General features: G+C 40.1%; 1 protein-coding gene across 2 annotated transcripts; it reads left to right on the forward strand.

The window, feature by feature from the left end:
* The first annotated feature begins 27104 nt into the window (after positions 1–27104).
* Positions 27105–46876, forward strand: Zc3h15 (zinc finger CCCH-type containing 15). 2 transcript variants are annotated; one of them, XR_352425.5, is made up of 11 exons: positions 27105–27369; positions 35457–35558; positions 39116–39227; positions 39984–40136; positions 40497–40588; positions 42354–42536; positions 43451–43597; positions 43710–43811; positions 44278–44401; positions 45998–46641; positions 46688–46876. XR_352425.5 is itself a non-coding variant. In NM_001010963.1 (10 exons), the coding sequence occupies exons 1-10, from the start codon at positions 27295–27297 to the stop codon at positions 46186–46188; spliced, it is 1281 nt and encodes a 426-aa protein (NP_001010963.1). In that variant the 5' UTR covers positions 27251–27294; the 3' UTR covers positions 46189–46876. The 2 variants fall into 2 exon arrangements, 1 of the variants encoding a protein (NP_001010963.1); NM_001010963.1 differs by having other exon boundaries at positions 27251–27369; positions 45998–46876.
* The last annotated feature ends 25213 nt before the right edge of the window (positions 46877–72089 follow it).

Consider the following 72089-nt stretch of genomic DNA (forward strand, 5'->3'; position numbering starts at 1 on the left):
TAGACTTTGCCATTCTTTCATTGTGAAGAGTCTCTCTATAGGTTAATTTTAATTACGAGTCTAACATGCAAAACAAAAACAAATATTCAGAAAATTCACACTATCAATTTTAGCATACTTTCCATATGGTGTTATTAATATCTTACATGCTCCTTTTCACTGCTGAAATATTAGTTTACCTTGCAATTTACTCTTTAGTCATACTGTCTACTAGTCAATTCAGAGTTAACAGTCTGCTAGCAACCATTGGTCTGGAGGCCAGGAAAATGAGGATTGGAAGCAATCTCTTCTGTTTACCTGGCAGACTGCTCTGAGCAATCTCTTCAGTGTACTTACACAAAATATCCATATTTAGCATTTTATCAGTTTCTCTCTCTCAGTGATTGCTTCAGTGCTGTTATTAAAGTAAAGAAGCCACTTTTGGAGAATTACTGTGGTAAACTGCCAGCCTAACATTTATCCCACAAAGGTGTTTACTGCCATCTCTTGGACTGTGTGAGCATTTTACTCTAAAAAAAAAAAAACATCAGGCTACCATTTATGGCTCAAATTTCTTTTACAAAATAAAATTTGTAAACAAAGGCAAAAAAAATGTATTACTGGCATGTACTTAACTTCACCAGAAGTTTGTTTTATAAAACGTTGATAGGTACCTGTATTCTCTTGGATATGTTAAAAAAAAAAAGAATTCCAGAAACTGAAAGCCAGAAACGATTTGTGCATTGCCCTAATTTTAAAGTTACAGTATCCACACCTCCACTTCCTGCTTCTCCTCCTCCCTCCAGCCGCAGCACCTGCTGCTGCTTTCCCTGGCATAGAAGTTAAAATTCCAAGGCTTGTGCTTGCAGCCATTCGGACCATGGTTGGCAGTACTAATGCTTGAGAAATGATTATAGTTCCTGACTAAAATTACGTTTTCTTTCACCCTACAAACATCATGATGTTAAGACTAACATAACAGATGGAGACGTGGTTCAGCAGTTAGAGCTTCCTTCTCCCAGGAGTCCTGAGTTCAGTTCTTAGCACCTACATCAGGATTAGGGGGCTCACAGCCACCTGTAAGTCCATTGGACACTTTCTTCTGACCCTTGAAAACACACACACACACACACACACACACACACACACACACACACACACGAGTTTTACCTTAAAATTAATGTGACAACTTAAACTAAGGTCCAAGTAAACTATACTCATTTTATGAAGTTAGTGATAGAAACAATTTCTATTCTTATTCAATATTTTCCCACCTACACATATTTTTATAGTGTTTATAAATTAATGAATATACTTGAGGAAGTTTAGTCTCCCTTTCTCTATGTATACGTATACACAGTATACGTGTATAGTTCTATATGTATAGTATATATGTCTAGTTTTACTAGAAGGTATGTAAAGCAAGCGAGAACAAAGATAAGTCTACAAAGTATTAGGACAAAAGCAGTTTCTCTCTCATTGGAAAGGGCTCCTCTACCATTCTGCAAACACCAAATGAACATTCTGGAACCTGTTTCTCAGAGTACTGGCAGGTGTGACTAAGCACATGCAGCACAATCTCACCACTAGGGGGCACTGTGTCACACCAGTACAGACCTCTGCCAGAAATGAGCTGCTTACAAGCAACGGGCGCCTTTTTAAAAGAAAATTTTGTTGCTTTGAAACACTTTAGATTTCTATTTTTAATGTGATCTATTAAAGCTTTAAGAAAGTAAAAAAAACACCATTTAATTGCTTCTGGGGTTGTGACATTCCCTAAGTATTTGAAATGATCCGACTTAAAAACGATTGTGATGGCATGACTCAGTATCGAGGATGCATGTGAGCAGAAATTGCCTGCTCTCTCAGCAGGCAGAGCTCCTCAAATTAAGTTTGTAGAGAACATAAAACTGATGAGTGAGGTACACACACCAGAGTCTGAACGTCCTGAAGTAGTAAAAGCCGTACTGTTCGACTTCTTAATTATGTAAGCCAAAAAGTAGGATTGAAGTGCACAGAAAGTTCACAAGATAAAAGGTTAGAGAAAGAGAATCGAGGCTCCTGTCACGGAGAGAAGAAGTGTGTTGGTGCTGCTGGCATCGTGACACCTGGTGGGCACTGTGGAGAAGACAATGGCATCAGCACGCTGCACAGCGCCGTCCTCCAGCCTACAGAGCACATGAGATGTATCTGTCCTACGTGCAGATACGCTGTGCAAAATACTACCGTGAAAATGCACGATCCCTCCCTGATCACGGTCCATACTGACTGTGTGTTGTGATGGTGTCGTTGAAAATATAAGTGTGGGGGCTGGGGATTTAGCTCAGTGGTAGAGCGCTTGCCTAGGAAGTGCAAGGCCCTGGGTTCGGTCCCCAGCTCCGAAAAAAAGAACCAAAAAAAAAAAAAAAAAAAGAAAGAAAATATAAGTGTTAGGATGTGTTAATTCTATTTCCATATTCTTCTCCTATGTGGCAAATGAAAGGTTTAAAAGTTTCCTCTAAGATTCAAATTCATGGTTTGCTTTACATTTCTGGAGTATGGCACTGTGATAGCACCTAAGGCTTAAATAATATAAATATAAAATTCCTCAGCTCATTTCTGAAGATAGGGAAAACATTCACAGTTTTACTTTATTTAGTGGGCGGGGCACATGTATAATGGTCAGAGGACAACTATCAGTTGTCAGTTGTCTTCTCCCACCACGTAGGTCCCAGAGATTAAATGCAAGGCATAGGGCTTGTGGCTAGTGCTCTTCCCCACTGAGCCATTTTGCTGGCCCCAGACGTTTTAGATGACTCTAAGGTGAACCACTGTCTCTGTAGGGTTTCCCTGTGTATTCAAAGGACTGTGGATAAATACTGTTCGTTTCACTTAGGTCATATGAGATGGAAAGGATGAAGAGACCTGACAGGCACAATTAAGGTCTCTACAAAACTTGACTTGAGTTCACTAAAAGGAATACTGTGCTGGATGGAGCCCGACTTGACTAAATACGTTTTCAAAGGACACCCAACGCAACCACAGACACTCTTCCATTGACCTAAAGAAACTCTTTCAGAGAAAGCCACACGGCAAAGAGTAACTGGCACTCCCAAGGGTGTGAGAGCCTCAGTCCTTCAGCTCTAAGAAACCAAACCCTGCCACACAAAAATTAAACGAACAAACAAGCAAGCAAACCCAGTGAGCTTGAAAGGGGAGTCTGCCTCACGCGGGGCTGCAGCCCTGCACAGTAACTCCTTTGCTGTGAGACCTGACCAAGACCCTCCAAGCTTTGGCTGAGCCACTGACCCACAAGCAATGTGTGTTCTTTCTCACGGTCATATTCATTTGGATAATTTGTTGCAGAGTAGAAACCTAATTTACTATGCCTTTCTGTTGATTGTTTTTGTAACTTTACTATTTGTATGGGAATCTTACTTCACTGGAATCCGATTTTCCGTGTTCGTCTAAGACATATTCATCCTAGGAAGTCAAATTTGTCAATAAAAAAACAAACACTTTGAATGCAATGCTCTCCTGCCACTCTATTGTAACACGGACCTTTTTATAACATACGCAATGGAAGCAAGTAGGCGCAAGGCAATTATATAAAGCTAAATATAAACCTCTCAGTAGAGCTGTAATTATAATAGGCCGAGCGCAGCTCTTCGAATTTTAAAGCTATGGTGCAGCCTCTCTCTTCATCCTGACTAGAGTTCTTAGAGCCTCAACAGCCTTAGAGTCGGTTCACCCTAAATGTCAGAACAAAACGGAATGAGTGGTGGGCGGGATTAGAACCGAACTCAAGACCTTATTGTCTGCTAAGCATGCGCACTGGCACTGGGCCACACCCTCAGCCCACAGATGCATAGTAAGTGACGAATCCTTACCACAGTGTGGAAAGCAGGACACTTTTGTGAATTACCTCCACTAATTTCACCATCCAGTGAGAAAAGCTATAGATAATGTCTGCTCAAAAAGCTCCGGTATGCACAGGACTGGATGGACATAGGTATACGAAGAAAGCAAAAGCAAAAACCCTTCCCTTTATTTTTTGCCGGCTACCTCCTTGAAATTGAATTTGAGTTACTCTAAAATTTACATTAATAGTTGTAACAGGGGTAGTTACTGGGCTGGCCAGCCTTAGGTCAGCCTGATACACAAATTAGAACTATCTGAAAGGAAGGGCCCTCAATTGAGAAAATGCCTCCATCAGATCTGGTTGTAAGGTATTTTCTCAATTAGTGATCAGTGGGGGAGGGCCCAGGCCCTTGTGAGTGATGTCATCCCTGGCTGGTGGTCCTAGGTTCTATAACAAAGCAGACTGAGCAAGCCATGGTGAGCGAGCCAGTGAGCAGCGCCCCTCCATGGCCTCTGCATCAGTTCATGCCTCCAAGTTCCTGCCCGGATTCAGTTTCTGCCCTGACTTCCTTCAGTCATGGACACTGCTGTGGAAGTGTACACTGAATTAAACCCTTCCCTCCTTGTTTCTTTGATCATGGTGTTTCCTCACAGTAACAGTGGCCTTAAGACAGTTACCTCGCTCTTTTTAACGTTCTTATTTTTATTTTATGTACATGGTGGTTTGAATGAGACTGTCTCCTAAGGCCTCATGTGTCTGAGTGCTTGGTCCTGCGTTGATGGTGATGTTTGAAGACAAGAGGTGTTGTTATCGTGCTAGAGGAAGAAGTCTCTGCAGGTGAGCGTTTAAAGTCTCTTACCACCCCACAGTTCACACTCTGTTTCATGCAGTTCAGTGTGAGAGCTCTCGGCTTCTTGTTCCTGCGGCCATTTCTGCCTCTTACTGTCATGCCTTCCCACCAGGATAGACTCTTACCCATTTGTAACTGAAGCCCAAGTAAACTTGTTTCTTAATAAATCATATTGGCAGTGGTGTTTTACTACAGCAATAGAAAAGTAACTCTGACAATGTATATATGCTTTGAGAGGTGTGTGTGTGTGTGTGTGTGTGTGTGTGTGTGTGTGTGTGTGTGTGTGTGTGTGTAGCCTGCCTGGAATACACTAGAGCCAGAAAAGGATGTCAGGGCCCCTGGAAGTGGTGTTGCACACTGTAATGAGTGGGCATGTGGGTTTTGGGAATCAACCCCAGTTCTTTGGAAGAACAGCAAATATCCTTAACCCCTGAGCTATATCTAGCCTCCACGTCAGCCTTCTTGTTGTGTCTTCTGAGTACATGACTGTGAAGCTAGTGGATAATTTTCCCTGCCCTTGTATTTCCATGTCTGATTCCTGAAAGACAGCTTTTTTTCTTAAGTTACTTTTTATTAATCCAACACATTTTTAAATTGCTCCCTGCTTTTACATTCTATTGTAATATAAATAAAAACTAAAAGATAACATCTTACTTTTACATTTTATTGCAGTTCCAGTCATCCGAAGGTTCTGTCTGGGCACTCTCATTGGAAGCTTCTGGGAGAATTCACAACACTGGGTACTGATTACGTCATGCTTTGCCACATCACCTCACTCAATTTCATATCCTTCATCTCTAGAAAACAATAAAGTAAAGAAGAAACAAGGCAAAACACACTAGCTCTGTGTACTCCCAACTCCACTGTGCTTAACGAAAGCATTTAAAGCAAGCGTATGCTCTGACCAGTCAGAAGCACTCATTCCTCTGCAACAAGTTGAGAGCTGAGAGAGCTGAACTATGTATGGCTATATTGTTTGCAAGTGCTAGGTGGGAAAGTGGAGGAAAAGGAAACATGGGTATAGTTTTCAGTTTCAAGGCTTATTTAAGAAGTTTCTAAAACTAGGATTCCGTAGAGATGAATGTGGCTTATACAAGAAACAGAGAGATGAAGGGAAACAAAGATAAAGGTCTGGAGCAGCAAACACTTAGCCCTGCTATTTTTTTACATTGAAGGTCATGAATGTCCTTGGGGTGTTTTCGTTACTTCACTTCTTATGACTGGTGATATTTATTTTGATAATTATAGTGCAGAAAGGTTTCTTTTCAAGTGAACATCTTGTGACTCCTATATTTATCCAAGTTTTTATCTCTGGATGAGCTGAGCTACTGTCTGGGTCTGTCTCAGCCAAGTTTATTGGCAATTCCAGTTTATCTGCCAACAACTTGAGAAGCATTCATTTTTAAACAAAAGCACATACCAGTCCTTAGATGCATTGCTGTCTCGGATTCATAAAGCCAAATCAATAGAATCGTCCACCCCTAGGTTAACTCTTATCTTGGAAGAAGCTCATTCCGATTGATTAAACTTGTGGTTTTGCCTTACAATGAAGAACAGAAGAACCTTGGGAGTGCTATCGAAAGAAAGCCATCAGAAGTGCCCTACTCATGTGCCTTTGTAACACCAATGTTCTATTTCCAATTTCACTCCGCAGTACAACGTGACTGCCTTTATGTAAGAATTATTCTTCTGGATTGGTAAATATTTTTCAAATACAAAAGAAGTTGATGTTAAAATTTGTGAGTGTCTTTAAACCTGTTTCTTCTAAAGAAATGGGAGTAAATAAGATACATTGCACATGAAAAGTAACCACAGGTTTCTATAAAATCAGAGAATCAAAAAGTGGGAAGGATTGCCTATAGGTATCCATCTGTTTATAGTGAAGATTAATTTAAAAAAACTTACTAGAGAAGTGTGCTATTGATTCCTTGTGAAATTTTGTCATCCTTTATATTTTTCTATAACAGCAAAGCAGATAGGTAATATTAGGAATAAAAGAGAGTAAAGAATCAAAAAAATATGTTTTCTACAGGAAGAATTCTGCCTCAAGACTATTTTATCAATTCTTGGCTTAGGGTTTTGTTTTGTTTTGTTTTTCCTTCTCTGTTGGTGGTACTTAATTTTTCATATTTTTCTTTCTCTCTGTCTTTCTTTCTTCCTTCTTTTTTTTTGTTTGTTTGTTTGTGGTTTTGGTTTTTTGAAATGCAATTTCTCTGTGTATCCCTGGCTGTCCCAGAGCTAGTGCTGTAGACCAGACTAGCCTCAAGCTCACAGAGATCTGCCTGCTTCTGCCTCCCTAGTGCGGGATTAAAGGCGTGTGCCACAATACTTCAGTCCAACCCCCACTTCTTTTCTCTCTGAATCATTCCCTAAACTTCAATACTGTTCTCATCCAACTTCATGCTCTTCTTTTAAAATCCACTAAGCCCACATAGTGCTTCCAACGTATTCATATGTACTGGTTACAGGGCCATCCACTAGAGTATGGTTTTTTTTAATGATGTAACAACTGGTAAATTGCTCATGCACTAGTAAATAATGCTTCACTCATATTCCTATTAGCAATCCTAATCAAACTCATTGGATCATAAAAAATAGGCATGAAGCTGGGAGTGGTGGCCCAGGCCTTTATTCCAACACTTGAGAGGCCAGCCTGGTCTACGAAGAGAGTTCCAGGACAACGAGGACTACACAGAGAAACCCTGTCTCAAGAAACAAACAGACAGACGTGAAAGTCATAGAAGTAGGACTCATTGGGCAGAGGAAGGGAGTCAGTAGGATTGAGAGGGGCACAAAAGAGAGTAATGGAGAAAAGTGATCAGAATACATTATATCCATGTGCTGTGTGTGTGTGTGTGTGTGTGTGTGTGTGTGTGTAATGTCAATGATAGCCATTTTATAATTTATACAAATAATAAATTATGTCTATTGTTTTGTCAATATCCACTGTTCTCTAAAGGAAAATATTTCTTTCTATCAGTGTTAACATTGATACCTAACCCACTTGAGAGTCTATAGAAAATTTCTTTAACTAGATAGTTTATAAACAGCAGACATGAGTTCAACTCCCAGCAACCACGTGGTGGCTCACAACTATGTATGATGAGATCCAATGTCCTCTTCTGGTGTGTCTGAGGACAGCTATAGTATACTCATATACATAAAATAAATAATTCCTAAAAAACAAACAAATGAATATAAAGAGTAGACATCAACTTCTAACTGTGCTGGAAGATGGGAAACACACAACCAAGGAGGGAGTAGATGAGGTTTTCTGTTAAGGGCCAGGATCCTCATTTGTACTGAATGCCAAAGTGGCTAACATACTGAGTCATAACAAATACCTCAAGACATCAGTGCTTCGGACTGTGTTGGGGTGACACTATGGGGCACCACTGGTTTCACTGTCAGTGCAAATGTCAACACATAGAAAGGGCAAATAATGTGGCAATATATTATGAAAATGATCTTCATCTCAATTCCCTGGGAAGTTCCAAAGGACTTTCCACTGTCACCTGTGTCTTTTTGAGAACTGCTGATATAACATGTAGATGCTGGAAAATATAAGGGGTTGCTGTATTCTAATTCTCATCCCTGGCAGAAAAAAGACCTGATTGCTAAATAGCGTCATCTTGATGTACCTTAAAAAAAAGATCATCATGATAAATAAGAATCAAGGTTCGAGTCTGCGTAAAACAGATTAGAAGAGGAAAAACAGTTGGCGGTTATTCAAAAACCATATAACAAGTGGTGTGTGTGTGTGTGTGTGTGTGTGTGTGTGTGTGTGTGTGTGTGTGTGGGCACATGTATGCCACAACATAGATATGGAGGTAAAGAACGATGAGTGGGACTGAAATGGCAAGCACTGAGGGAGCACGGCTGGAAAGTAGACAGTCTAGCTGATAGAGAACTAGATTAGGGGTAATCTTCCAGTAATTGTGCTAAGCTGATTAAGTAAATCCACAGGACTCTGTCTCGATTATTGGGGGACTGTCAAGTTATGTTAATAACTAATAGAATTAATTAAAATACATTTGCACGATAATTAAATAATTAAGAAAGGGGTTGGAGATGTAACTTAGTTTCTAAAAATGCTTGCTTAGCATGCATTAAGCCTTGAGTTCAATCCGGAGCACAAACAAATTGGACACGTTCTCGGGAAGTAGAAGCAGGAGATCAAACTTTGAGGTCATTTCTGGCTACACAGCCAAGGCAAGGCCAGACTAGTCTACATAAGATTCTTTCTTAAAATACACATACATAAATAAGAGTTAAAAGTTTCATTAGCACAAATTAGAGCACACTCCCAGGAAGAAACTCTGTAAATACTAGATGAAATCAAGACCCACCCCCAATGAGATCCGTGTTACTGGATGACTTAAGTACTTTCGCCTCTTCAGTCTAACAAACAACTCTTCACAATGAATGCGAATGGCAGTTTTCTTCTTGAACGATAAAGATCTTCACAAGTGCATCATCAAAACCAAGTGTTTCACAAGCTCATATTAGGAGAAACATTCAAGCAACTGTAGAGTGGTTGGAACAGTTCAAGCAAGGCCATCACACCATGCTCTGAAAATCACTTCTCGGATTACAGCAATTTAATTTTTCTTCTATTTAACTGTCAAAAGCGTATGCTGGCCTTCAGCCCTGGCACATGACATCGACATGTGAGTTATACATTCTATTCACATAGAAATGTTAGGAAAACTTTCTTGGTTTTATTGGCATTGGATGGCTCTGTTTCATTTCTATAGGAAACAACTTGATTGGTGCTATAAAATGTGTTTTGAGTGTATCTTCTTTGACATGAAGGCTTTTCAGATCCGTGTCTGAGGACTTGGCCTCGGAGTGTGAAAAGAACACCATTTGCAATATACATTTTGGAGCTTCACATCTGACTTTGAATTAAATATGCCACAACTCTTCTTCCTATTTACTTGTAAATTTGTTATTGTTAAAAAGCAGCTTTACGCAAGTCCGAGAATAAACTGGTTAATAGGCCATCAACTTTCAGTAATAAATAGAAATCAAGCGCTTCACGTAGGTCTGGCATTCACTTGATACTGATACTCGATACTCATTACTGAACCGACCAGCTTCTTCCTTCACCTATCTCTAGGCCTCAGGAAAGAAAAGGAAATTTTCTTCCTCTAATAAAAGATATATATATATACATATATACATATATATATATACATATATATACATATATACATATATATATGTATATATATGTATATATATATGTGTGTGTATTATGTATATCCTTTTATCCAGAAAACACAAAAAATTTAATATAATAAATATATGTTTTTAAATTTTCCTTATATTTATTTTGTTATATGATGTATGGGCGTAGAAATCAGAGGGCAACTTGTGGGAATCCATTCTCTCCTTCTAGCCTTTAGGTTCCCATGCTTGAACTTAATCAGGCTCAGTGAAGCACCTTTACTCAATGGTCCAATTCGCCCTGATTGACATGACTGTTTTTTTTTTTTTAACCAGCACTGGAAGGTAGTTGAACAGGACACCAAGGATAGATGGTGTTGAGATAAATTGAGGAAAGAAAGACTGAGTAAGAAGTGCATTCATAAATTGTCTGCCCTACCCCCACCCTGCTCCTTATAATCCACTAAGAAAGAAGAGAAAGCGTAAGGGGAGAGGAAGAGGTGAGGTAGGGAGATAAGGGGAGAGAGAAAGAGGTATTTTATGTCCTAGGCTTTAATGTCTCGTGGTCGGTTCTGTTTCTGTCTGTCTGCTTCTGCTTATTGGATCTATTGGATGTAAACTAATAAATCTAGCCCGTACTCAAGAGAAAGGGAGTTTGTGGGCATCAATGAATGTAATGGCATGTTTTATGATAATGCATTCTTCTGAGGGGATCCCTGCAGCTGTCACCACAGGCTGGAAAATGCTCCTTAAAGAGGTGAGAATGAAAAGCCTATTCAACCTTATTCTGAAAGGCTGTGCTGAGGTCCGGTCGTCGCCTCACAAACTACATGAACACCGATATCAGTCAGACAAAGATAGTTTATTGAGTATATGCCCCAGGGCTGATCCATCAGGGCCGCAGTCCAGGCTCAGAAGCAGAGCTGCAACCTTGAGTCAAGAACCTGTAGAGCTTTCTAAGCCTGAGATCTACAAACATCTGTGCCAAGTTATTTTACCAACTAGGGTTTAGGGATAGGGGATTTCCTTAAGCACCTGTCTTGGTTGTACATTTATCTTAGGGTATTTAGCTGTGGCAGGGGACTTGCCTTGTCTAACATTCATGTCTTAACTTGCTAACCAGGATGTCAGTTATACACACACGTGGTTCTTCCTGCCAAGAGGGTGTCAGTTCCCAGGGAGGTCTTGGGAACTGAAACTTTACTTGTCCCTACTCAAAACAGAAGTCTTATTCTAAATAGGTACAGGTGTCTCTCTCATATGCTGGGGTCCATCCCAGGGCCATCTTATAAAGGAAAATATCATAAAAGGTGATACACAGGTACAAGAAGTGCTACTGAGTGGTTAGTTCGGATCCAAGCTCATTGTGGCTAACTATACAAAGCTCTAACTGACCTCCACTGTGATTAGTTTCGAAGAACAACAAATCACAGAACGTCCTAGTAACAGCAGTAGCAGCATATGAGAAAGTGTCCTTATGATATTAGTAACAACACAAAATGGCAGAGGAGCCAGGTAACAGTAACCTAGGGCTTAACATTTTACTTAATAGCTGGGTCAAACTTCTAGAGTAACAGTTCTCGACCTCACCCTTTGGGGGTCAAATATAAGATATCCTACAGGTCAGATATTTACATTACTATTCATAACAGTAGCAAAATTACACTTATGAAGTAGCAACAAAATAATTTTGTGGCCCAGGAGCGGCAGGACCCCTGCCTGAGACACCGCCGGAACCTGAAAGAAACAGACCGGATAAACAGTTCTCTGCACCCAAATCCCGTGGGAGGGAGAGCTAAACCTTCAGAGAGGCAGACAAGCCTGGGAAACCAGAAGAGACTGCTCCCTGCACACACATCTCGGACGCCAGAGGAAAAAGCCAAAGACCATCTGGAACCCTGGTGCACTGAAGCTCCCGGAAGGGGCGGCACAGGTCTTCCTGGTTGCTGCCGCTGCAGAGAGCCCCTGGGCAGCACCCCACGAGCGAACCTGAGCCTCGGGACCACAGGTAAGACCAAATTTTCTGCTGCAAGAAAGCTGCCTGGTGAGCTTGGGACACACGGAAGCAGAATTTCTCTAGGACCGGGCACGTTCTGTGTTTACCGGAAGTCCCACACCCGCGGATCCCGGCCCGCAGCAGCTCTCTGCTCCCAGACCTGGTGAGAGAGAGACCCAACCGCCTGGTCAGGTGGGCACTCCTGAGGCTGCAGAGCGGAAGAGACCACCAACACTGCTCACCCCTGCCCACATCCCTGGCCCAAGAGGAAACTGTATAAGGCCTCTGGGCTCCCGTAGGGGAGGGCCCAGGAGCGGCAGGACCCCTGCCTGAGACACCTCCGGAACCTGAAAGAAACAGACCGGATAAACAGTTCTCTGCACCCAAATCCCGTGGGAGGGAGAGCTAAACCTTCAGAGAGGCAGACAAGCCTGGGAAACCAGAAGAGACTGCTCCCTGCACACACATTTCGGACGCCAGAGGAAAAAGCCAAAGACCATCTGGAACCCTGGTGCACTGAAGCTCCCGGAAGGGGTGGCACAGGTCTTCCTGGTTGCTGCCGCTGCAGAGAGCCCCTGGGCAGCACCCCACGAGCGAACTTGAGCCTCAGGACCACAGGTAAGACCAAATTTTCTGCTGCAAGAAAGCTGCCTGGTGAACTCAAGACACAGGCCCACAGGAACAGCTGAAGACCTGTAGAGAGGAAAAACTACACGCCCGAAAGCAGAACACTCTGTCCCCATAACTGACTGAAAGAGAGGAAAACAGGTCTACAGCACTCCTGACACACAGGCTTATAGGACAGTCTAGCCACTGTCAGAAATAGCAGAACAAAGTAACACTAGAGATAATCTGATGGCGAGAGGCAAGCGCAGGAACACAAGCAACAGAAACCAAGACTACATGGCATCATCGGAGCCCAATTCTCCCACCAAAGCAAACACGGAATATCCAAACACACCAGAAAAGCAAGATCTAGTTTCAAAATCATATTTGATCATGATGCTGGAGGACTTCAAGAAAGACATGAAGAACTCCCTTAGAGAACAAGTAGAAGCCTACAGAGAGGAATCGCAAAAATGCCTGAAAGAATCGCAAAAATTCCTGAAAGAATTCCAGGAAAATATAAATAAACAAGTAGAAGCCCATAGAGAGGAGACACAAAAATCCCTGAAAGAATTCCAGGAAAACACAATCAAACAGTTGAAGGAATTAAAAATGGAAATAGAAGCAATCAAGAAAGAACACATGGAAACAACCCTGGATATAGAAAACCAAAAGAAGAGACAAGGAGCTGTAGATACAAGCTTCACCAACAGAATACAAGAGATGGAAGAGAGAATCTCAGGAGCAGAAGATTCCATAGAAATCATTGACTCAACTGTCAAAGATAATGTAAAGCGGAAAAAGCTACTGGTCCAAAACATACAGGAAATCCAGGACTCAATGAGAAGATCAAACCTAAGGATAATAGGTATAGAAGAGAGTGAAGACTCCCAGCTCAAAGGACCAGTAAATATCTTCAAGAAAATCATAGAAGAAAACTTCCCTAACCTAAAAAAAGAGATACCCATAGACATACAAGAAGCCTACAGAACTCCAAATAGATTGGACCAGAAAAGAAACACCTCCCGTCACATAATTGTCAAAACACCAAACGCACAAAATAAAGAAAGAATATTAAAAGCAGTAAGGGAAAAAGGTCAAGTAACATATAAAGGGAGACCTATCAGAATCACACCAGACTTCTCGCCAGAAACTATGAAGGCCAGAAGATCCTGGACAGATGTCATACAGACCCTAAGAGAACACAAATGCCAGCCCAGGTTACTGTATCCAGCAAAACTCTCAATTAACATTGATGGAGAAACCAAGATATTCCATGACAAAACCAAATTTACACAATATCTTTCTACAAATCCAGCACTACAAAGGATAATAAATGGTAAAGCCCAACATAAGGAGGCAAGCTATACCCTAGAAGAAGCAAGAAACTAATCGTCTTGGCAATAAAACAAAGAGAATGAAAGCACACAAACATAACCTCACATCCAAATATGAATATAAAGGGAAACAATAATCACTATTCCTTAATATCTCTCAATATCAATGGCCTCAACTCCCCAATTAAAAGACATAGATTAACAAACTGGATACGCAACGAGGACCCTGCATTCTGCTGCCTACAGGAAACACACCTCAGAGACAAAGACAGACACTACCTCAGAGTGAAAGGCTGGAAAACAACTTTCCAAGCAAATGGTCAGAAGAAGCAAGCTGGAGTAGCCATTCTAATATCAAATAAAATCAATTTCCAACTAAAAGTCATCAAAAAAGATAAGGAAGGACACTTCATATTCATCAAAGGAAAAATCCACCAAGATGAACTCTCAATCCTAAATATCTATGCCCCAAATACAAGGGCACCTATACGTAAAAGAAACCTTACTAAAGCTCAAAACACACATTGCACCTCACACAATAATAGTGGGAGATTTCAACACCCCACTCTCATCAATGGACAGATCATGGAAACAGAAATTAAACAGTGATGTCGACAGACTAAGAAAAGTCATGAGCCAAATGGACTTAACAGATATTTATAGAACATTCTATCCTAAAGCAAAAGGATATACCTTCTTCTCAGCTCCTCATGGTACTTTCTCCAAAATTGACCATATAATTGGTCAAAAAACGGGCCTCAACAGGTACAGAAAGATAGAAATAATCCCATGCGTGCTATCGGACCACCACGGCCTAAAACTGGTCTTCAATAACAATAAGGGAAGAATGCGCACATATACGTGGAAATTGAACAATGCTCTACTCAATGATAACCTGGTCAAGGAAGAAATAAAGAAAGAAATTAAAAACTTTTTAGAATTTAATGAAAATGAAGATACAACATACTCAAACTTATGGGACACAATGAAAGCTGTGCTAAGAGGAAAACTCATAACACTGAGTGCCTGCAGAAAGAAACAGGAAAGAGCATATGTCAGCAGCTTGACAGCACACCTAAAAGCTCTAGAACAAAAAGAAGCAAATACACCCAGGAGGAGTAGAAGGCAGGAAATAATCAAACTCAGAGCTGAAATCAACCAAGTAGAAACAAAAAGGACCATAGAAAGAATCAACAGAACCAAAAGTTGGTTCTTTGAGAAAATCAACAAGATAGATAAACCCTTAGCCAGACTAACGAGAGGACACAGAGAGTGCGTCCAAATTAACAAAATCAGAAATGAAAAGGGAGACATAACTACAGATTCAGAGGAAATTCAAAAAATCATCAGATCTTACTATAAAAACCTATATTCAACAAAATTTGAAAATCTTCAGGAAATGGACAATTTCTTAGACAGATACCAGGTACCAAAGTTAAATCAGGAACAGATAAACCAGTTAAACAACCCCATAACTCCTAAGGAAATAGAAGCAGTCATTAAAGGTCTCCCAACCAAAAAGAGCCCAGGTCCAGACGGGTTTAGTGCAGAATTCTATCAAACCTTCATAGAAGATCTCATACCAATATTATCCAAACTATTCCACAAAATTGAAACAGATGGAGCCCTACCGAATTCCTTCTACGAAGCCACAATTACTCTTATACCTAAACCACACAAAGACACAACAAAGAAAGAGAACTTCAGACCAATTTCCCTTATGAATATCGACTCAAAAATACTCAATAAAATTCTGGCAAACCGAATTCAAGAGCACATCAAAACAATCATCCACCATGATCAAGTAGGCTTCATCCCAGGCATGCAGGGATGGTTTAATATACGGAAAACCATCAACGTGATCCATTATATAAACAAACTGAAAGAACAGAACCACATGATCATTTCATTAGATGCTGAGAAAGCATTTGACAAAATTCAACACCCCTTCATGATAAAAGTCATGGAAAGAATAGGAATTCAAGGCCCATACCTAAACATAGTAAAAGCCATATACAGCAAACCAGTTGCTAACATTAAACTAAATGGAGAGAAACTTGAAGCAATCCCACTAAAATCAGGGACTAGACAAGGCTGCCCACTCTCTCCCTACTTATTCAATATAGTTCTTGAAGTTCTAGCCAGAGCAATCAGACAACAAAAGGAGATCAAGGGGATACAGATCGGAAAAGAAGAGGTCAAAATATCACTATTTGCAGATGATATGATAGTATATTTAAGTGATCCCAAAAGTTCCACCAGAGAACTACTAAAGCTGATAAACAACTTCAGCAAAGTGGCTGGGTAAAAATTAACTCAAATAAATACAAAAGAGAAACAAGCCGAGAAAGAAATTAGGGAAACGACACCCTTCATAATAGACCCAAATAATATAAAGTACCTCGGTGTGACTTTAACCAAGCAAGTAAAAGATCTGTACAATAAGAACTTCAAGACACTGAGGAAAGAAATTGAAGAAGACCTCAGAAGATGGAAAGATCTCCCATGCTCATGGGTTGGCAGGATTAATATAGTAAAAATGGCCATTTTACCAAAAGCAATCTACAGATTCAATGCAATCCCCATCAAAATACCAATCCAATTCTTCAAAGAGTTAGACAGAACAATTTGCAAATTCATCTGGAATAACAAAAAACCCAGGATAGCTAAAGCTATCCTCAACAATAAAAGGACTTCAGGGGGAATCACTATCCCTGAACTCAAGCAGTATTACAGAGCAATAGTGATAAAAACTGCATGGTATTGGTACAGAGACAGACAGATAGACCAATGGAATAGAATTGAAGACCCAGAAATGAACCCACACACCTATGGTCACTTGATTTTTGACAAAGGAGCCAAAACCATCCAATGGAAAAAAGATAGCATTTTCAGCAAATGGTGCTGGTTCAACTGGAGGGCAACATGTAGAAGAATGCAGATCGATCCATGCTTATCACCCTGTACAAAGCTTAAGTCCAAGTGGATCAAGGACCTCCACATCAAACCAGACACACTCAAACTAATAGAAGAAAAACTAGGGAAGCATCTGGAACACATGGGCACTGGAAAAAATTTCCTGAACAAAACACCAATGGCTTATGCTCTAAGATCAAGAATCGACAAATGGGATCTCATAAAACTGCAAAGCTTCTGTAAGGCAAAGGACACGGTGGTTAGGACAAAACGGCAACCAACAGATTGGGAAAAGATCTTTACCAATCCTACAACAGATAGAGGCCTTATATCCAAAATATACAAAGAACTCAAGAAGTTAGACCGCAGGGAAACAAATAACCCTATTAAAAAATGGGGTTCAGAGCTAAACAAAGAATTCACAGCTGAGGAATGCCGAATGGCTGAGAAACACCTAAAGAAATGTTCAACATCTTTAGTCATAAGGGAAATGCAAATCAAAACAACCCTGAGATTTCACCTCACACCAGTGAGAATGGCTAAGATCAAAAACTCAGGTGACAGCAGATGCTGGCGAGGATGTGGAGAAAGAGGAACACTCCTCCATTGTTGGTGGGATTGCAGACTGGTAAAACCATTCTGGAAATCAGTCTGGAGGTTCCTCAGAAAATTGGACATTGAACTGCCTGAGGATCCAGCTATACCTCTCTTGGGCATATACCCATAAGATGCCTCAACATATAAAAGAGACACGTGCTCAACTATGTTCATCGCAGCCTTATTTATAATAGCCAGAAAATGGAAAGAACCCAGATGCCCTTCAACAGAGGAATGGATACAGAAAATGTGGTACATCTACACAATGGAATATTACTCAGCTATCAAAAACAACGAGTTTATGAAATTCGTAGGCAAATGGTTGGAACTGGAAAATATCATCCTGAGTGAGCTAACCCAATCACAGAAAGACATACATGGTATGCACTCATTGATAAGTGGCTATTAGCCCAAATGCTTGAATTACCCTAGATCCCTAGAACAAACGAAACTCAAGACGGATGATCAAAATGTGAATGCTTCACTCCTTCTTTAAATGAGGAAAAAGAATACCCTTGGCAGGGAAGGGAGAGGCAAAGATTAAAACAGAGACTGAAGGAACACCCATTCAGAGCCTGCCCCACATGTGGCCCATACATATACAGCCACCCAATTAGACAAGATGATGAAGCAAAGAAGTGCAGACCGACAGGAGCCGGATGTAGATCTCTCCTGAGAGACACAGCCAGAATACAGCAAATACAGAGGCGAATGCCAGCAGCAAACCACTGAACTGAGAATAGGTCCCCCGTTGAAGGAATCAGAGAAAGAACTGGAAGAGCTTGAAGGTGCTCGAGACCCCAAAAGTACAACAATGCCAAGCAACCAGAGCTTCCAGGGACTAAGCCACTACCTAAAGACTATACATGGACTGACCCTGGACTCTGTCCCCATAGGTAGCAATGAATATCCTAGTAAGAGCACCAGTGGAAGGGGAAGCCCTGGGTCCTGCTAAGACTGAACCCCCAGTGAACTAGTCTATGGGGGGAGGGCGGCAATGGGGGGAGGGTTGGGAGGGGAACACCCATAAGGAAGGGGAGGGGGGAGGGGGATGTTTGCCCGGAAACCGGGAAAGGGAATAACACTCGAAATGTATATAAGAAATACTCAAGTTAATAAAAAAAAAAAAAAAACAGTGACAGCAACAAAAAAAAATGTATTTAATGTTCTCTGTAAAAGTCATTTTCCATTAAAATGAATTGATAGCTTAACTAATACCTAGAAAACTAAACTCAAAAGCCATGAAAACAATGTGCCAAGAGAAGAAAAAAATCAAGAAATAATAATAACAATAATAATAATAATAATAATAAACAATTTATTCCTGTAATTAAATATGATGGAGATAGTGTAGAGGCAGAGTAATAATAAAATGATAAAATAATCTCGGAGACTAGAATGGAAATAGATCCCAATCAAGAAAGTGACTGTCGACCATCCTTTTCAGTTTAGGGAGGTGAGTTATAGTTTTTAAAGTTATTATACTTTTTCTATTTTGTGTGCATACATGAATATGTATTTGTATATTCTGGTGAACATATTCTACAGAGTGCACATGGTCAGAGAACAACCTTCAGGAGTTGGTACGCTTCTTCCATTGCGTGGAGTCAGGGATCAAACTCAAACCATTCCATTTGACCCCAGGTGCCTTTTCCCACGGTTCCATCTGCCCAGCCCAGAGGAGTTGTAATTCACTTACCAAATTACCCTAACTATTCCAAATGACTGCATATAGTACGACCTCAGAAAAAAATTCAAAAATTCCAAATGGTATATAAAATGTCATGTGTGTGTTTTGTACAAACGTAGGTACAAATCAGCGTGTAACCACTGCTTGGAATTCTTCTTTGTTTTGAAGGAGTCGTTTAACCTCTGTTGGCAAGAGAGAAGAGTGATGCTTAGCGAGAAGGGGCGAATAACCAGCACTCGTGTACAGACTCACATAAGTCATAGCTTGATGAGACCACGGGGAAGCGAGCAAATGAAAGTTTGACTAAAATTAGTCAAGTCAGGAGTAAACCTATTTTGGTCTCCAGGAATTACATTTCTAGAAGTTTCCTGCTTCCGACCGGAGGGAACAAACAGACTTCTCCATCTCCATCTCCCTCCCTGCCCCATCATCTCCCACTTTCCCCTTTGCCAGTCCCTGCTCTCTCCCTCCCTGCCTTAGAATCACCTCATTTCTTCCTTCTTTTACATCTAAATTCCACGTGAAGAAATGACAGACAGCATTCAACTGCCATAGAGTGAGGGTGCAAAGATGACAGACAACTCATTTATCATGTGGTCGCTCCTCTAATAAATCTCCCAGCCATATTTCATTTGAGAAATGAAACTGTCTTGATGGGCAAGCTGAATCTTCAGATGGATCCGTGTGGGAACTCGAGCGGCTCTCGTCTGATGCCCAGGTTCTGACTTGTGTTTCTCGTCTAAGACACCAGTCAGCATGCTAATATTCTGTAGCCGAGCTCTATGTGTTCCATAAACCAATTTGACACTAAACACACTAAGTGCAGGCCCTGTGAATTGAGCTAGTGAGCTTTAATGCTCTCCGACAGCATGAGGAGTCACGGGAGGTTTTGAAACAGGACACCAGCACCGTCATTCAGTGCTATGTGGACAATCTTCGTGTGGGCATCTGCAAAGAAAATGTAGGCAAGCTTTGTTAATTATAGACTAAGGATGCTTTTGTCTGAGAATTTTCTACTGTAGAGTTGGGGGCTGGCTGAGAATGTAGGTTTCTAATATGCACTGATAAACCAAGATGCTAGAACCTCCATTTTAGAATTTATTCATAAGGCAAAGTCATAAAGAAAAATTAATTTAATAAAACTGCAAGGTTTTTTGTTAGCTTGTTACAAAGTTTACAAAAAAGATTGTTCCTAATTCTTAAGCAACAAAATATCAGAAAAAGAGTATTGTAGATCCAAGCAGAATTTCATGCACATTAAAATTGTGAACTGCTGTCATTTCCCTCACACTAACAGAACTATATCAGTATCTTTGTCATAAAAGTATCGCTTTAAAAATTTTAAAGCTTTTTTTTTAAGAATAGGGTTTGCTTTTTTTAAAAATATGGGTTGTTTTTGTTGTTGTTGTTGTTGTTGTTGTTGTTGTTGTTAACAACTGGAAAAGCCCTTTATATGTGACTTTGGTAATCAGTTCCTTAAAATCTTAATAACCAGTGAAATAAAAGCAGGTATCCATAGAGAAAAAAAATAATTTTGTGGTTGGGGTAGGTCACCACAACATAAGGAGTTGTATTAAAGGGTCACAGCATTAGGGAAGTTGAGAATCACTGTTCTAGAGAGTCTGGTGCCAGACAGTTTATTGCCAGCATATTTAAACACAATTTAATTTGGGGAAAAAAACTCTGGTGTTCCATAATCCCTAGTGCACAGGGAGGCAATAATTATATCAAAACTTAATAAATATATGTCATTTCTTCTAAGAAGATGGGTTCTAGACATAGACTATCTGTTCTAGCTTGAGGGCCTAAGAAAGGATCTTGCCTGGTCTTGGTCATGCAGATAGCCTATAGGTTACTTGGGCTATTAGCCGCCTTCTGTCCCATTTGGGGGAGTTTGAGGGAGCCCCTGGATATACATGTAAGGGTCATTTAGATTATTATGTGTCTCTAGTCCTGGTTGGGGAAGCTTGATAGGGCCTGGTCCAACAGATATTGCAGATCACCAAGCTATTAATCACTTCTAGTTCCCAGCCTTCTGGAAAAACGTATTATATGTCCTTCCCTTTGAAAGGACAACCCTGAATGTTCATCATTCTCGGATTCCCTGATGAGCTGTGGGCACAAGGCCTTCAAGCTCCCAACATCCTTCCATGTTCTATCCCTTGCATATTACTGTTACTTGGGAATCCTACCTTGGCTCTCTCATTTCACATCATTCACTCTCCCACATGAGTGAGCTTAACTACCCCTAGGAGTTCTATTGACACCTAGATCATGGATGGACCTAAAATTATTGTTACCCTAGCCTCTCTCTGTGAACCCATATTTAAATTTTCAACTGCCTATCATACATCTCTACCCAGAAAGCCATGACAGCTTGTCTAAAACTAATTTCTTATTTTCCTCTTGCCCTGCCTCCATTGCCCTTCTTACTCTAAATCTTCAACCCTGTTATCCAGACACAAACAGGTTCTCAATTCCTACCTGTCCTTCTTGCCTTTCACATCCTTTGGTATGGATTTATTCTGATTATTTATATGTCCTAGATAACTCAATTGAGTCCCTTATCTCAGTCATTACTGTCTGAACTGGCTGTCGTTCATCTCCTACTGTACAGCAGCAACATAAAAATTGATCTCTCTGTCTACTCTCTCACCAGTCTCATTTATCTCCTGTCAGGTTTATCTTGGTTAAAATATGGATCTAAGCTCATAGATCTCTATAAAAGCCTTGAATGGCTCACTAATAACTTCATATTAAAGTGCAAGCTCTTTAAGGTCATATATAAGACTCAAACAAAAAAAATCTATCCTAATGTGTTTTACCTGCATCTCCAATTACTGTCTCAACACTGTTAGCAGACCACTGTCATTACCTGAAATTGTCACACACTTTACATACATGTTGTACATGCTATTTCCCCTGCCTGAAGATCTAACACTCTGTTTAGAAAACTCCCTGTTTCCAGTTTGAATAACCCCTTTTCTGAAGAGCTAATTTCACTAGGTGAAAAGTCCTTTTACTTCCTGTGCCCCACAATATTGTTCATACACGGATGGTACTTCTCTGACACCTGTATGATCTGAAAGATTTTAAGATTGTTTCAATTTGAAATTTTCTATCTTAGCCTTCTCATGAGAATATGAAAAACAGGGGTAGAGATGTGGCTTAGTGATTATGAGCCCATGTTGCTTTTGCAGAAGACCAGAGTGTTGTTCCACTACACATGTAGGGCAGTTCGCATCCACCTATAGGTCTAATCAAGGGACGCAAAGTCTTCCTCTCACTGCAGGCACATGATCATGTGCACGCGCACACACGCACACACAATTAAAAAGCACATGAATACATTTGTCAGGCCACATTTTCTATTTTTTTAAAAGATTTATTTATTTTATGTATATGAGTACACTGTCACTGTCTTCATACACACCAGAAGAGGGCATCAGATCCTATTACAGATGGTTGTGAGTCACCATGTGGTCGTTGGGATTTAAACTCAGGACCTCTGGAAGAGCAGTCAGTGCTCCTAACTGCTGAGCCATCTCTCCAGCCCCATTTTTTACAATTGAATAGGAAAAATACAAGTGCCAGTAAGATCATTGGTCCAGTTTTCTTCAGTCTTCTGATTTGAGGATGTACTGGGACACCATCTCATTATGGGGAGTAAGTATCATTCAAACCTAGTTTACAAGGAAATAATTTAGTAACATTAATACCTGTTCCACATTGACCATTCCCATTTTCCACAATCCCTCAAACACCGTTACAAATCTACATCCCATAATACTATCAGAAAACTGGAGAAAAGGAGCCTATGTGTGCATCACCATGGAGACTATTATCCTGTAAAGCTCCCTCTATTGCAATATTTTGTTGTGACAGTTATGTATCGCATGATTATTAAAAAATTCTAAATTCTGGGTGCTCATGCCATCTCGGCACGGAGGCTTTTATTAAATTCATCTCCAATAATGAAACTAAATATAAAATTAAATATATCACTGGAGGACAAGTGAAGAAGGATTCTCAGCCCTATTCATTTTTATTATATACAAAGTCTGTGAGACTGGCTATTAATATCTGAACCATTGCTCTGTCCCAGCATCATTCATTTTGTTGTTGTTTCTTTTTTTTTTAAACATTTATTTATTATTTATATGAGTACACTCTACCTGTCAGGCACACCAGAAGAGGGCATCAGATCCCATTTCAGATGATTGTAAGCCACCATGTGGTTGCTGGGAATTGAACTCAGGACCTCTGGAAGAGCAGTCAGTGCTCTTAACCGCTGAGCCATCTCTCCAGCCCTTGTTGTTGTTTCTTTTGTTTGGTTTGGTTTGGATTTTTGTAGGTGGTGGTGTTGTTTTGAGACAGGGTACCTCTATACAGTCCTTGCTCTCCTGGAACTTGTTATGTAGACCAGGTGGCCTTGAACTCAAGAGATCCTCCTGCCAGTGTGTCCCAAAGACTGGGATTCATGCTTATAAACACACTTAGGACTCTCTAAGAGACAAGGTACAGTATATACTATTATTCTGTAGATATTATCATTCATCAATGTCTTACTTACCATAATTTAACTTGCTGCTTTTTTTTCTCCTTTTTTTTCTTTTTTTTTTCTTTTTTTCAGAGCTGGGGACCGAACCCAGGGCCTTGAGCTTGCTAGGCAAGCGCTCTACCACTGAGCTAAATCCCCAACCCCTGCTGCTTTCATAATATGATCTTCCATATGAGCTCTTCCTTGTTAACACCACTGACTCACACTTATCAATCCTTGATTGATGTGATTAATCATGGTTTTGTGGAAAAATAAGAACAAGATGATCATCAATGTAATATAAAAATCTTAAGTTTATCGGAAAAATTAAAACCTGTGATAAAACCATTCCTATACAGTTAGAAAGAAAAAAATTTAAGTAATGCAGGCACACCATCAAAGTTGTATCAGAGGACTTACTTTGATAGTAATCGAAGTACTGGTGAAGAAATCGGAAAATGATAAAGTAAGAGCCTCCTCAAAATAGTCCAAGCAAAAAATTCAGCCCTGAAATAAGATCATGAGTCTGAAAGCAGACATCTGAGTTATACTGAGGGGGAGAACAGTGTGGCTCAGGATAAACCACTTGTTCACCACGTGTAAGGCCTCCAATTCTACCCAGAACTGCAGGAGGAGGGGGGTGGCTATGATTTGACTAAATTGGAAGTTGAAAAAAAAAAAACAGCTCACTAACACTTCTAGTTGTGGCACTTATATGGAATAGAGATTTTTTCCCTTAACTTTTTTTTTTGTTTGTGTGATCATATATGTAAGACCTTGAGAAAGCTCTAAGGCATGATACAGTAATGGGTGGTATTTGAAGGTGGAAAATAGGAAAAGTTGGCCTCAAATGAGGAATATCAATTGAAGTAATAGAAACTAAAAATCATTCACTTCTGTGCAGAGAAAGTGCAAACTCCCAGCACTGAATTCAAGAGAACACGGGGAAGCATCAGAAAGCTATTACTAGGGAACAGACATGATTGATGGGGATCATGAAAAATGGTGCAGGCTTCACTGAAGCAAAAAAATATTTGGAAACTGTACATCTCGATTTCTTGACAAATGCCATAATAGCTATGATAATGGTAGCAAGAAGTATTTAAAATAGAAACAGATAAGTTATCCACTTAAAAAAATGTTATGTCAGTGTAGATTGCAGTGAAGGGTTACAGCACAGAAACTCAAACTGACAAGTTAAAAGAGATTTTACATGCTCTACTGGCAAGTCTTTTGTCATAGTTTATTTTGGAGGGGAAAATGTCTTGAAGGAGGCTGTCTGAATGTCAGAGGATTTTGAAGCATTAAACATTTAAATTAAAAACACTTCTAGTAGGTACCATGCTAACTGGGGAGATGAGTCAGCAATTTAGATGGCCAGTTAAGTTAGTCTTATTTTTATCAAAAGAATTACAATGAAATAGCTTCTGCTCACCACAATAGCAATATGTATACTCTAGACCTAACCCTTACCAGAGTGTTACTTTGCTTGGGTTTCCATAACAGAGTACTGCAGATTTGGTACTTAAACGAGATGGAGGCTATAGATAAAGAGTAAGGTACTGTGTAACCCAGGCTGGCCTTGAACTTACTGTGGCCAAAGATAGCCTTAAACTTATGATTGTTCTGTCTCTGCTTCCCAGGTGCTGAGAGTACATGCTTGTGCCACCATGCCTGGTTTGTATGCTACTAGAAATGAAACACAAAGCTTTAGCTTGCTAGACTCTGTCCTGTCCCTGTGTTTGCTTTCTTCAAAGGCCTCCTTGACTCAGATAGCCACCTTCCAGCCATGTCTTCCTGTGGTCTTTCTTGCTTCTGTATACAATATAGATTCTCTCTTATACGAGGGCTTGTTACACAAATCTGTAATCCCAGCTATTTGGGAGGCTCAATGGGAGAATGGCAAGTTCAAAGCCAGCCCAGACTAGAAGTCCAAGGCCAAAGTGAACAACTTAAGGAGACCCTGTCTCAAAAAAATTTCAAATTCAGTTTTTCCTTTTTTATAAGATTTTACATGGAGATTTGTATTGGATTAGGGTCTACACTGAAAATTTCATTTTAATTTAACTATCTCCTTTATCTACAAATGTAGTTAGTTACATTCTAAAGTAGTAGAGGTTGTGAATTTTGGAAACACAATTCAGTCCAAAACAGTTTTTGGTTATGGACAACTAAAAACAGCTCTAATTTCCATATCAGAGAATGTGTTGGGAACATTGGTTATGATGCAGTCTAGCATTAGCATAAGATAGGTTTAGTTAGAAACCAAGAACAAGAGACACTAGTGAACTATGATTCTTCAGCTCTGACTGAGAGATTCTAGATTGTTTACAACTTTCCTATACTTATGACTGCCATAAAAAATCCTTTAAAATTAGAGGTATTAAATGAATCACTAAAAAGAAGAAATTAAGATTTCTACATTCTACTGTTACAGGAAGTCTTATTCAACTTCTGAAGAATAAATACAGAAAAGCAAACTGTCACAGTACCCCACAAAGGCCCCTGTTGCATTGGGTGACACTCCTGGAGGTGGGGAGGGGGACACATAAAAGGTGAAGGGAAGTCAGGTCAGGTCACTGGGGAAAGGAAAGCCCTTGAAAGGAATATTGGGTCCCCGTCCCTAAGTGTCTCTTCTTTGCTTCCATTGCCTCCACTCTCTACTTCCTCATGGGGGCTATAGTGTTGTGCCAACACCTACCCAAAGTAAGCAGTTTCTCCTTATGAATTTGTTGAAAAACTAGTAACTCTTCTTTGGAAGGATGATTCTTCTGCTAATCAATGTAGATAAAACCGTAACCACGCAAAAGAACAGCCACTCGTACATTTTTTTAAGTCTGTATTTGGTTGCACAAATATTAATAGATTCATTTGCATATCAAGTAGCCATACTCTTGGATTAGTCTACAATATAAACACCAGCCCCGAATCAAGATTGTCCAGGCTGAAATTCTTGTCTCGGACTTTAAATTTAGCCACCTTCTGCGTTTCACCTCAAACAGTGATAATAGTTAACCATTCATACCTCAGTGTAGATATAGTGAGTGGAATCGTGTGTGTAATGTGTCAAGTCCTTACGGAATTTACCAAGCACTTAAACTAACCCACACTGTTAGGCTACTTTGGCATAGTTAAAATAGAGATTTTCCAGAATCGTTAAGGCATTCCCCTAAAATTAGTACAGGACTTCAAGAGAGATTAAGGGTCCCACCCACTAGAACTCCGCCTCTGACGATCTCCAAATGAATCTTTCTTTACACTGCTTCATATTGAAGGTGCTGCATTCCAACCCTGCCCTTCCAGAGGACAAGAAAATAGCTCATAATTGATGCAGCCGCTACGTAATTACCCAAGATGGTACTGTCCAGTACTAACTAGACCTAAAACTCTCTACTCTAGGGGTCTGTTAAAGTGAGGAGACAGGGCAACAAACGAGGCGCCAGTGAAGGACCGAACCCAGCAAGTCTCAAAGGCCCCCAACAGGCGTCACTCGCTCTCCCTTTTCCCGTTCTTATGTCTCATCTACGCCCCCTCCTGGCCCGGCGCAGCCGGAGCGCACGCGCAGTTCCACTTCCGGGCGCCTCGCCTCGCGCCCCACAATGCACTGCGGCGCCGTCCTGTCGCAAAGGCCACATCCGGGCGGCGAATGAGCGAGTCGCTTTCCGTGCGCTGCGGCGGCGGCGGCTGGGTCTTCCTGCTCGCGCCGCGCTGCCGGACGCCCCGACGGTAGCCATCTGCGTCGCAGACGGCTCGGCGCCCCCGCCTCCGCAATGCCCCCCAAGAAACAGGCTCAGGCCGGGGGCAGCAAGAAGGCGGAGCAGAAGAAGAAGGAGAAGATCATCGAGGTGCGTACCCTCCCCCTCCGCACAGGGCTGGGGCTCGCCCGGCTGCGGAGCGCCGCTCCCGGGGCCACGTGTCGGCGCCCAGCCCGGTGGGTCTCGCCGCCCCTCATCGCTGTAGTGAGGCCGCTGCGCTCTCACCGCGTCTCCACCCACGCACCCGCCGCGCCCACACGGCCGCCCAGTGACCCCCGGCCCGGCCTTTCAATGTTCACAAGTTTCAGCGGTTCCTAGGGCTGTGCCTGAAGAAACAAGCTGATCGTCGTTCTGGAAGGCCTCTCCTGACAGACCTAATGCCTTGTTTAATTTTTTTAACAGGCAGTGAGACGTAGCACTGTTAATTTTCAAGAGCCAGCAGACTATTACTCGTTTTTTCGTTCGTTTGTTTTGTGTGTGGTCCATCTGGAAACTTTGAGGTCAAGATAGAGGTTTCCCGAAAAGCATACAGATAGTCTGAATAAAACGTGTAGGCTCTGTCACAGTACCTGTGTTAAATTGGATGCTCCCAATTTACCTACACAATATACACGAGGGCATCTTTTAGTGCATTGAACTTGTAGGCATTCAGTGAGTGAAGCAAGGTATTGATGTTCTTAAATGTTCCTCAGCGGGTTTACAACGATTGTGTACGTGAGTTTCCTTAAGCTAGGTGACCATATTTCACATTCGGTAAAGGTGTTTCTTCCATACTAATCATTCTCATATTTAAAAATAAATGGTACCTCATGGACTTGGATGTAGTTGAAAGAAGCTATCACTATTTTACAGCCTAAAATGCCAGAATGAATGTTTTGGTGTTTCGGAATGAGATGCTTGCTTATGGTCTTTTTTTCAACATTTGGAAGATAACAGTGAGAATCCCCTAGGTTCCCTTATACAACTCTAATGAGAACGTGTCAGATTGTATATAGTTAAAGTTAGCTGGTTTAATTTAAATAAAATTAATGTGAAGACATTACTGGCTGTCGTAGTTCTGAAGTAGAACTGCTATAGCCAAATATTTGGAAGCAAAACAATTGCCTAGTGGTGCTGGTCTTTGCCTTTAATCTCAGCAGACAGTTCTCTGCGTTCCAGGACAGCCTGGTCTACAAAATGGCCAGGGCACACAGAGAAACTTGTCTCGGGAAAAAGAAAAGAAAGAAAGCAAAATAATTGTCACTTTTACATCTGAAGAAAAAAAAATCAGGATTTGGGAGACTTAAATCTCTGGGAATAATAATCTGGTGGCAATTCAGTGTGTGCCATCAAAGGACATTCAGAAATACCATTTTACTTAGAAACTCCTGAAATTGAATAAACATAATAACACAGGCCACAAGGCAGTAAAACTTCATTCAGAAATAAATGTTACAAAATACAAAACAACATGGAATACATTTCAGGCAACCTGAACCTGTAACCACTTTTAATTAACAAGACTAAAGGTTTTTTGTTTGTTTCATTAATTGTTGTCCCCTGTCAGTGGTGGCAAAGGTCACCCAGGAAGCAGAGGCAAGCAGCCTGGTCTACAGAGTAAATTTTATGACTCCAGGTATGCATGGAGAAATCCTGTCTCGAAAACAACAGTAAAATTAAAGTTATTTATAATAGTCTAGTAACCCTAAAAATCATGCATATATTTTGTCTTCATAACAAGATTTTGTTGGTCTTCTGGGTGTTGTACCCAAGGCATCACATTCTAGGGGTGCATTCTACCACTGATCTGTATGGTCTTAGTCAAGAAGAGTTTGCTTGTTTAGTGGTTGGTATATTTTTGTTTCTGAAGCAAAGAGAACTCAACTTTAGCTTTCATTAGTGAAGACCTCTCCAAAGATACATGCATGAATGCTGGACATGCTGGCATACAACTTTAAACCTAGCACTGGAGAAGCAGAGGAAGGTAGATCTCTTGAGTTCTAGGCCAGCCTGGTCTGCAAAGCAAATTCCTGGACAGCCAGGGCTCTGTTACACAGAAAAACCACGTTTCAACAAAACAAAAAAGATAAATGCATTTAAAGAAAAAAATGCTGATTAGAATTATCCTAATACATGCAGTAATAGAATTAAGCCTAGTTTGGTTTAATTTCTTGACAATTTTTGGAGCTAAATTTATATCGTGGCTTCTTAGTTGAATTTCATGTAAAACAACAACTGATTTTTATAACAAAGAAAATTGTATGTTTCCTCTTTTAAGCTGTCTGGTATATCATGGATTCAATGTGAATATGTATTTTTTTCTTGAAATGAATATATCACATAGTGTTGTAAATTCAAGTTTTATTCCCCATTCACATATTGTTCCCAAACAATATATAACATTGTTTACTTACAGCCAGAATAATACTTTGAGATCAGCTTTGAGCAACAGAAATTCTGACTGTAGACTAGGCAGAGCCTGTAATCCCAGCAGAGGTGCAAGGATTTCACGGTTGAGGCCAGCAGAGACTACATAGTGAATTCCAGGTCACCCTTGGGTACAGTAAAAAAATACCCTGTCTTAAAGAACAAAAATAAGTATAATTCTTGACTTGGGTGGGGATGTGTTGAATTTCGATCAGGCAGATAAAAAGTTTGTCCCCTAGGGACATGCACCACTGAAAAATAGTAATCTAGACAGATGTGACAGGACCCAGGCTTATGAAGAGAACAGAGAAGCTGTCAGTTGCTGGTGAGTCTCTTCTAGGGTGCACAGTTGGTTGCTTAGACAACAAAGTATCTTAGGTTGTATATTCAGAGAGAACCACTGAGCTGTTAGCCTGTCAGCTTCTGCCTTCCCTCGGGTCACAAGTAATAAAACCTTAGAACAGTGTTGGCTTTTTCCTGCTTCATGGCCTGTAAAGGGAGTAGGACTGCTTAAGGGTCAGAGGAGAGAAGAGGTCAGAGTTGTTAAGGCTAGAATTGGGTATGTATGGACCTAGGAAGCAGTCCTTTCCTTACACCCTCTTCTGAATTTCTTTTTGTTAAACTTCAGAACTCATCCACTGAAATATACCCTATTTCCCTGTAACTTTTGAAACCTTATGCATTCAATTATTTTGTAATTTCAGATTCACTGAAACCTCCCTTTCCTAATACTTTCCCACTCCTAAATCCCCACCAACTTTTAAGTAAAAGTTTCCCCAAGCCCAGGGAAAGGCTTTATTGATAATTTGAGTTGTGAGCCATCCTACTTTTAAGATGTAATTAATACTACTGATGTTATTTCAGAATGTTCTGTTTAGAAGACTTTGTACCCGGGGGTGTGGCTCAGGTAGAATGGTTGCATAGCATACATAAAGCCCCATGTTACTTTATAGGACCACAGGAACTGGGTGGGAATGATAATGTTTTATAATTCTAGCAATTTGGAGATAGAGGCTAGGAAATCAAAAGTTCAACGTCATCTTCAGCTACATTTCAGTTTAAGGCCAGCTTAGGCTGGTGCAGGGGGAAACGGGGCTTTTGGTAAACCATTCTCTGAATGACTCTGAAAAAATAGGTTTTGGTGGTGGGAAGAGCTTAGGTCAGATGTGCTCAAAACGGTCATTTTTAGTTGAGAGCTATTCTGTTAGACAGTTTCTCAATGTTGCAACAAGGGAAAAGCTGTGTATAAATGATGCATGGCTACTTTATTTGTCTCAGATAAGTATTAGTACCTTTTATGAAGCTGAGATAACAGCTACAAAGGTTAAATAAATTGTCCAGGGTTACTGAACTGGCAAGCAGGAAGCCAGGATTATACCCAGCAAGTAAGGCTCTGGGTCTTTGTTCTCAGCCACTTGTGTAGTGCCTCACCATAATAAATCCTCTAATTCAGAAAGTTGAGGTTGGATTTAACTTCTCCTATGGCACAGTTACCAAGCTCGGTTACTTGAGGTTATATTCTTAAATAGAACTTTGAAACATGTCAAAGCTTCTATATTTACAATTGAGATAAACTAATTGATTAAATGCTATGTTTTTTGTTCTCCCTTTTCAGATCTAGAATTTTATACCTCTCCTAGGTATTGGAAATACTTTACTTTCAAGCTGCCAGGTCCCTGTGTTGAACTCTCCCCCCACCCCCTCCCCTTTTTTCCCTTTGTTTAAATCTTTCTGTGTCCGTAATAGTTGGTCTCGTTTAATCGCAGTTTACTGCTTCTCTGTGTTTGCATATAGGGCAAAGCATTTATAGTTGCTGATGCGCTTTGGTCATATTGTTTTACCTCGAGCCTCCTTTTTCACTCCTGATAGCTCATTGCTGTATAAAAAATGGAGAGTATTTCATACTTGATTGTAGCTCTCCCATCTGACACATGAGCCTGGACCATTTTACCTGGGAATTGGCTAGAATATATTAAGCTTTTGTGCAAACAGAATGTCATTCATAAAAAGCTTGATAGAGATGATTTCAGTTTGTTGGTGAGCTTCCTTTTTTTCGTATTCATAAACTTCAGAATATGCATATATAATTTGTAATACCATGCTGGGATACTGAAACATGAGGCAGGCCTGGCAGTGGTAATGCGTGCCTTTAATTCCAGCAAATGGGAGGCAGGGACAATCAAATCTCTTTAAGTTCAAGACCAGCCTGGTCTATAGACTGAGTTTCAGAACAGCCAGAGCAACATAGAGTAACCCTGCCTGGAAAAAACAACAAAACCTAAGGCAGACATTTAGATAAGTAAAGCAAACGTTAAGTAAATGATAATGAATGGGGCAGTATTTACCAGTAAGAAGTAACCTTTCAGAATGAAAACATCTTTGAGCTTACTGTTAAAAACATTACAAGACAGTATTGATGCTATAAAGATTTTGTTGTGTTGCATAGTTTTCAGATAGTTCTTTTGACAGTTTTTATTATTTCAGACTAAATGCTTTTCAGAGGATCTCAAGTTCCATTCATAATCGTTTTTTGCCTCCTGTAAAACCATTCGTAAGCAAGAAAATGAGAAGGACTGATACAGATTTGTTTTTAGATTTGGCGCTACCTGTAATGTTGAGCTACATGTTAAGGCTGGTAGCTCATGGCTGAGTTGTAACAGGTGTAGAACAGTGGGCAGGACTGAGTGCTCTCTGTTGTGAAGTAAACTTGCTCTGTAGAATTCTGGAAAACAATGCTAGGAGATACTACATAGTGCAGAAAATGAGAGGCTGAAAACTTGATTAAAGATGTTAGAGTGGCTAGTAGTTAATACACACTCCCACTCTGTAAGACAACCCTACCACAGCAAACAGGTTTGTGTACTAGGCAGAGGGATGGAGAGCTGTTCTCTTTTCAGACATTAGGCACAGAAGCTATGGGGAAAATGGTTAAAATGTGAAACTGAAACTGGGTTTCGTGGCACATGCTTATTGTAATATAAACACTCAGGGAACTGAGGCAAGAGAATTATGTCAAGGCTATCCTGAGCTACACAGTAAGACCTGCCCTCTACCTCATCCCACTCCATCCCCCAAAAAACAGACCAAAATGGGCCTGGGGGCGACCACAAAAGAATCTGCAATAATCTAAACATAACTGTCCACTACCTGACCTACAGTCAGACTTATTAATCCCCTAGCCAGATCATTGTAGAGAAATGAAACTAAATGAAATAGGTTTCAGATAGAAGTGTCACCCATTTGTGCTTGGGCAGATCTCACTGTATTGGTTTCTTGTGAGTTCCTGTAACAAATTATTCAAAACTATCACAAAGCAATTCATTTTCTCACCGTTCTGGAAGAAGTATCAACACAGTCATGTTCCCATTCTGAAGGCCACAGGGGAAGAAAGCCCTTGGCTTCTTCCAAGTTTCTGATGTCATCTAGCAAGTTTTTCCTTAACTTGTGTTTGTGTTAATCCTCTGCTGCCTTTACATTGCCTTTTCTCAATATGACCTGATTTGACCAGTATATCCACAAAGACTTGTTTCCAAATAAAGTCACACTTAAAGTTTGGTAGATAGAAGTTTTCAAGGGATACCATTCAACTCATAGCCCCTCAAACTATGTGCACACATCTGAAATCCCTTCTAAGGTTTTTTGTTTAACCTACTTGGTAAATATGAGGGGGTAGAGAGCCAAGGATCACCATAAGTTCTTCTCACAAAATGGTAATCTCTAATTTAGCTTCCAATGAACAAATAAAACCCCAAATTTAGCTTAAAAAGTGCATCCTCAGGTCAACTGACTTTCAAAAGTACATATGCCCCCAATACTGAGGGTTGTAAGATATCTTGTAATTGAAGACTAAGAATCTAGGTTTGGTGTTCAGCTCAGTAGTAGAGGGATTCCATCATATGCACATTGCCCTCAGTTCTACTACGAGCATTATGGAAGAAAAAGTTGAGACTACTCTTCACATAGCATTTTCCTCAGCTTGTTTGACTGTGGGACAAAGAACTGATAATCTGATACACACTGTGTATCACAGCATAGTAAGGTTTAACGGTGACAGGTTGAGGTTGATACTAAATTGTGAATAGTCCTAGTTGGTATGTTAAATAACAAAATTGCTCATATTCCTTGTGCTGGCTGGTTTTTATATCACCTTGATACAGGCCAGAGTTATTTTGGAAGACTGCAATTGAGAAAGTGGCCTCACAAGATTGACCTTATTTTCTTGATTGATGATTGGTGTGGGAGAGCCCAAGACACTGGGCAGTGCTGCCTCTAGGCTGGTGATCCTAAGTGCTATAAGAAAGGTCGAGCAAGGTGTGAGAAGCAAGCCAACCCTTCTCCATGGCCTCTGTATCAGTTCCTGTCCCCCAGGATGACAGACTACATCTATAATATGAAATAAATCCTTTTCTCCCAAGTTGCTTTTGGTCATAATGTATTACAGCAATAGAAACCCTCGTGTTTTATATATTTTTGTGGCATAAAGAATCTATTTTCAGGGCTGAAAGTATGGCTCAACAATTAAGAGCACTGACGGGGTTGGGGATTTAGCTCAGTGGTAGAGCGCTTGCCTAGGAAGTGCAAGGCCCTGGGTTCGGTCCCCAGCTCCGAAAAAAAGAAAAAAAAAAGCACTGACTATTCTTCCAGAGGACCCGGGTTCAGTTCCCAGCACCACATGGCAGCTCACAACTGTAACTCCTGTTCCAGGGGATCTAATACCCTCATAGACAGACTGGCAAAACCAATGCACATAAATAAAAATAAATCATTTTTGTAATGTATTTCAGTGAGGCTAGGAGAAGAAGAGGGAAGGGAAACTGGTTAGGATATAAATCAGTTTTTAAAAGAATATATTTTCTAGGGTTGGGGATTTAGCTCAGTGGTAGAACACTTGCTAAGGCCCTGGATTCGATCCCTAGCTCCGGAAAAAAAGAAAAACGGGAAAAAAAAAGTATATTTTCTAGAGCTGGGGAGATAGTGTATTAGGCGGGGTTCTGTAGAGTCATAGAACTTATGGATGCTCTCTACATAGACAGGGAATTTGTTAGGATAAATCTCATTCTGTAGTCCAAGTCCCCACAATGGACAGCTGTGAATGGGAAGTCTAAGGACTAGTCCCACAAGGCTAGTTGTTTCAGCTGATCTTCTGTAGTAGATTCCAACAATGTGCTGGCAAGTAAATGCAAGCGTCAAAGAGGAGCAAATCTTCCAGTGGCCTTATGTAGGTCTCCAGCAGAACTTGTGACCCAGATTGAAGGTGTGTACTGCCATGCCTGGATCTGGGACTTGCTTTGTCCCAGGCTGACCTTGAACTCTGAGATCTTGCCTTAGTATCCTGGGATTAAAGGTGTGTACTACTTTGCCTGGGCCTAAGATTTTCATAGCCACTTGCCATCCATGCCAAGATTTCTAGCCTCAGTATCTGGATCACAGGTATTGTAATTCATTCCAGTTGTCAAGTTGACATCTGGGAATAGCCATTTCAGATGGCTTAGCATTTAAGGGTGTACTGGCTACACTTTCAGATAACCCAGGTTTAATTCCCAACACCTATGTGTTGGCTCGCAGCCATCTATAACTCCAGTTCCAGGGCTTCCAATACTTTTCTGGCCTCCATCGGCACTGCACACAGGTGGTACACAGATTTAATGCAGACAAAACACTCGTGCACATAAAAAAATCTTACTTTAAAAAATATTTTTTTCTATCAATAAAAAGTAATTTTTATACATCATTGGAGAGATGATAATTTACTAACATTGTGTCTCATTTAGGACAAAACTTTTGGACTAAAGAATAAGAAGGGAGCAAAACAACAGAAATTTATTAAGGCTGTCACTCATCAAGTGAAATTTGGACAACAGAATCCTCGTCAGGTAAGAACTTAAATTGCTGTATGTTCTGATGGAGATATGATAGAGCATTTGTCACAGGTTAAGTACATTTCGAAGTAGTAGTAGTATCCTTCTCTAAACTTCTTAACCTTTTATACAGCAGTACCTCTTGGACAGTTCTCCAACCTATTTTGATAAAACTCATTTTTTAACTATTTGCATACTATGTTATAGCACACTTGCATTTTTATTTCACATTTCTGAAGTAATCTCTTTGTTTCCAGCTCTTTAACACTAGAATACTTCCACAAGAAGTATCCTTGTCAACAATGTCCTTAAATAAATTATCTACAGACTTCTCTTTCTAGATCAAATGGACTTATAATTTGTTTTATTTATTTAATTGTATTCATGGGGGTGCACATGCCAGTGCACCACAATGTCTGTGGGTCTGAGGACAATTTCTCAAGAGTTGGTTCTCTCTTTCCACTCTGTGGAGTCCAATACTAAACTGAATTCTTCGGGGTTGACAGAAAATACCTTTATTCACTGGGCCATCTTACTGTTTCCGTGGATAATAAGTTTAAAGTAGCATTCTGTTGTTTTCTTCACTGGCAGAATGGGTCTTCTCATGTGCTTGTTGTTACCGAGGTCTACATGTCTGTGACTAGTCTGTCTGGAGTATCTAGTTACCCAAAATTATTGGATCCCTTTTTAAAACAAAACAAAACTTTGTTAACGTTTCAGATAATTTGCTTCATTTCTATTTTGCTGTAAAATAGTTTTCAGAGTTTTTTTTTTTCTCCTTCTTTGTAATTTATAGTTTTTACATAGATTTTTAGGTTTCGTTTTATTTTGTTTTTTTCTGATTGCTTCATTTTCAGTCTGAAGTTGTATATTGGTCTAGCACCATTTTACCACTGAACTGGAATATAACTACTACTGTGTTGGGGACCTTTCTGGACGCTCTCTGTTCTTCTTACTTATTGTCCATACCATTATCACACAGTTTTTATTACAGGGACTGACCTAGAAGTATACGCTGTTAATGCAGTTTTCTTTTTCTTAGACAGTAGTCCTTACATAAGAGTTGATAACTGTAGTCTGTTTTCAGATTCTTCAGACCTTTCATCCCATAAGATTTAATAGATAAGAACTTTTTTCCCCAATGCTTCCTTTTTAAATTTCTCTTTTCCTTAATTCTTGACAATACTCCTTGAAAATAGAAAAGGTTTTGGGCTGGAGAGACGGCTCAGCAGTTAAGAGCACTAACTGTTCTTCCAGAGGTCCTGAGTTCAATTCCGTGGCTCACAACCATCTGTAATGGGATCTGATGTCCTCTTCTGGTGTGTCTGAAGGTGGTGACAGTGTACTCACATATATAAAATAAATATATTTAATTAAAAAAAAAGAAAAGTTTTCAAGTATATTTTTAACTATAGATTTTTGTTCTAAGAATAGATATCTATGAGAATATATCTATGAGATTACTAATCTCTTATCTAATCCATTTTTTTCTTCATTGTCTCCAAATCAAGAGTCTCTTTCCTTCTGCATCACAATTCTTTCTTAGAGCCAAAAACTAGTGTTCTCTCAAAGTGCTAACTTTACCTTGTTTAGTAAGAAGGTCTTCAGACTAAAACAGCTAAGGTTTAAAAATGTTGTGTTTCTTTTTTAAAGAAAAGGTTTGTTGTTGCTGGTGTGATTAGATCTAATAAGATGGGTCATGTTTGTACTGAAAGTACAGAGTTTTTTAAACTGTTGTTCCCCCTAAGCAATACAGTGTGATGAGTTACATAGCCTGAATTGTGTTAGATATTATAAGTAATAATGTAATACTCAAGTAAATTGACCTACCATGGATCGGGTTGTCCGGAAGAGTCCTATAGAATCACTGCCCACAGGTCCCAGGGGATAACTAACTAGTATGCTAAGCCTTGGAGACAGCTAGATTTGTGTTGAATCCTATCTTTCTTATTACACGATTTTAAATTTTGATTAGTTTTATTGTACAGTGAAAGGGCAGTTCTCTCTTGTAGGATATCCTCTGCTTTTCTAGAGAATAAGGATTCAAATCCTAAACCACTGAGCCATCTCTCTAAACTCTTCCCAGTTGATTTCTACTATAAATATTTAAAGTGGTTTTTGGACCTTTGGTATATTCTTCTAGTAGGTACATAAGAGATGAGCCTAATCAGCAAAGGCTACCTTTATTTAGTAGAAAGGGGAATAGTTTGTTGTTTTTTAACCGCTTCCCCCTGTGTAGTTGAAGTCAGAGGTTGGGATGACCTAATTGTAGCATTTACTCATTCTTCTCCCAGTTGTGTTTTGTTTTTACCCATTCTGGAAACATTTTCTTCTACTGGTTTCTTTTTCTTCCTGCTGTCTCTTGAGTCTCTGTAGCAGATTAGGTTCTGTTTTATCTCAGACTAGACCCCGTCTAGATGCAGTGGCGTCAGTATCATGTCCATTGCAGCTGCCTTTGAATAGCTCCGCCCAGATGCTCTGTAAGCATTTCGTGCTGGTATGTCCAAAACTGAGCTCATCTCCACCTCCTACCCTGAAACCTGTTCCTCCTGTATTCCCAGTCTTTTCAGCAGCTCTCAGTGTGTGTATGCTAATCCCAGGCTTCTTTCTCCTCTTGGTTATGGCCAGAGTCCTTTAGTTCTGCTCCTAAAATGCTCTTTTCTTCTTGTGCCAGCCCCTGTTTGAAACACTAGTGCTTTCCTACCTATAATTGCAGGAGACCAGATGCCTTTCTTCTTGGACTGCTTGTGTATCCTCCTCAAAGTTGCCACTCTGACTTTACAAACTGAAACCTGATCTGGTTATTTACTGTAACCCCTAAGTTAGTTTTATCACCTACTGGTAAAGTCTAAACTTGTCATTGATGTTCTCATCTCTTGGTATTCTCTGGACCATTTCTTTACAGTGGCGGTGGGTTCTTTCTACATTCCTGTTCTGTTCATCAGAAGAACTCTTCTATAAAGCTATCACCTATATATAATTTTCTACACAATTGTTTTCAGAGCACTATGTATATTGTATTATAATTGTATGTCTGTCTTCCCATATTATTCTTCTGAACTTCCTTAAATAAGCATCATGTATTATGTGTTCTCTGTTCTCATATAGGTGCTAAGTTATAAATGTTTAGATGAATACAAATGCATTAATTGTATTAGGTATGTAAAACATGTTTCCTAGAACTATAGTGTATTCTGTCTTCTATTATCTATTACACTAACAAAATTAGTGTTTTTTTCAACAAGAGCACTGTAGTTCGTGGTGGTTACCAACCATTATTGTGTCACTGTACTTTTCTGAATATTTTCGTTGATGTCAGAGTGCACTCATATATTTCTGGAGCATAGGTTTCTTTCTTTGGAAAAAAGAACTTCAGTTGAGAACTGTTTGCTAAATGCCAGGTTAAGTGTTTAGTAAATGCTAATAGTTTACCCACGATATCTAGTGTGTGAGCCACTTAATGTAAAGACTGTATAGTGCACATGTGAATATACAGAGGCTCTTATGTTAGTGATTACTGTATAGTGAAAACCGTTTCCAATCAGACTTACATTTTTAACTTGGAAATGTAGGTAGCACAAAGTGAAGCTGAAAAGAAATTGAAGAAAGATGACAAGAAGAAAGAGCTACAAGAACTAAATGAGTTGTTCAAACCGGTAGTTGCTGCACAAAAAATAAGTAAAGGTAAAATTTAAATACCAGAAGTACTATTTTTATTACATGTAATTCGTATTTCAGATTTGATCTTCGAGGAGCTGGAGTGATGGCTTTTGCTCTTAGGACCTGTTCTCAATTTCCAGCACTCAGTCATTCATAACTCCAAGTCACCAAGTGCACATACGATACCCATGCATGCATGCAGACAAGCATTCACAAACAAATAAAACAAATTTTTTTTTTTTAAGGCTTTTATTTGACTTGTGTCTAGTGTGGTGCTTTTTAGTCCCAGCACTCAGGAGGTAGAGGCAGACAAGACCTTATCTTAGAAAAATAAAAACAATTTGTTTCTTTGTTCGTTTTTTAATTCTTGTGTTTTGATGAAGGGGGGGTATCTAAGTCTCATGCATATTTGTGGCAGTATTCTTCCACAGCCAAAAGACTATAGAATAACCTGTGTGTTTGGTTTTCCACCTCAGCCATTTATCTTGATAAGAATAAAAGAAAAGCAAATAGATACAAAATGCTATGTAAAGAACTATAAAGAAATCTCTAACTAAATACCTTTAAATTCTATTTTCTAGAACATTAGTAAACAGAAAATAGTAAGCTAGACAAAAGTAATTATAGCTCAGAGGCAAGCTATGCGTTACTGTCTAGCAGCCTATAAGAAAAATGGAGTGGTGGTATGGAAGAGTAACAGCCAGTGCCCTGCAACAGGAAGGGGATCCTGAACATGGGTTACCTGCCTGTAATATAAATGCTACCTCCCATTTGATACAGGTGCGGACCCCAAATCTGTGGTGTGCGCATTCTTCAAACAGGGACAGTGTACTAAAGGAGATAAATGTAAGTTCTCTCATGACCTCACTTTGGAGAGAAAATGTGAAAAACGAAGTGTTTACATTGATGCAAGAGATGAAGAACTTGAAAAAGGTATTTCTTCTTAACTTTCTCTTAAATTTAAAAATAAGTAGATGCATAATAACGTATTAGCACAGTATTACTAGTATTGTTTGCAAAGAACAATTGGGATTTTTGTACAAAATTTAAATAAATGGTACTTAGAATACAGTGATTCAATTTTGATTTGTCTGCCTTTCTTGCCTCCCATGCTATTATCTTACTTATCTGAGCTGCCCAGGGAGCTTGGGCTGACAGTTTGGTGATGCTTTGTATGCCTGTCTTTGCTGCTTCAGAGAGAATTGTTACATTATGAATATCGCAGTGGAGTGTTGTGTTTGTTCGGAGGCCTGTGTGGGGAGGAGATGAACCCTGATTGTTGTCTTTCTTTAGATACCATGGATAACTGGGATGAGAAAAAGCTGGAAGAAGTAGTAAACAAGAAGCACGGTGAGGCGGAAAAGAAAAAACCAAAAACTCAAATAGTATGTCCTTTTCTTGACTTGAGTTGCTGTGGCATTTTTTATTAGGGAGAATTATGTGGCAAGGTATTGATGTTTTGTACTGGATTGCTGAGGACTAGAAAGTCGAATTTCACCAATATAAGCTAAATACACCCCACTTTAGTTTTGGAGTTTTAATTCTATTTTGTAACAGAAGTCGTCTAAAAACTGAGTGACTGAAGTCTCCTAATGCAGTTTTCTGGAGCGAGTCTACTTCAACTCTGGGTGAGCAGAGCTGGACATGGTAGCATATACCTGCAATACCAATAGGCCAATGGCAGGTTTGACATAGGCCCGGGCTACAAATATAAATTCTGTCTCAAAAAAGCAGAACGAATACAATATATTTCGATAAGAATCTTCTTGAATGTGGTGGAAGTTGACCTATTAATCCAACCCACGTAATGAACTGTTTTCTTTTAATACTGTGGAAGTTTTGGTTTTTTTTTTTAATTACTAGCTCAATATATTCACATAGGAGTTGGAAAATGTGGACTTAGATGGGTAGTATCTCTAATGTTCTGGGAAGTCCGCCTTTAGAAACTCAGATTATTCCTCAGCCTCTGTACTCAACATTGTATATCTGTGTCCTGAGTGCATGTCTCATGAGGTCCTGCTCTTCTAGAAGACTTAAATTTTGGTTCATAAACACTCCTTGGGGGGAGGGTACTGATTTTTTTTTTTTTTTTAAGATTTATTCATTTATTATCTATAAGTACACTGTAGCTGTATTCAGAAACAACAGAAGAGGGCATCAGATCCCATTACAGATGGTTGTGAGCCACCATGTGGTTGCTGGGAATTGATCTCAGGACCTCTGGAAGAGTAGTCGGGGCTCTTAACCGCTGAGCCATCTCTCCAGCCCAATTTTTTTTTTTTTAATTGTAAAGGTTATTGCCTGACTAGACTAGCACAGTTGCACTTTGACTACATTTGTGTTTGAAGGATCGCTGTTTTTATATTGTGTTCCTTTGAACCTTGTGTCCTTATGACTCATGTACAGAGTTGCCTGTGTAGTCAAGCTATTCCATTAGGGTTTATGTCGTAATTGCAGAGGACTTTTCTTTGGTTTGGCTTAGTTTTTCTTTATTTTTGCTTGCTGTGTTAGAGGTTAGACCTTGGGCTAGGTTTATTTTTAAAAGTTAGACTTTTGAATTGTATTTATAAAGACTAACTGAAACTAACTGTAAATTATTATATCCAGAGTAAAGGCTTGGGATTTTGCTGTTGTACTTTGTGGTTTGACTTTCTTTAATTATATGTAGTATGTGTGTGGTATGTGTACATGAGCACATATGTCTATAGAGGCCAGAGGCCAAGTCAGATCTGGACCGAGAGTTCTAGGTTGTTGTAAGCCTACTGACATTAACCACTGAGCTATCTCTCGAACCCCTGGTTTGTTTGGGTTTTGGTTTTGCGGGGGGGGGGGGGTTTGAGGGATTTGTTTGTTTGGTTTGGCTTTTGGTTTTGGATGGGTTTGGTTTGGTTTTTGGTATGGGGTCTCACTCTGTAGCTCAGGCTGGCTTTGAACTCTTCAGCAGTGCTTTTTGCCTCAGCTTCCTCAGAGCTGGAATTACAGGGATGTGAGCCAGCCGGCCTGGCTTTCTCTTGGAAGCATCTTCAAACATTTTTGTGTATAGGTTTACTTTGTACATAAATGGTTACCCTTGGGATGTGAGTATTGTTACTTGTTCCATGAGATAGATTTACACTGCACTACCACTTCTAAATAATACTGTCTTTATAGGTGTGCAGACATTTTCTTGAAGCTATTGAAAATAACAAGTATGGCTGGTTTTGGGTGTGTCCTGGAGGTGGGGACAATTGCATGTATCGCCATGCACTTCCTCCTGGGTTTGTGCTAAAGAAAGACAAAAAGAAAGAAGAAAAAGAAGATGAAATATCATTAGAAGATCTAATTGAAAGAGAGGTAACAAGCATCTTTTCTTTTAAAACCTATTTTTTATTTTTGCAAATTCTAATATTTACCACTTGGGGGCAATAGCCTGTTATGAAAGGGAAAATAATATGCTCTTTTCTTAAAGTTACTGTACTTAAATTACTCTTGAGTATCTTAAGTGTAAATTTTACCATATACATTAGCAAAACATACCTTAACAATATGAGTGTGTAGGTTTTATTTTTAAGTACTAGTTACTATTGTTTTCATGCTGTGGTTTGTACTTTATGTGGATGAGACTTTGAGACTCTTCTCTTGGTGTTCTTTTTCCTTTGTATCATACTACACGTGTATGGAATGAAACCCCTTTTGGCTTTGGGTTTATGTTTGATCCATTCAGTTAGAGGAGAAAGAAGTCTGACGGTCTGAGGAAGGAGCTTATGCACCCCTCTTCTAGCAGCAAAGCAGGGCTTTGTTCTGAGTTAGAGACGTTGAGGAGAAGGTGAGGCTGAGAGTACTTGGGAGTGTAGAGTTAGCATCATTGGCTTCAGTGTTCGTGTAAGTGGCTGATATTAAATTGTCTACACTCCTACAATGGCCCTGTTGTTTGTATGTCACATAGGATAAAATCATAAGAGTGGACATTAGAGTCAAATATGATCTAAAAGAACACAGATGAAACGTGGATTTAATGTGATGAGTTTTTTAAATCTCTTACTTCTACCAACAGTTTCTCATGACAAACTTTTCTGCTAAGTTAAGAAATTTACCTCAGAGTGTTGGGTTTGTGTCTCTGTGTACTTGTTTATCTCATTGCCATGAAAAGAGAGCACCATAATTTAGTCTTTTTACTGTTTTAGGGTGGTCATAGGGACAGTTACCTACATCAAAATAAAATTGCTATTAAACTACTATAAGTGACTTTAAATCTCTTATCTTTGCAGCGTTCTGCCCTAGGTCCAAATGTTACCAAAATCACTCTAGAATCTTTTCTTGCATGGAAGAAAAGGAAAAGACAAGAAAAGATTGATAAACTTGAACAAGATATGGAGAGGCGGAAAGCTGACTTCAAAGCAGGGAAAGCGCTGGTGGTATGTTCCAAACTCACACAATTCAAAATTCCGTCTTTCTTTAGTCTATGCAAATATGTCTAACATGCATGCTAGCATTCCCCCCCCCTGAGATACTTTTCTGCCTTAATAGATCAGTGGTCGTGAGGTGTTTGAGTTTCGTCCAGAGCTGGTCAACGATGACGACGAGGAAGCAGACGACACCCGTTACATTCAGGGAACAGGAGGTGATGAGGTAAGAGGAAGTTTTGACCCCGTGCGTTTATGCTAATGGGATGAGTAGAGAGAACAGAAGTGTGCTTAAAACATTGGGCCAGAGTCTGGGGTTCAAGTCTTACTTCCGTCAATAAAGTAATTACTAGCCCAGACTGCTTCTCGGAGGGAATTGAGTTCATCGATGTTTGTTTATCAGGTAGCTCTCTTTACAGAACTTAGGACAGTGCGTGGCATGTAAGTTTATTGCTGTGTGTTTGTTTGTTTGTTTTTCTTAAACTTTTAATCCATTTAAAATAATATTTTTGTTTATTTAAAATTTTGTTCTGCAAAAAGTCAATTTTTTCTATAAATTTAAGGAGAAAAAGAGTGATCATTTGTTTTTACATGGTATTAATAATTTTGTTTCCTGAAGAAAATGTGTTATGGTTAAAAGTGAATTGAGGAAACTTATTTGTAATAACTTGGCTTTCTATGTATTTTTAAAGGTTGATGACTCTGTGGGTGTAAATGACATAGATCTAAGCCTCTATGTCCCAAGAGATGTGGAAGAGACAGGGATCACTGTGGCCAGTCTTGAAAGATTCAGCACCTATGCGTCAGATAAGGACGGTGAGTATGCTGCATTTGTCAGAGTTCCAAAGAGCTAGGAAACTGTTTAGAGGGAGCTAACCCAGCCTGGGAAATGCATGTGTTCAGGTTCCAGACTGGAAATAATAAACATTTGGCTAAATATAGAAGTAGTGGAAGTTATAAAAAAGATATCTTAGTGGCTACTAAAACCATTGGCTAAACTTCTTAGAGGGAGACCAGAAGCAGGAGTAGAGATGGAGCTTCTGAGTGGGACTCTAGAATCCTACATGACTGTTTACAGATAAAAACAGGCGGAAGGCATCTGCACTAGTGTCAGAGTGAATGAGTTCAGTTGGTCAGACTGCAGAAGAACACTCTAGAACACACCGCACATACCAACCAGAGTTATAGGACAGACAAAAAAGAAATGCTTATAAAACACTGCAAGCACTTCAGTGAAAAATTAGAGACATGAGTGTCAAAAAATAATAATAGCATTACAAGTAATTTATTAGCTGCAGTTAGGCAAAGGGTTACTGGAATAAGGTGCCTGCTTTACCACAACAGTGTAGTGATAGGGAGAATGAGGGATGGATGAGTATAGGCCAAATGTCTAAAGCAGTGGGCTCACAAGGGCTTTTAGGATGGGGGGGGGGGGGCGTGCGTGTAAGAAAATGGGCGTTACTAGAGGACAAACAGGGTTAGCAGGGGACAAACACAACAAGACAAGGGGTGTGAGGGAGTGATAGTTTAGTGTGGGAATGGAGGAAAGGCTTTCTGGGGACTAACGGGCAGAAAGCTATAGAGTGTGTATCTAAGTGTACCCTGAGTGAGGTTTGAATGCTAGATTGAGGTTATGTGCCATAAAGGAAAAGCACAGAGGAGTGCTAATTAAGGGAAAGGCTGGAATAGGAAAGACTAATGAACCTGATTTTTATTCTGAAAGTATGCAAGTTGAGACTTAAAGCAAATGGCTTACTCTCCTGGGCTCTGAGATTGACAGCAGTATAAATACTGATTTGCTCTTTCTATAAAAGGGATTTGGTGACAGTAGACATGGATGTTCTGATCCCCATAACCTTATAATCAGAAATATTTAAGTTAACTAAGATTTAAGCAAGGCCGCTAAAAGTTGGGGAGATAGCTTCTTTGATAAGCCAAAGCACCATACCACTAGGGTCTATACCACTAGGGTCTATACCACTAGGGTCTTCCATACATGTGTAGTGCTAGAAAACAGACTCCAGGCCTCCACTCCTGAGCTAAACATCCAGTCCTTATTTTCAGAGAGTCACAATTAGTGTGCTCTGCTTGTAAACCAAAAGCCAAATAACTGGTATAGACATGCTACTGTCATTTTGTACCTAGTTAACAAAATGTGTATGTAGGCATTGACTGTTTGAGAACCAAGTTACTAAATCATATAAAGGACACACAGTTATAAAAATTTCATCCTGCCATCAGATGTCTACAAAAACAGGATTTCATAGCCGACACAGATAATTGATACAAGTTCAGAAAAGACCTGTCCTTGCTGCTTGAATTTCAGGAAACAAAATTCAGTTGCTAATGTAATGTCTTCTTTTTCTAGACTTTACTGATCTCAGGTTTTGGGGGTTTTTGTTGTTGTTTTAGAGAACAAATTAAGTGAAGCTTCTGGAGGTCTGGCTGAAAATGGTGAAAGAAGTGATTTGGATGAGGACAGCGGAGGGGGAGGACAGGAAAATGGGTCCATCGATGCTGTTCCTGTTGATGAAAACCTGTTCACTGGTGAAGATCTGGATGAACTAGAAGAAGAATTAAACACACTTGATTTAGAAGAATGACGACAAGGAAGAAAATTAGGTCGGCTCAGTACGATCAACATGAACTGAGATTGACAACGTTAATTGTTTTGCCACCCGGAATCAACAGGATGTTTATTTCCCCGTGATGATTCTGGAGGGACTCTGTCCTCCAAAAGGAATACTCTCCCTGCGTCTTCTCTTCTGACTCTGACTACAGCTCTTAGTAAGTTCAGAGTAGTTGGTGATAAATTAAAAATGCTCATTACAGAAGACGATTGTTGTTGTAACTGTCCACTCATGTAGGAAGTGTAACCGCTTTTCCAGCTTTTGTTTTCTTTGGGCATGTGTAATTTCCAGGAACAACAAATTCACACTTAAAATACTTGTGTTTGATGCAGTTTTTAATGAGTGGCTTCCTTTCCTTTGTATTTATGTTTTAGAGACGACCTGAAAAGTGAGCACTGTACTTGATAAAGGAAACTGCATATGCAGGTTCAGTATTGTACGTGGACATGAGAATGGGAAACTGCATATGCAGGTTCAGTATTGTACGTGGACATGAGAATGGGAAACTGCATATGCAGGTTCAGTATTGTACGTGGACATGAGACTGGGACTTGTTCAATCCAACAGGGTCAGCTACAGCGCCCTGTATGAAAGATGTTTGAAGTTCTCCCCTTTTTGCCAATAAAGTTGTAAATAAAAACCATCATACATCCAAATCCAACTATGGGCCTTTTTCTTTTTTAAGTTTTCTATAAAAGGTTTCTTAACATTCCTAGCTCTGTATTTTAACTAAATAATATTTTATTGGTTATAGGCACAAAAGGCAAAAATTTAATGGCTTTTCCTCTTAACAAATTTCCTTGTGCTTGTTATATAACCATAGAGTACTGACAGTATTAACAATTGTTATTTTTCATTTCCAAAAACACTAAGTACTATTTAACCCCAAATTGTTAGATCATCAGCCTAATTAAATGCCTCCTACATTTAATTCTTCCTTGGAATCAACATTACATAAATTTTGACTCTATAAGAAAGTAAATAAATTCACCAGAAAACTTGGAGTGCAGGGTCTTGGCTAAGGTCCTGACATCCCTTGAAAATTGAGAGTAATATCACATTTTAAATAGACATTAGGTTAGTACTAGATAACTTTAAATCGCTGTGGTATTGTGATTTTGTGCGGTTATTTGGTTTTTTCTTTTTATATTTATTTATTATATATAAGCACACTGTAGCTGTCTTCAGACACACCAGAAGAGGGCATCAGATCTTATTACAGATGGTTGTCAGCCACCGTGTGGTTGCTGGGAATTGAACTCAGGACCTCTGGAAGAGCAGTCAGTGTTCCCAACTGCTGAGCCATCTCTCCAGCCCTTGTGGGGTTATTTGTTTAGGTTTTTTTTTTTTTTTGTTTTGTTTTTTTTTTTTTTTAATAAAGTATCCAAGGATTGCCAGTCCACACCCAGCACTTGGGAGGCAGAGGCAAGTGGATTAATGTCAGTTCAAGGACAGCCAGGACTACACAGGAAAAAAAACCTTGTCTTGAGGAAAAGAGGAGGGGAATAAAAGTATCTAAAGAAATAGCATGAAAATATCAGCCCTCTTTTTCTTTTCTGCCTCAGAGGTATTATATGCTAAGCTTCTGGGTTTTAGCCTGGCCGTGGTAGTGCACACCTTTAATCTCAGCACTCACTTGCGAGGCAGAGATGCAAGTTTGAGGCCAGCCTGGTTTACAGAGGGTTCCAGAATAGCCAGGGCTACATACTGAGTATTATATTTTTAATCTACAAAGTATTTCTTCCATTCTTTTTTGTGGAAATTTTTAATTTTACCTTGTTGTTTAATGATAGAATATTTTCAAAATAGTCTAAAGAGCCTGCATTTTTTTTGTATTGTTCGTAGTAGAGTTACTCTATACTTGTGCAGTTCATGTAAAATTGAGTATGCTTTTTCAAGCTATATCTAAATTTTAAATACTTTTTATTCCAGATTTGCATAATTTCAACTATATTCTAATTTCAGTGTGTAACTTAATTTAATTTGAGAGACCTGGAGTTTAGAAAAGAGAGACATAAATATAAGCTTTCTACAAAGAGGAATCACTTACTTCCATATGCTTAGTTAAATGAACTCTTTTCGCCTTAGATTGGGTTTCATGAGACCACGCTATTATCCCATGTACAACAGAGCCTAATGCAGAGTATTTAGACTGAATTTAACCTTATCTTTGCATAATGACTTGACATAATCTAAGCTCCACCACGTGAAATAATCAAAATTGTATGATGGTATAATGTCTTTCATTTTGATCATTAGATGACTTTACAATATGATAGTAACAAGGCTGCAGGTTCAGAGGTTTATATATAGATCAGGAAGAAAGCCTTACATTAAGCCAGTGTTAAACACAAGGGGACAAAGGGTACTTGGGACAGAAATGAGTAGATTGTAAGTGTCTTGATCCAGGATGAAAGCTTTGTACAAAGAATGTTCATCTTCATAACACTGTAGATCTTCCACTTGTTCAGTATAGGACTGTTCTGACAGAAATACTGTTAGGTAAGCTTTTCCATGTACTTAGCTCACTGTTGATGTACTATCAACTCAAATACGTGCATTAGTGGGTGAATTTCAAAGAAAAATCAGTTTAAAATGGACTGCCAAAATCTTTTTTGGGGTCCGCAGTCCTTAAGCATATATTCCTAATGATAACTATTTGAATAAAGATAAACTATCAATTAGTAGAGATTAATAGAAGCTTAATTTTAATTAAAGTAGAATTTGATAGAACATTAGTACAGAGTGCTTTTATTATTCCTTTTCTCCTGTGTATTTGCTCTTGTATTACTGTTTTGTTAATGTAGACGGTGACATTTTGTTCATCCAATTAATAATTTTGTAGTTTTCACATAGACGAGAGCAAAAACGTGACATTTTTATATATATCCTGAACTGTCTAACCTATTTTAAGGTATCATCTCTGTATTTTGAATGTATATCTTAATGTATATCAGACATAATAATAGTATATTGTTATTTGGTGTATCTAGTGGCCTAGCCATTAATGAGTCTATGATCAAACTTTGGAATGATGGTTTGGTTTGGTTTGGTTTTTTTGGGGGGGGAGCAGTGTCTTAATGTAGTTCAGGCCTTGAATTTGCAGTGTGGCCACGGGTGATCTTGAATTCTTGAAAGCATTGGGATTATAGGATTGTGACACCATTCCCAGCCTTTTGGTAATTTTTTTTTCTTGAGATTTCATTATGATTTGTTGTTTGGGTAGGTAGGGATGTCCTTTGTGAAAATAAAGTAGTAGATAATTTATCATGCAAGGGTGTTATTTTCTAACCCTTCTCAATGGCCATAATCTCTTTTAACAGCTGATCTTATTTTCAAACAAATCTGTCTGAGATTGTGACCCTTGCGGGGCTCGTCCCAGGTCCTAAGGTGCCTTAGTCTGTCCTTCAAAAGACAGCAAAGGCTGGGGGTTTGGCTCAGTACTGCAGTGCTCACCTAGCATACACAGTTCAATTCCTAGTACTGGAGGGTGCAAGGGAAGGCAACTGTAAGTTACACTTTAGTTTCCTTCCAATGTGCAGCAGTGTTTCATTCAGTCATGAATCCTAAATTATAATTTTATGTTTTAGGAAACTGTATTTTAGTGACAAAGGTCATCATTATAACTTATAATACTGTACATTTTCAAAACAACCTTACCAGCATAGCATGTACAGAAATGTATCAAAGAATGTATAATTGATATTTAAGCACCTGAAACTTCATAAACTACAAGCATATATAATATGCACTAGTTTTAGATTTTTTTTTTTAAAGTGTCCATCCTTGGGTCTTCACACTGCTAATAACCAGAGAAAGGAGAAACCTCCGGTAAATATGGTTTCTCTCTGTAATTTTGCAGATTACATTTGAGCAGAAAAATGGTTGTATATGGGGTTAGTTGTGTTAAACTACATTACTTCACTCTATTGGCCTGGTGTGGAAGAATGATGAGATAGTCGTAGTTGTCTTATATCAGTGCCACAGTAGAGGGAAAGGGTTGTTTTGTTTTTAACTTCTTACTTATCTTAATTGAGAAATAGTATAATAGTTATGTATGTTCACTAACTTTTATACTGGAGACCCACCTCCAATCCCCTACTGGAAAGAAAATTATTTAATGATTTTAGGGGTTATGGATGTAATGTGCGATTTCCCCCAAAGCAACTTTCTAATGGAAAGCACAAAGTACTAGCTTTTTGAAATGCAGCTTGATGGAAGTGGGGTTGATGGCACACACCTGTAACACTTGGTGGAGGGCTCTAGGCCAGCCTCAGGACTGCTTAGGTACTGCAGGAGGCCACCAGCATCTCCTGACATCCACTCTGCCCTTGTGCTCTACTCAAAGAGTGTCTTTTCTTCCTTAATGTTCCTTCATTAAACCTCCCATACAGTCATTCCCAGTCTCCTTCAAACTCATGGCCTATTTTTTTCATTAATTATTAATGCTTGCATATGTATATACATTTGTATATATGTATATGACCTGCTCAGTCCATAGTACTGTAGATTTAATTACCTCAACGTCAGAGAAACTAAAAGGACTAATTGATAGGATCTATTACTGGGTAGTCTCTGATTACAGACATCAGTGAATTCAGTTACGAAGGGTGAAATTGATACTTCCATTTAAGACAAGGTACAGACCATACAAGTATTAACAGCTGAATTAGCCATAAGGTGAGCTAGGGTCTTGAAATGTGTACAAAGCCAGAGGTGCATTCACAGGGACAAAAGTTTAGTAACATGCCAATATTCATGTACCTTTACTGTACAAAAAATAATACCTAAAAAGATAAAAGTGCTAAGACAGGTGGAAAAAAAGCAAGTCAGAAATTTTGTATTAAAAATATTTTTCTAGACTGGAGAGATAACTTAGTGGTTAAGAGCATTTGTTGGGGGTTGGGGATTTAGCTCAGTGGTAGAGCACTTGAAGGCCCTGGGTTCGGTCCCCAGCTCTGAAAAAAAAAAGAGAGAAAGAGAAAAAAAAAGAAAAAGAGCATTTGTTGTCTTAGAGAGGATCCGGGTTTGGTTCCCAACCCCACATGCTAGTTGGCAACTCGCACCTCCAATTCCAGGGGATCTGACTCCTCCCTCTTGTGTCCTCTGGGGACACTATGCATGCGGACCCTAGGCATGCCTGTGGGGTGCATGTGTACATACATACATACATACATACATACATACATTCAAAACACTTGTGCACATAAATATTTAAGAAACTTGGGTGGTTTCTGAAGGTGGATGTGATAAAAAATCATTTCTTGATATTAAATAAGCATATTGAATTCCATGTAATAAAAGTGTTCTTAACATGACGGTAAAATACAAGGTTCTAAAAGAAAGTACTTTACTTCCTAATCAGAGTCAGTTCACTCCCTTCCTAAAAGTTATCCTCTGTGTCGCAGATTGCGGATGTCACCACCGAGACATTTAGTTGTGTGCACCAACCATCTCTGCTGAGGGGTAAACCACACACAGCTAAGCCATCAACACTGAAAGAGCTACCTACCTACCTACCTGGGGCTTTTGGCACCACAATCGTGTTTAGTTGCAGAAGTATGAAATACAAGATGAAATGAGGTGAATCTGTGTTAATGAGAGTGTGCTGATAGTGTGCTTTTATAGCTACTTGTTAAACATACCACGTCTAAATTTTCCGAGGAATGAACTTCAGGAAATGAGTCATGGTTTTGTCTTGTGCTTCGCTCATCTTAAGTCTGAGCAGAAACTCAAGTGCAGTGGAAGAACAGTTTTCTTTTGTCTGTGCTAAGGTTAAACCCAGGGACACTTAGCTACATCCCCAGCCCAAAAATTGTTCAGAGAAGCATATGTGTCCTGTATGTTTCTGATCGTTATTTATAAATGTGCATACTTAAATGCATAACAGTGTTTCTGGGATTTCACCTAGAACTGGTTGGGGTGCAGAGCAAGAGACTCACGTGGAGGCCGTCCAGGCGCCGGGAGCATCCTGCCCCTGCTGCATTTAGCCTGTTAGCTTCGGCAGCTTAAGCACATACGGTCAGAATCATCTTAAGCTTTATTAAGTCTGTCTTACCCTTTTCCATGATTTTTATTTATAAAATAGCTTGTTCTCAAATTGAATAGGGTCCTTATGCTTAGAAGTCTACCTGTTCACTTGGAAATAGAATGAAAATAGGTATGGATTTTTAAATTTTTCAGTAAGTTTCTTAAATACATGGTGTGAAGTACTATTTGCATGGCATAAACAGGTTTTTAAAAGATCAAGCCTTACTCATTTGTCTTATCATTAGATACTTAAAGACCAAATGCAAAACTGACTGAATTTGTCCTGAGGCAAACAGTAAAGGCATTTCAGGTGTTGACCGCAGACTCCAGCAGCTGACAGGTTTCTTCTTGCACTTGGGGTTGTCTCATTTAATTACGTAAGTGAATAAGAGTCTACACATTCCCTATAGACGTTCAAAGACCTTTCTGTAAAAATAATATTTTATACTGGGTTTTGAATGGATATATGGGCCACCATTTTAAGTAAAACATTTTTCCAATTTAAATCACAAATTATTAGGTCAGGTGAGGTAGTGCATACTTTTAATCCCAGCACTTGAGACAACAGTTTGAGGCCAGCCACAGCAATGTAGTAAAACTGTCTCAAAACCAATCAGAAATCATACATTAACATCTAAGTATAAAGTAAACCAAGATTTGCATATATCTTATGGATAAATTTCTGTGATAAAACTAATTATGTTCTCAAAGATCTTTTCTCAACTATTAAGGTAAAATTGGGACAGTAAACATCTGATATGTAACAACTGGTGTATTTACCTATCAAAACATAGTCAACATAGAATGTATGTTTATCTCCCCAAAGGATTGTTCATGAACCTTTGTGCTCCTTTCCTGAGATAAGCACCCGGACGTTACCCTCCCAGGAAAGTACTAATTGCTCTAGGCTAGTTCATATTTTTTATAGTTTTATTGGAATCATGTATACATTTATTTATTTGCTTGTTTGTTTTCACTTGGCATAATTGGAAATTTATTATAGGTAGTGATAGTACATTTCTGGAAACTGCTTAGTACTGTCTGTATTCATACAGTGGGATTTATCTGTTCACTTGTTGGCCAGTATTGTTTCTGGTTAGGGACCATTACAAATAAAGGCACCTGAACAGACATGAACAGATCTTTGTATGAACAGTGCTTTCATTTCCTTTGACTAAACATAGTGACATGCGTGGTTCATGTTTAAATTTTTAAAGAGAATTTTACAGTATTTTCTAAAGTGTCATTTTTACTCTTATCAGCAATTTATAAAGGATCTACCCTATCTCAACACTTGATATAGTCTGTTTTAAAGTAAGTAGGGTAAAGTCTTTGTTAAAGATTTTTATATATGTGTTGATGTGAGTTTATGTGCACTATATACAAAAAAAGTAGATTCTAATATTAAAAAGTAGACTGTTGAAACAGCATGCTGAACTATACCAACAGTGACGTTACATATGTTACACCACTGCTGTGTTGCAGGAGTTTGGGGTGCTCCATTTTGAGGTCCCAGTGAGTCACAGGCATGCACTTAATCCAGAAGCTATCTAGTATCTGTAGACGAAAGACATACACATATTAACTCATTTCTAACTGCCTTCTTTGCTCTGTGTCTGGGCTCTTCTAAGCCTTTCGAGGCTAGTGTGCCCTTATCTTTCCTCCTAGCTCAACACCTCTAAATCTGCCCTCAACCTAGTTGCCCAGTTACTTTCTATGAAGCCCATTTTTCTTGCTGCTCAAGACACTTTCGGGCTGCCCTTCCATGGGCCACTTTCCTTTTCCGCCTACATTTTGGAAGATCTTCCCTACAGCTCTGAGTCTGTTCTGTCTCCCTCCCCCAAATATCTGAATTCTTCTCTCTCTTATCCTGTGGAAACCTGGAAGTCCTCCCTCTTTCTTTCCACCCATCCATTGGCTGCTGGCATCTTTATTGATTAATCAAGAACCAATTAGGGACAAGAACCTTCAATATTAATACTTGCAGATTCCAGGTTAAACCAAAGCATCAGAACCAGTCTTCTACACTGCTGAGTAGTGATCCGCTTGAGCTACGTACCTGTTGGAGCTTATACTGAGTCCATGAAGGCCAGCAGACGGTGTCAGATCCCTGGACTTAACCTACAAAGGGTTCTGAGGGGCTGTGTATATACTGGGAACCTGAATCTGGGTCCTCTCTGCAAGAGCAGTAATAAGCATGCTTAACTTCTGAATCATCTCTCCGGCAAGCAAGATGCAGAGTTTTTGCATGAAGTAAATAATCTTGGTGTCACAACAGTTGTCAAAAAAAAAAAAAAAGAATATTTTACACCGTTGCGGGCAGTGAAACAGTAGTTGTCTTTCTGATTTTTTTGGAGAGGGGCGGGGTTAAGCTATATTCTAAAGAGTTGTTTTCTCTGTTTATGCCTCCTCTACATGCTTTTGTGCTACTGTGGCATTCGTGCCACTTTTATGATCTTAAAAGGAAAGCAGTATGGTGAACCAATGGGCCACCTTCGTAGCCATCCTGTTTATTTTACTAGCTAGATTTAGGTAAATTCATACTAATAAATTTATTTGTGGTTTACTTTCATTTTTTATGGTGCTGGGAATTAAATCATGGTCAGCAAGCACCTTGTTTCCTTTAAATTCATTATTCAGTTTTGAGTTCTGTAAAAGAGAAAAAAAATCTCCCAAGTATGTTGCTGCTTTCTGTGAGGTCTTCTAGTATGAAAAGCACTGACTGTTATTTAAAGCCTGTGGAATGTCTAGAAGCACAGGTGTCCTGTGCGCGGCCACAGTAAAGGTGCCGATACAGGCTGTGTTGACTGTTGGATACGTGCTGAGAACTCCATTAGTTTCCTCATTGTGGGAACATACAGAGCTCTTAACAGGAACTGGGATGGCGTGGGTCAATGGCTCACTCAGCAGTGTCTGGTGCCGACTGATGTAACATGTAAAGCTACTGTTGGTATAATCCAGCATGCTGTCCCAACAGCACATGTTTACATTACAGTCCACTCGTGTGTGTTTTTAAGACAAGATCTCAGTGCAGACTGCCTCAACTGGGTGTGGATGTGTGCAGAGGGTGGCATTGAAAATCTGATCCTGCTTCTACTTCCTAAATGCTGCCATGCCTAGCTTACAAGTCCACCCCCCACACCACTCACCACGCTGACCCCTACCCACCCATGCTTCTTTTGGCTGGCCTGGAACTCACTCTGTAGAAGAACAGACTAGCCTCAAATCAGAAATCCACCTACCTCTACCTCCTGAGTGCTGGGACTAAGGGCAGGCACCACTACTGCCTGTCTAGACACCCACCCACCCCCTTTTTAAAGAATTATTTATTTATTGTATGTGAGTACACTGTCACTGTCTTCAGACACACCAGAAGAGGGCATCGGATCTCATTGCAAATGGTTGTGAGCCACCATGTGGTTGCTGGGAATTGAACTCAGGACCTCTGGAAGAGCAGTCAGTGCTCTTAACCTCTGAGCCATCTCTCCAGCCCTAGACGTCCACTCTTAATGTTGAAATTCAGTGAAGTTATAAACCAGTACTGCGGTTGTATATTATCAGTTATTTACTGTGCATAATTGTATGGGGGAGAGAGGCATTGGTTAATTTTATTTCGGGGTTTTGGTTTTGGTTTTTTTTAGGCGAGTTTTTATTATGTTGCCCAGGTCATGAATTTCTCCTAAACTGCCAGCCCCTCCCCTCCACATGCCTGGTATTATACCCATACTCCCATGGCCTGGCTGTCATATGCTGTACTTTTGTGCAGTTGGCAACACAGTGGATTTGTCTGTCACCACTAGCACTTGCAATGTCTTGTTTGAACATTAAAACAGCTATGATGTCACTAGTATAGGGCTTTCAGGTCAGGTATAATCTGTGGAACGGCATCGTATGTGAGGGAACACTTGAAGTGAGGACAGCATAATCAAGCTCTGAACTTTTAAAATTAGGCCATAGAAATTCAGAGAGCATACAGTATGAATAATTGGGCTGTGTTCTCTAAACATATCACTGATGGGCTCATTCGACTGTAAAGCCATTCTAGAAAAGAAGCCGTTTATTATCTGCATGGGTTACTATGTTCTAACACACTGCCAGTGAGTCAGAGTTACTTTTATTTCAATGAATATTACAGTCCAATTTCAAAACCCTGCAATTATCACCATCAGTCGCAGTGACCCTCCACACTTACTACTGAGTATGCCCAGCATCCAAGGGTAAGCTTTCTGGGGGCTTTGGAAATAGCAGGTAAACTGCTTGTTGTTTAAGGAGGAGGAGTTGAGTTTGGTCCCCGGCATGCTTGTAAAATGTTGGAATTGCTATCACAGTGCTGAGAGGCAGAGACAAATGAATCCCTGGCCTTGCTGGTCTACCCTAATCCCAGAGTCTCAGGTCCAAGGAAGAAGCCCTGTATCAATAAATGGAGGCTGGTGAGATGGCTCAGTGGGTAAAGGAAGGTCCTTGTTGCCAATACTGATGATCTTCATTTGATCCTGGAGATCCATTGTCAGGAAACAACCAGCTCCCTGAAGTTGTCCTCCGACCTCCACTTTGTATTGTGGGACACAGGCCCATACATAACTAAAACTTTTAAGTTGTAGTTTGAATCAGATTGCCCCCCCCCCATAGCTTCAGGCATTTGAACACTGAGTTCCCAGTTGGTGCTATTTGGAGAGTTAAGAAGCTGTTGTTTTAGAGGAAATATAGCCCAGGGGAATTGAAAAACTAGAGCCATTTCTGGTGTATCCTTTTTGCTTCCTACTTGAGATTAGATATGTGAACTTTACCTGTTCCTGTAACCATGCCTACCTTGCTTCTCTACCATAGCGATGAGTGACACTTATCCCTCTAGAACTGAATGCCCCAAAACATCCTTCTCTAAGTCACCTTGGTCAAGCTTTTTTATCACAGCAACAGAAAAGTAACTTAATACAATGGTTCCCAAGGCCTGTCACCTGAGGTGTCCTCAAGGCCCACACAGCAGAAGCTCTCCACGTGAACCATGAATATAAGTTTATATTTGAAAGGCACATTGCCCATGTACAAAAAGTAGTTGCCTTGGTAAGTAGTAAAATCTTCCCCTTGCAGACTCTCACAACTGACTGAATTCATTTTGCAATTTGGCATTCTTTATCATTATTATTATTTCTTTTTTAATGTGTATTGGTGTTTTGCCTACTTCACACATGTCTGTGCAGAAATGTTTGATCTTGGAGTTACAGTGATATAAAGTGCCATGTTGTGCTGGGATTAGAACCCAGGTCCCCTGGAAGAGCAGCCAGTTCTCTTAACCGCTGATCATCCCTCCAGCCCCAAATTGGGCATTATTAACTAGATATATACATTTCCCTTCTAAGCAGGCACTTACATTCAGAGACTTATGGCCAAGTTGGTATATATAATGTACCTGGTTTTGGTTTTGTTACAGTGTCTTACTATGTGGGCAACTTTGGTCTGTTTCTGTTCCAGCCTTCCACTTTTGCCAAGAATAAACCTGATAGAAATACTCAGCAGGAAATAGGCTGTGACGTTGCCCCTGTGCTTCCTGACCAGCCGCATTCGGACTTCCCATGGGCAGTTGGTAATTTTATCTGCACTGACAGTAAAGCAGTTGCAGAACTGCCTGGAGCTTTATTTGATACTTCACATCGGAGGGATTTCCTGCCGAGCCTTTCTGTGTGATTCAGGTTTCTCTTGCCATCTTTGTTTTCGATCCTTTGCCAGCCTCCTTAGCTCGTGATTTCAGTAATCACTTCCACATGAGTGACTCTGTCTCTCCCCCATATTTCCAATAAGCTGCTCACAGTAACATGTATTTCCTGCCAGTATGTTAAATTCCAGACTAAAGTCTTTTTTTCTCCAAAATCTCTTAGACTTTTTTTCCCTTTCCTTTCCCTCATTATTGAAATCTTATTATTCAGAGACTTGGACAGAAAACAACCAGTCATTGTACCACACCAGGATTTCTCCTACAACAATGCTCTTTTCTGTTCACATGGTCACTGTCGCTTACCCAGATTCTTAACCTTTGTTCACAGTTTGACATACATGGTTTATCTTCCAAAGCAGGAACATCTTAGGGACATGGTGAAGACTGAGGAGGGTTCTTTTAGTAGTATACTTTTAATGGTATACTTTTCAACCTCAGGTTATAGGCACCAAACTTAGCTATTAACTTATTTCCTTCCCAGAACAGATGCATCCACAGCCCTGCCAGATTTAGCTTCCTGAGGCCCAGCCCCGAGTTCTTCTCCACAATTCTCCAAAGGTTCTAAATAGCCTGCCAAGGAGAATGGAATGCAGGCATGGTCTTCAAGGTCTTGGCAGTCCCAGCTTTGTTACTACGTCTTTATTTTGATTGCTCAGTGTAATGTTCGTATCCTGAGTTTCCTCATTTAGGAAAACAGGGATTCAAGTGCTTGGACCTCAGTTTCTCGGCTGCCGTGGGGTTGTTAGTACAGCTCGAGGTCCAGTGTGTAGCTGCAAATGCTAGGCACAGTCATACTGGGAACCAGTCGCTGTGCACCTGAGACTTGTGGGGGTTTTTGTCTCATCTGCATGTTCCTGTCTGTGAAAAATGGTAACCTCCTTAAATGTCCTAAAGATGGAGTCCCATCATGCCTCTGATACGCCAAAACACATGGCCCCAAATTCACAGGTGTACCTTGCAGCTTCTGTGTCTGTATCTTTGAGGGGGAGTTTTGTCATTTTGTTGGAGAGAAGTGTTAAGAGTATATTGATTGTAAACTTGAATCTAGAGTAATTTAGGAAAGGCGCCTCAGGATATGCCAGTGAGGAATGTTCTTGATAAGGTTTATTGAGATAGGAATGTGGATAATACCCTTTCATGGCCTGCGTGAAAAGAGCCAAGAACAGGAACGACCGTGAGGTACTAGCCTGTGCTGCCCTCATCCCTTTCTCCCCTGCAGTACAACAGTGCCTACTGTGTGCCTGAGGAAACCCTTCCTCCCTAAAATTGCTTTTGTCTGGCATTTTATCTCAGCAGCAAGAAAAGAAACAGCTCTTTGATTTTGTGTTTTTGTCGCCGGTTAATTTTGTTCTAAGGCAGAATCTAAGATCCCCTACCTGTCTCCCATGTGCTGAGATTACAGGCATGAGCCACCAAATCTGGCTTTATGAGAGCATTTTTCACTCCCTAAAAAGTGTTTCCTTATGACCAAGAGCTCTGTCATGCATTTTAGTGCCAACTCCCTAGGACTTGCATTTTAGTAATGAAGACTTGATAATTTGATTATTAAATGTTTTATCATCAAACATTCATTTATTTTGAAACATTAAGACTGAGCTGTGATGCTACCCTGACTAAATATTTCATATTCTACCATGAAAGATGGCCAAACCATTTCTAAATATGCAGTGCTAAGTCCATTCACCTTGTTCAACTTCACTAAAAGTCTTCATCTTGCAAACCTAAGTTCGTATTAATTAACTACAAATTCCCTCATCTGCTTAGCCCTTGGCATCTTCCTTTATATTCACATGAATGGAATCACACAGCCTGATGTCCTTGAGAGTGATCTGTGCTACCATGTGACAAGATGTCCTTTATACTGCATGGTGCTGTGTGTGTGTGTGTGTGTGTGTGTGTGTGTGTGTGTAGGCAAAGTTTCTTTATTTATGTATCTTCCATCTCTTGGCTGTTGTAAATAATACTGTATTAAAAGGAGGTACAAATACCTTCTGAGCTTCAAGTTTGAATTCTTTCTGCTTTATACTTGGACCTGAAGTTGCTGAATCAGATGACAATGCTGTTTCTATTTTTAAAGGTGCATCCAGTCTAGTCTCCATAACATTTCACCATTTTACACGTTACAACGCACAGGGGTTCTTGATATCCACAATACAGCTCATTTTCCTTGTTGGGGTGAATTTGTTATATTATAAAGATCCCAATTTGTGTATTTGTATATAGATAACCAGGTCTTTCATCAGCATTTATTGAAGAGATACTCTTTTCCCATTGTGTAGTCTTAGCATTCTTGTCAGAAATCATTTTACTGAACATGGAAGAAGGAAAGTTCCACAAGACCTCACTCTAAATGAAGAACTCCTGGTAGTCAGTGGCTAGTCAGAGAGAGCCAGCTGTTTTGGGAACCATCAAGGCAACACCAGCTGGATTCAGCAGGTGCATATGACAGTAATGAGAGAAGAGGTCATCGTCATGAATTCAAGAGGATGTGTGGAGGAATTGTATTGAAGGAGAGCACTGTGGAGATGATGCTAAACAGTCAATGAAGTCCTCAACAAAAGTCATTCAGATCGTAAAGAATTTATTTCAGCATGCTTCACTGTTCTGGTGATGTGTATATCTGCCTATTTGTCATTATCATATCATCTTAATAGCTATTGCTCTGTACTGTGTCCAGAAATCAGGACATGTACCAGGCTTGATGGCGCAAGCCTTTAGTCTCAGCAGGCAGAGCCATGCAGATCTGAGTTCCTGGGCCAGCCTGGTCCACACAGGGTTCTTTGAGATCCCATATGAATTTCAGGCTGGCTTTTTTCGTTTGTGCCAGGATGCCGCTGTGATTTGTGGTATTGCTTTGAGTCCAGATCATTTCTGGTACTGTGTGAGTTTTAAAAGTGTGAAATGTTCATATGGGCATGAATGCTTATGCAGTTATTTCTATCTGCAGTGGTGCACAGTATTTTGTGTTCAAGTTTTGGACATCCATGATTAAGTTTAGTGCATAATAGCCTATTTTAAATGCAATGGGAAATTAATTTTTCTTTTTCGCTGCTGTGTGTGTGTGTGTGTGTGTGTGTGTGTGTGTGTGTGTGTGTTTCATGTTATATTTTAGAGCTTTGCAGATTTTTGTGGAATTTTTTAAAAGGTGAGGTAATGTTACCAATAAACAGATAATTGTATTTTTCCTTTGCACTTTGGATACCTTTTATTTCTTTTTCTTGTCTAATTATCTGGGCAGTGTTTGGTGTACTATGGGAATGGCCACCTGTGCCTCATTTCTGGAGGGAACACTCCTTCCTTCCCATGTCCTAGGCTTCAGCACCACAGTCTGGCCCCTGGGTCTGCTTTTGAGATAATTCCTTCTGTTCCTACTTTGTTGACCACCTTTATCCTTAAAGGGTATTAGATTTTTTTTTCCAAAGATTTTTCTGCATCAAGTTCATGGTGTATTTTTTTTCTCTTAATCTGATATAATAAATTGATTTTCCTTGTATTAAATTGATGCTATTATACATTTGTCCTATATCCTTTTATACAAAATATGCAAGGTAAAATATGAAAAATACACATATGCAAGCATATATGCAAGATTACTGTTTAAAATTACTTTAAAGGTTTAAAATGTGACGCAGATACATTGGTGTACACCTGAAATCTCAGAACTCAAGGATTTGAGGCAGGAAAATTGTGAGTTCAAGGCCAGCCTGGGCTATATAGCAAGTTCAAGCCTCCTATTTTAAAGAGGGGGGAAAGAATTTTTGGACAAAAACTGCAAGTAACTCATAATACTCAATATTTTTCTTCATTTTTTTTTTAATTCGGCATTAACACATAAGTACTTTCTTATCTTAGAAACCCTATTCACAGGTCAGTGAGGTGGATCAGTAGGTAAAGGCCTGGTAACCTGAATCCAGTACTGAAAATTGACTCCTGCTGCTTGTCCTCTGACACCCCCACACATGCCACAGCATGTGCCCCTCATATACACTCAAAAAAATGTAAAAAAAGTAAATAATACTTGCATCATTTTTTTAGATTTATTTATTTATTTTATGTATGTGAGTACACTGTAGCTGTCTTCATATACACCAGAAGAGGGTGCTGGGATTTGAACTCGGGACCTCTGGAAGAGCAGTCAGTGCTCTTAACCACTGAGCCATCTCTCCAGCCCCTACTAGCATCATTTTAATAGATGATTAAGACCATTGTTCTGAGAAGCTCTTTATTCCTAAGCCTTACTAGTGACGTATGGAACTATTGTAGTCATGTATATAAAAATTAGTATGATTTAAGTAGAAGAAAACTGAGTCTATGCCAGTACTCATTTATAAGCAGTGGATGTGCAGGCTGAAATAACATGACCAAGATACAGAAGACCTATTCAGACTGAACTGTGAACCCTATGACCAAAAGGACTGTACAATTACTGTTAGCAGAATAGAAAAGCCACCTGAGAATTGATTGGTTGCATTCCTGGAACATGTCCAATTCTTACGTCTAGAACTTTTTTTCTTCTGGGTTTTCAAAACAAGATTTCTCTGTGTAATCCTGGAACTCACTCTGTAGACCAGGCTGGACTCAAACTCAGGGATCCACCTGCCTCTGTCTCCTGAGTGCTGGGATTAAAGATAGATGCCACCCACCTCCCAACTTTATGGCTAGAACTTCATGAAAATATTTTTTAAGATTTATTTTATGTTTGTGAGTACACTGTTGCTCTTTTCAGACACACCAGAAGAGGGCGTCAGATCCCATTACAGATGGTTGTGAGTCACCATGTGGTTGCTGGGAATTGAACTCAGAACCTCTGGAAGAGCAGTCAGTGTTCTTAACCACTGAGCCATCTCTCCAGCCTGGCTAGAACTTTTTTTTTTTTTTTTTTTTTTTGGTTCTTTTTTTCGGAGCTGGGGACCGAACCCAGGGCCTTGTGCTTCCTAGGTAAGCGCTCTACCACTGAGCTAAATCCCCAGCCCCCTGGCTAGAACTTTTTAATTGATTAAAATATTCCCACTGTAATGTGTAGTCATTTTACACAGTACCAATTGTAAGAAGCTAAACTTGGTTCACATGGGAAACTCATGAATACAAAGAATAATTCATTTAAAGTCATAGGACAGAGGGATCAATGTAGAAACTGCCCATGAGTTGTCCTAGCAATGTTTGATTCATTTCATCAAATATGGAGTAAAACTAATCAAATCACCACCATTTTGTTTCTTCTATTTTAAGACAGGGTCTCACTATAGCTCTGGCTGGTTCTACTAACTCTCTACACTAGATGGGCATCAAACTCACCTAGCTCCTGCCCCTTTCAGTACCCAGCTCATTTGTAAACCACCTCAGCTTCATTCAGCAAACATTTTCACAGCCACATTCTAGGTTTTGGAAGTAACAAGGGCTTTAAAAGCAACTCCCTAGAAAAGGGTAAAAATAGTTCTACTGGGTTGGGTTGTATGGAGTGTTGAAGAGCATTCTAGTATGTCCTGTTCCTGAGTTGGTCAAGCAGTAGTTCACACAGCAAAGAACTAGTCAGCTCTAGCTTTAAAATGGTCCAAGGTCTGAGAAGTCTCCATTGTATACAGAGTCTCAATATTACCTGATGCTCACCTATACCAGCCCATGTCCTCCGGCTCAAGCAGTTAATTCTGTTGATTGTTAGGCTACCAGAAATGAACAGGCAGACATTCATTCCCCAACACCATAAAATAACCAAAGGCTAGGTTTTGATTGGCTTCCTCATTACTTACGTATCCACCTAACCAGCTTCCTCTCATTAATTACTTGGCAATAACTTGCAAACATATTTGTTATTAATATCTCAGTCTGGCCAGGTAGAGGTGACACACACACATTTAATCCCAGCACTCTAGAGGCAGAGGCAGTCGGGTCTCTGAATTTGAGGCCTTCCTGGTCTACAGAGTGAGTTCCAAAACAAACAGGGCTACACACAGAGAAAGTGTGCCTTTAAAAATGGTATTTGCATATTAAATCTAGCATGTATATTTTATCCATTTATTCATTTTGGTTTCATGGCAGGGTTTCTTTGTGTAGCTCTGACTCCTGGAACTCACTCTGTAGACCAGGCTGGCCTCAAGCTCAGAGATCTGCCTGCCTCTGCCTCCCAAGTACTGGGACTAAAAGTGCGCACCACCACTGCCTGTCACAAATTTTAGTCTTGGATCATTTTATATACTCAACATGAAAATGAAAGTAACTTATGTGCAGAGCTCCCTCCAATTTCATCTTAACCCGTCCAAAATTTTAGTTAATTTCTACCAACTCTCTATGTGTTTCACTGTCCTAGGCTTTTCTGAAAAGTAACAAACTAATATACTGATACTTTCCATTAACCTCAAAGGTGTTTATACAGAGGTTTTGGAGTCTCATGCCTGGATGCAGGGGTAAAATACTGTTTCTCTTCATCCTCTACCGCTGCTATGCAGATGATGCAGGCTGCAAACCAACAAAAGTGGTATGTGCCGTAATTGTGTAAAGATAAAAGGGTAAAAATGCCTAGGAATCATGATTTACATTGCTTTACATCTTGACACAGTCTCAACAAACATGGAAGTTATACCTAAACTCCAGAAGTCCCAGGAGCAAAAAAATGGCAGCCCACACAGGCAAGGCTTCCTTGGATATGAACTTTCGAAAGCCCCAAGTAGATTAGAGAGTATAGGTGTGCACACAGAGGACCCCTGGGGTCATAGTGTGTCACTCCCCTTCCTCCCCTGTTGTGGACTCGTTTGCCAAGTGTGTGTCGCATCCTTGGACAGACACCGCTGAGCATGTGTGTGCAAGGTGTGACTGATTTGGACTGCGATGAGCAGTTTCTTGACACCGTGAGCAATTGCCTGGCTATAGGAAAGGAAAGCGTAACACACTGGTGGCTCCAAAGGAAAGTTGACTGTTACAGCAAATTCTTAAGGAAGCCAAACAGCAACAGAAGATGCATGTAAACCAGAACATACTCTTGGCACAGCACAGAGTGATGAACGAGGTCAAGAACATCTTCAGCAACAAAAGCACTGAGCAAAATGAATCTAACAAGGAAGACGCAGGTGTCAAGCTAAAGGAGGTGGACTATCAACGGTAAACTATGTGGGCAGCTGTCCCAACAAAAAGACAAAACACTGAATTCTTGCATACATGTGTTATTCAGGAGAATTGTTGGAACAAGTTTATAAGCATTGCTAATTGTTGCAAAGTTTGGAGAATATTGTTCTATATAGATTTTAAAATGTCTAAGATAAGTTGATTTAGAAGGTGACTAAGGATTAAATGTTGGTTGGTTGTGCAAAGAATTGAGAAACAAGACTGTCCTTTTCCATTTCTTGCTCTGGGAAGGAAGTGAGCTGGCCAACTCAATTGACTTCTTTGTGTCCAGGATATTGCTCATCCCAAATAGCTTTTTGCATTGCCTGGGAGCTCACAAAAGGAGTCCCTCGAGGGTTTCTAAAAAGCTATGAACTAGTCTGAGCACACTGTGCTTTCTTTGTGTGTGGTATCCAGCAGTTCAACATTCAAATAGGCACTTAATAAATTATGTTACCTTGAATAAGTTAAGTCAATTTTATTATATAGTTTCAGATTTATTGCTACTGGGATAGTCGTGAAAGTATCCTTTTTTAAAATATGTCTGTGATGTACTTTCAGCCATGTGTAAGAGCGAAGTCTTTATTTAATGTGTATTTTATCACAATTCTTTGTCCACTGATAAGCAAGTTCCTAAAGATCCTTAAACCATGTTAGATATAAACCTCATTGTATCTGACAAGAACAGATGAGCTAATACATGCTGGGTTTTAGTTGATTCATGTCCTTGTCATCTTAGGATGTGTTCCAAGAAAAAAAAAGTCAAGTTCCATGACTACAATAAGACACGTTTTTCTCATTCTGTGATTTGTTGGAAGTGCCATGGAGAATTTGTTCCCTAATATTGTTCGCAAAATCCAACTCGTTGTAGCACTTGCTGAGGGGGTGAAAATACAGCTACTTATAATCACCCTTGACATTTGCAGACTAAAAAGAGGTCTTGTTTTTCTCCCACTTGGTTCCTGGCTTTACTCACTGACTCAATAAACAAGGCTTATTGTAGAAAGATTTCGCATGGAGAAAATGGCAAGAGAGTCGCAGCCCTACATATGACTTCTGACTCTTCCCTTAGTAGCTGAATAGACCTCAACCTTCTGATCTTCCTCCACAGTAAAATGTAGCAACCAAGAATTGCCCCAAGCTGTGGAGCTCGGAGAGGTGTCTGAAGTGCTGAGCACATAGGCTAACTCCGAGTGTCTGCTCGCTTTGTCTCCTTCCTCTTCCTGTCGCTGTTATACATCATGTGTCCAGAAGAACCTAAGTCACATACCTCTACATCTTTCATTTACACAAGTAACACCTCCTTCCTAATAGTAATCATTACACAAATCTACATATGTAATATCAACAGTACAGAATTATGATTATACTAGCAGTTATATATTTAAGCTTGTACTGTGTGTGTGTGTGTGTGTGTGTGTGTGTGCGCGTGTGTGTGTGTGTGTGTGTGCATGTCCTCACATTCATGCATCTGTATGGACCCTCGACATGCAAGCAGAGGTCAGAGGATAATTTGCTGTAATTAGTTCCAGAAACTCTGACTAGCAACCTATGGGGCAAGCATCCAGTGAGGCAGCATGCTGGCCTGGTTAAGGTTTTTTCATGCACATTGATTTCCAAGTTGTTTGAATAATTTCCCAGATACTGTAAGAACATTAAGTGGAAGGGTAAACTACCATCAGTAGGCAAACCTGATCTAGACTTTCTCACCCTGAGCCCGTTGAGGTAATCAGGACTTTCTCTCTGCACTCCAGAGCAAACGCAGTGCTTGAGTGTGAGGCCAGGTTGGTCTAGATAGTTCCTGTTAGGGCTACATAGTAAGACTGTAAGAAAACAAAACAAGAGTGCTTGGTAGTTCTTGGTATAACCCACAAATTTATAACCCAGATAATCCCAAAGGAAAAAAGTTTTCTGTTTGTGCTGTGTTTTGAATATCCACAGGATGCTGATGATGAAGACCCAGGCCACCCAGAGAGAAGTCATTGATTGCACTGCCGTTGGAATAAAATAAGGTCATCCTTTGTCCTCCCCCTGAGTAGTACCATTCAATCATACCTTCTTTGTATGGTCGTGTACTTTTTGTGTTTTTCTTTTTTCAAGACAGGGTTTCTCTGTGTACCCCTGGCTGGCCTGGCACTCGAATAGTAGACCAGGCTGGCCTTGAATTCACAGCTATATGCCTGTCTCTACCCCTTTGATGGCTGAGACTAAAGGCCTGTGCCAACACATCCTTACAGTTGGAGGTTGGAGGTTGGAGGTCTGTGTGTACCATGGCCAGCAGAGTGATCATCTGCTGTAGGCAAGAAGGCAGTAACCAGTGTCTGGTTAGGAGTCTGACACCAAGTAGCTTATTTTAGACCTATTTAAACATAGCAGAATTTGGTGAAAACTTTTCCTGGTGACTCAGTCCTGTGTGCACAATAAAGCTTCAGATATGTCTACATTGAAAATCAAAGTGCATGTGACATCTTTCATAAAATGAGTCCTGTAGATTGACTTCATGTGACACTTTCAATAAAGATGGGTTCCATATATTAACAAGCTCATTGTAAGGGATGATCCAGTGTGGTCGTGGATACACAGATACCACAAAGGTCACCAGGCTATTAGCTGTGTCCACTCTCAGTCTGCTGGGCAGGAAACAGGTTATGTATCCATTCCTTTGAAGGGACAGCCTTGTGTGTTTAACATTCCTGGTTCCTCCAGTGCTTATCTGTGAGGAGAAGGAGCTGACTACCTCCCTAAAGGAAGAATGAAGGCCAGGGCACAGACTCTGTAGTCAGACGGTTGGGGTTCAAATCCCGGTTCTGCCTCCTGGCAGCTCTGTGATCTTAAAAGAACTCTTCTTTGTGCCTCCAGTTCCTTGTCTGTAAAATGAGTGCAGTGCAGCCTTGTTCTCCCTTTGCAGAAAGAACAGAAGCACTAGAAGAGGTGTACATATTTCCAATCTGGAGTTAGGCACACCTATTCTCTCATAGCCTAAAGCCTCCCACAAGGCTTGTGATTGACACATGCAAAGTTTGAAACAAGCGCTTCTTAATCTGCTGTGAAAGTGAAACAGAAGAATGACCATGAAAGCTAGAGGTGTACACAAGAGATCGAGGCTGTGACTCAGTTAGTAGGATGCTTACCCAGCAGCACCAGGCTCTGGGGTTGACCTCAACACGGTGAAAACAGTAGGGAGGAGTCAGAAGGTTAAGGTTATTGGGTTATCACCAGCTACATATCTGATGGCCTAAGGCCAGCCGGAGCTGAGAGACCCTTGCTCACAAAATCAAAGTAAGTTAACACTTAATAAATAAAAGTGGAGAGAGGGTTTAATCACGAATAATGACCTGAAATCCTACTTCCTTAGATCTTAGTACATATGAATAAGATTCCTTTTGAAGTCAGAAAAAGTCCTTTATGCAGAGGAATGCTGGAATTTTTTTTCTGAACCTCAATGGCTGGCAGGCAGACCTGAAATTCGCTCTCTCGTGCAGTTCAATGATGAAAGGAGAAACATGCCAGGAAAATGACAAGCCCTTAATGCAAATATGAGAGATTCCAAGTCTCTCTGTCTCCCTCCCTCCCTCCCTCTTTCTCTCTCTTTCTCTCCTGCTGTAACTAATTTAGTGGTCCAGGGATCCAGGAACAACTCTAATCCCTGCTCCAAGGACCTTCATACAATTCCATATTACCCACTTTAGGACTCCAGGGTTATGTGGCAGCTTACCACCTGTCTTCCATGAACCATTCATTAGCCTCTAATTCCATATTTTCATTGGTGTTCTTTGTTGTTGTGTTTTGTTTTATCTTATTGTCAAAGAAAAGGCAGTTTCCATGTTTGTTGCTTTTACACCATTCCATCAGTTTCACTCTTTCCAATGATTCAGTGGGGGAGGGGAGCGTTTTTTAATGCCCCGAAAGGAAACATGAGGGACAGTAATGAGGTAATGAGGCATTTGCCAGTCACACTGATGAGCAGGCAGCGTTTTCTACTTAATGGTGTGGCGGCTAGAGCCAGACTGCCACCGTCAGCAGTCGCCTCCTTTCCCTGCTGCTAGCAGAGCATCCTTGATGTGAGGTCCTGGTTTTCTCGTTTGCAAATAACAGGGCTTGTTTAGAACAATACTAGGTATTGTTACAGGCAGCCCACCCACCAGAGATGACCACACAGACACAGTTTACAGCCAACTGTAAGTCTTTATTCCAGCTGGCTGGGACTACAGTCGGGTGTCTGCAGGACCATCAGTAGTTTCTATCTGCAATCCTCTACAGCTCCCCACCAGTTCACCCTCACTCTCTCCCTCACTTTTAGACGAAGTATTGATTACTCCGGAAAGGTTTTTGTGGGGCGTTTGTTGTTATTGTTTTTCTTTGTTTTGTTTTATTTTACTGATTCCCTAAGTCAGATCTGCCTCAGTCCTTTGTGGTAAGGAAATTTCATTCTGGTGTCTGAGTTAGCCAGAGGCGTGGGATCCCTAAAACTGGAGTTACCTGTGACTATGAGCCTCCATGTGAATGCTGGGAACCCAGCCCAGGCACTCTGCAAGGTCAGTAAGTGCTGACCTTGTCCACAGTTTTGTTCTTTTGGTTTTTTCTCCAAACAGGAGTGGAGCCAGAGCCTTCTGTGTGCTAAATAGATGAGTTTCCCGAGTTACATGATCTTCCCTTCTAGCCTTTCTATACCTTTTTCATTTTGACCTCAGGTCTCACTAATTTCCCCAGACTGGCCTTGAACTCACCCTGTAGCCCAGGCTAGCCTTGTATGCCATCCTCCTGCAGTTGATTCTGAAATAGCTAAGGTTACATTTCTATGGCCAAGCCCATTTTTGTTGCCATTCTTATACTGTTTTGAAACTTTTCTCTTCCCTGTCACTCCTCGACTGAAGAACTAGAGCTGAAGCACTGAAGTGACTTAGTGCCCAGAGAAAGGAAGCAGCATGTATCCACCAATGCCCATGTAATTAGGGTAAAGGTGGGATGAGGGTGGGGATAAAGCAGGTTTTTTTTTTAATTATATGATTGTGATGGTTTTAAAGTGATCCCCATAGACTCTTATGTTTGAAAGTTTATGTTTGAGGAGAGATGCTCATGGTTAAGAGCACTGACTGCTCTTCCAGAGGCCCTGAGTTCAATTCCCAGCAACTACATGGTGGCTCACAACCATCTGTAATGGGATCTGATGCCCTCTTCTGGTGTGTCTGAAGACAGCTACAGTGTACTCAAATACATCAAATAAATAAATAAATCTTAAAAAACAAAAAAAATTTATGTTTGAATCTCAGTCACCAGTTGATGGAACTCTTTGGAAAGGATTAGGAGATATGGACTTATTAGATGAGGTTCTCACCAGTGTGGGCTTTAAAGTTTCAAAAGACCCCAGTCTCCTTCTCTGCCTCACGATGACATTTTAAGATACGAGCTGTCAGCTACTGCTCCAGCACCCTGTTTGCCTGCCTACTGCTGTGCTCCCCACATGATGGGCATAAGCTCACCCTCTGTCTTAGTTAGGGTTTTACTGCTATGAACAGACACCATGACCAACTCTTATAAGGACACCATTTAATTGGGGCTGGCTTACAAGTTCAGAGGTTCAGTCCAGTGTCCTCAAGTAAGGAGAATGGCAGCGTCCAGGCAGGCATGGTGCAGAAGGAGCTGAGGGTATACAACTTGCTCTGAAGACAAACAGAAGACTGGCTTCCAAGAAGCTAGGACAAGGGTCTTAAAGCCCCCACACACAGTGACACAATTCCTCCAACAAGGCCACACCTCCTTATTAGGTGCTACTCTCGGCCAACCGTATTCAAACCACCATACCCTCTAAAACTGTAATCCTCAAATAAACCCTTTTATAAGGTGCCTTGTTCATGATATCTTATCACAGCAATAGAAATTTAACTAAAGCAATGGTACAGGAGCTGGAACTATTCTTAGATATCACCCAGTTCAATTTCTTTGGTATTGACAACACAAGAACATTCATCACTCAGTATTTTTGTTGAGGATGCCAGCCTATCACCAGTTGTCTTACTTAGGGTTTCTGTTTCTGAGAAGAGGCACCATGACCAAAGCAACTCTGATAAAGGACAACATTTAATTGGTGCTGGCCTATGAGTTCAGAGTTTTATTCCATTATCATCATGGCAGGAGGCATGGCAGCATCCAGGCAGACACAGTGGTAGAGGAGCCAAGAGTTCTACATCTTGATCCGAAGGCAGTCAAAAGAAGACAGACATCCTCAAGCAGCTAGGAGGAAGCTCCCTCAAAGCTCAGTCCCACAGTGACACACTTCCTCCAACACAGCCACCCCTACTCCAACAAGGCCATACCTCCTAATAGAGCCACTCCGTGGACCAATTGAAACCATCACACTTGTCAAATGACAACTTCATACACACGTAGAAACACTTCCAAACTAGGAGTGCTTTAAACTCATTAACACCTACTTTCCTTAAACACTTTTCTCTCCAAGACTAAACCACTTACAAAAATAGGATTCTCACAGCTTAGCATGTCCTTGTGGTAGTGAAGCTGAAAACTGAACCCAGGTTTTACATGTGCTAAGTAAGTGCTGTACTGCTGAGCTACATATCCAGCCACAGAGCAAGACTTTCCTTCCTTCCTTCCTTCCTTCCTTCCTTCCTTCCTTCCTTCCTTCCTCTCTTCTTTTTAAAAATATATATTCATTTTATGAGTGAGCATTTTTCCTGCAAGAAATATGCATCGTGGGGCTGGGGATTTAGCTCAGTGGTAGAGCGCTTACCTAGGAAGCGCAAGGCCCTAGGTTTGGTCCCCAGCTCCGAAAAAAAAAAAAAAGAACCAAAAAGAAATATGCATCGTATGAGGGCTTGACGCCTTCCTTCGGAAGTCAGTAGTAGGCACTGGAGCTTCTGGAACTGAAGCTGTGGTAATTGTGAACCACAATGCAGGTGCTGGGAATCAAACCTGGATCCTCCAGAACACCACATGCTCTTAACCACTGAGTCTTCATCATCTCTCTAACACAAGCCACTTCCTTTGTAATCCTTCATTCAAATGTCAAGTGACTTTTTCT

This window comes from Rattus norvegicus, chromosome 3, assembly GCF_036323735.1.
Source record: "Rattus norvegicus strain BN/NHsdMcwi chromosome 3, GRCr8, whole genome shotgun sequence".
Classification (NCBI taxonomy): Eukaryota; Metazoa; Chordata; class Mammalia; order Rodentia; family Muridae; genus Rattus; species Rattus norvegicus.

What these genes read in the sequence shown, in the direction of transcription:
- Zc3h15 (NM_001010963.1), top strand. Translation starts at nt 27,295, where the DNA reads ATGCCCCCCAAGAAACAGGCTCAGGCCGGGGGCAGCAAGAAGGCGGAG. An exon ending in AGAAGGAGAAGATCATCGAG is followed by an intron (nt 27,370 to 35,456) that starts GTGCGTACCCTC and finishes TGTCTCATTTAG; the next exon opens with GACAAAACTTTTGGACTAAA. An exon ending in AGGGAACAGGAGGTGATGAG is followed by an intron (nt 43,812 to 44,277) that starts GTAAGAGGAAGT and finishes GTATTTTTAAAG; the next exon opens with GTTGATGACTCTGTGGGTGT.